This window comes from Spinacia oleracea, chromosome 1 (assembly GCF_020520425.1).
Source record: "Spinacia oleracea cultivar Varoflay chromosome 1, BTI_SOV_V1, whole genome shotgun sequence".
Classification (NCBI taxonomy): domain Eukaryota; kingdom Viridiplantae; phylum Streptophyta; class Magnoliopsida; order Caryophyllales; family Amaranthaceae; genus Spinacia; species Spinacia oleracea.
In genome coordinates this window covers 37,918,712-37,990,800 of record NC_079487.1, presented here as the reverse complement: position 1 = coordinate 37,990,800, position 72,089 = coordinate 37,918,712, and the positions used below count along the sequence as shown (strand labels likewise).

The following is a 72,089-nucleotide window of genomic DNA, read 5'->3' as shown; positions in this document are numbered from 1 at the left end:
ATCGCCCTTAAGGTACTTAGAATTTTCAGCTATTGTAGGCAATTGTATGACTGAATTTTTGCTCTCAAAAATCACTTTGAATACTTCAATTGTGTATACAAATAATGACCCTAGGCCCTTATTTATAGAGGTATGGAAAAGGAATTGTAATCCTACTAGGATGTGGATTTGTTAATTAGAACTTTATTAGGACTCTAAATAACAAAGCAAATCTAATAGGTTAAGGATTTTAATCTTCGCACGAATCTTAATAGGATTAGGATTTCCCGCACACGCATCGTACAAGCCGTGCACCCGCGCAGGCCTTGCGGCCCACGACAAGCGCACAGCCCATGTGCAGTGCTGCGCGCGCGCGCCCTTGGCTGGGCCTGGCCTTGCGCTGGGCCTGGTCGAGGCGTGCGTTGCTGCGTGCGGCTCGCTGGGCGATGGCCTGGCTTCGTGCTGGGCCTTTGTCTAGCGGGCCTCGTCCGATGCTAATTCGTACGATACGCTTCCGATTAAATTCCCGATTCCGGAATTCATTTCCGATACGAACAACATTTAATATTTCCGATTCCGGAATTAATTTCCGTTTCGAACAAATATTTAATATTTCCGTTTCCGGAATTATTTTCCGATTCCGATAATATTTCCGATTCTGACAATATTTCCGTTTCCGGCAATATTTCCGATTCCGGCAATATTTCCATTTTCGATAATATTTTCCGATACGTACCATGTTTCCGTTTCCGGCAACATCTACGACTTGGATAATATTTATATTTCCGATACGATCCATATTTCCGTTTCCGAAAATATCATCGTTTCCGGAGTATTCATTTCTTGCCTGTGACGATCTCAGCTCCCACTGAAACCAAGATCCGTCGATTTCGAATATCCATAGATGGAGTATTTAATGCCATTAAATACTTGATCCGTTTACGTACTATTTGTGTGACCCTACGGGTTCAATCAAGAGTAAGCTGTGGATTAATATCATTAATTCCACTTGAACTGAAGCGGCCTCTAGCTAGGCATTCAGCTCACTTGATCTCACTGAATTATTAACTTGTTAATTAATACTGAACCGCATTTATTAGACTCAATGTTATATGCATACTTGGACCAAGGGCACTATTTCCTTCAAAAGGACCCTCCATCCTCTTGACCTTGAATTGGAGAGGACACTTAGGAGACAAAGGCGTGTACGGTCTAGCTCATCAAGCAATAACAGATTCGCATCGTTGAGTGTTGGTGAGGAACAACAAGAGAGTGAGAAAGTTTTTGAGAACATGGCGCTCCCGGTTAAGAACTTGGGAATACCGGGGGCATTCGAAGCTACATGTGGTATTCAAGCCTCAAAAACGGGTGCCAACAACTTTGAGATCAAGCCCGCCTTGATCAATTTGGTCCAAAGTGAAGGAAATAATGCCCTTGGTCCAAGTATGCATTCTATGTTAAGTCTAATAAATGCGGTTCAGTATTAATTAACAAGTTAATAATTCAGTGAGATCAAGTGAGCTGAATGCCTAGCTAGAGGCCGCTTCAGTTCAAGTGGAATTAATGATATTAATCCACAGCTTACTCTTGACTGAACCCGTAGGGTCACACAAATAGTACGTAAACGGATCAAGTATTTAATGGCATTAAATACTCCATCTATGAATATTCGGAACCGACGGATCTTGGTTTCAGTGGGAGCTAAGATCGTCACAGGCAAGAAATGAATACTCCGGAAACGATGATATTGCCGGAAACGGAAATATGGATCGTATCGGAAATATGAATATTATCCAAGTCGTAGATGTTGCCGGAAACGGAAACATGGTACGTATCGGAAAATATTATTGGAAATGGAAATATTACCAGAATCGGAAATATTACCGGAAACGGAAATATTGTCAGAATCGGAAATATTGCCGGAATCGGAAAATAATTCCGGAAACGGAAATATTAAATATTTGTTCGAAACGGAAATTAATTCCGGAATCGGAAATATTAAATATTGTTCGTATCGGAAATAGATTCCGGAAATGGAAATTTAATCGGAAGCGTATCGTACGAATTAGCATCGGACGAGGCTTGCCGGACGAAGGCCCAGCACGAAGCCGGGGCCAATCGCCCAGCAAGCATGCGCGCCACAAGCCCAGCCAAGGCAGCGCCCAGGCCTACCGCAAGGCAGGCCCAGCGCGCGCCAAGGGCCACGGCTGCGTGGGCCGTGCTACGCGGGCTGCTGCTCGCACGCGCATGGGCAGCCCTTGTGGCTGCCGTGTGTGTGTGAGTTTGTGCTCATGCGTGATTCCTGAATCTACAAGAGTCAGTGTATGATTAAATTTCTATTCCTAATTGGATAAATTAATTAAATAGAATTCATGTAGGATTCTAATTCCAATTAATTCGTATCCTACTAGGATTACGATTCCTTTTCCATAACTCTATAAATAAAGGCCTAGGGGTCATAATTTATACATAAGTTTCAAAGTATTCAAAAGTGAGTTTTTTTTGAGAGAAAATTAAAACACACATCTTGCTCATAAAGTGCCGAAATTTTCTAGTACCTTAAGGGCGATTCTAGTTGGTCAATCTTAAGGCGGATCCGGACGTGCTGTGGACTATCTACGGAGGGACGACACTTGGAGTCCTAAAAGACTTGTTCTTGTTCGGTTCGGGCGCAGCTAGGGAGGGCACGCAAGAAAGAGTATGCATCTAAATTATGCTATATGATTATGTGTAAATAATATGTTGTCCTGGGTTAATGGTTGTTTCCGCATGATCTATGTAGTGTCATATGTATCATAACCTAACAGTGGTATCACGAGCCCCTTATTATTTTCATAATCTAAATTGAATGAACATGGTTAAATATTACAAATTTGCAAGAATTAAAAGGGGTGATTAATTTTCGTAATTGTTAATTAATTGCAAATTGCGTTTATTTAATTATATGTACGCAGTTTTTCGGCAGTTTCTTCATTACTCATCCGAAGTGAGTGATTTTTGTGTCAATTCCGCATGTAAAAGGCATTCTAAAATTTTGACAAAAATAGTTTTTTTCTGCCGAACCCAGAATTCTCAAATTCGAAGCCTAACTATGACTTTTCGAAGGTTTTAGTTTTTCGAATGCAAAATTTCGTAAATTTAAGATGTTAAATTAAATATTTGCGATTCTTGTTGATAAATCTTGAATTTTTGATTGACCTACTGCATATGTTTAACAAGTTTGAATGCCTAGTCTTGTTAATTATGCAATCTAATTTGTAATTATGATTAATTTGTTGAAAATTAGAATAATTTAGAATTAATTTGATTTTCATAATTAATTGTAATTTAATTAGAAACCTATGATTAAAAACCACCATAAAAATTGTAAATTTACGATAAATTTTAAATTTTTATGACCTAGACTTGAATCCATATCAATCGGAAATCAATTGGATAATAAATTTTCGATTTTTCGCCCTAAAATTATGAAATTAATAATATTTATTAATTTGTCATTAATTTTAAATATAAATTTTAAATTTTTATGCGATTCGTTCAAATAACTTGCACGCACGAAGCAATGGACGCTTCGTGTTACCCTTAAGGGTGTTGTATAATGCGGGCATGCGACGACGAGCAAGGGAGCTCGTCGCCCGTGCGGCACGAATGCAATGAGCAAGGGCGTAGTGCACGAGCACAAGGCAGCAGCCCTGCCTTGTGTCGTGTGCCACGAGCAATGAACGAATGGGCATGGGCCAAGGGCGAGCCAAGGCAGTCGCGTGTGGGCAGCAAGCGAGCTGCGCCACAACGCGCGCTGCCTCGCACAAGTACGCGCAGCCTCGCGCGCAGCGAGCGCAAGCTCGCGTGCCACGAGCGCTGCGCCCAGCACTACTCGCGCGCGCAGCGCGCGATGTCGCTCGCCCAGCGAGCGATGTCGCGCCCCAGCGAGCGATGGCTCGCGCGCACAGCGCGCGATGTCGCCCGCCCAGCGAGCGATGTCGCGCGCCCAGCGAGCGATCTCGCGCGCGCGCACTGCGAGCGATAGCTCGCGTGCGATGGGGCGCTGTGCGGAGGCTTGCGATAGGACAGCAGCAGCTATGCGACGAGCGCATGGGCTGCGCGCACATGGCCAGCAATGGCTGTGTGCGTACGGCCCATGGGCGTGCAACGCGTAGGGTGTTTTGCGTTACGATTAGATCGTTTTGAATGTTTAAATTGAAAATTTCAGTTCACGTAATTTTAATTAATTTTAAAATTAATAATTTGAATTAATTTCTTGGATTTTAATTTTGAATATTATAATTATAATAAATGTTATTTATTCTAATTATTTTACTAAAATTAAAATCATGAATTAATTTAAATGCGACTGAAATTAAATTAAACTTTTTGGATTCAATTATAAATTTATATGAGCTTTAAAATTTAATTAAATTTGTATGTTTCCGGTTAGACTAGAAATACAATTTTATGTTTAAAATTAGTAAAGCATATGAATTTATTGGTTTGAGTGGGAGCGCTTTTTAGTCATAAACTCTTGATTAGGTCTACAAATCCTTAAGGTTAAAACAACTCGATTAGAATTAATAAGGACTGAATAATTGGTAGATTATTGGTGCCCTTGATTAATTGCTGCAAATGTTTACGTGATGCATAATGTGTTTTACTAACCAGCTATGTGGGCCATTCATGATAATGAATGGGTGAATGGTATATATTGTATATGTACTGTTTTGCAGGTTATGAAGTGACTAGTATGGCCCAAATAGGATAGAAAATATGGTCTGCGTACCATTAATTTGAATGTAATTGGTCTAAAGTACCAAAGTTATTTTTCAATTCAAATATGGTCTGCGAACCATCAAATAGTTGTAATTAGTTATAGCTTATCCTATTTGAAGAAAATGGTGCCTCCCACGGAGATTTTCAAGACGGACTTTGAAGTCAAAGCTTCAAGATGAAGTCGGGCCATACTAGATCACAAATATCTTATGCATGTTTTAAGTTATTTATTGTTTTAAATATGTCTTAAAATGCATGAGATCATAAGCTTGATTATGTTGCATGATTAAGGATTTTAGTTCACTTAAAATCTAACCAACATAGTAAGAGCCTTAAGTTCCAAACTTAAAAATTGAGTTAAAAGGTGCCATGCCAAAATATACACTTGCTTGGATATCCTTTACATCAATCTAGTAATAGTTTTCGCTCAGCGAGGTGTTACTTATTGGTCCTAAAGGGGCAAGGTACACAAATAATTGTGAGTACATGTTAGTTTTGGTGAAACTCAACGATATAAGTAAGGAGTCCTTTTATGTCGTGGCAAATTCGATAGGTTTACCTAATAAGTTCTTAGACGTACCTATCAACCAAGAATAGTTTCTAGACTATTAGCAAAAGGCTTTTGCTTACCTAAGATGTTCTAGGATTAAGTCGACAAACTGTGCTTAGTTCTTCAATGATTTTAGGATCTTGGAATCATTTTATTCCCACCTGCCGGAACACATAACTTGAATAAAATGCTTAATAAACATTGAATTATGCATGTATGCTAGAATTTAAGTTTATTAAGAGAAACTGTGAATGGTTATTTATTTGTTTATTCTTTTCAATTGTAGTTTATAATATGGCAAACAACAATCAAAACATCATCATGGGTTCTGAGCTTATGGTCAAGCTGAACCTGACAAATTTTCTTGAATGGGAAGCTAAGCTAGTTGAAATAGTCAAACTCAATGGACTTGAGTATGTACTATCACATCCCATGCCAAGCTACTATGCCAGAGACATGACCCCTGAGAGATTTTACGCCTGGGATGCGGATCTCAAAAAGGTTATGAGTCTCATGCTGAACAATATCCCTGATGATTGGGCTAGAAGGTTTGTAGCCTATGAACCTTTTACGCTCATCAAGAATCTGAGGGATATCTGTCGTGGAAGTACGGAGGACAGGGACCTGAACGTCCATGAGTTGATTGAATCAATGTCTGGTCTAAAGGTTAGTTCTCCCAACAGGTGTTATAGGATGGAGGTCCAAGAAACACATGTTCAGCTCCTTCGCACTAAACAGAGGGTAGGCGTCCCACTGAGGTTCCATGTGGATCTTATGTGTTCATATTTTGATCGCCTAAGTCTAGTAGGAACACCAATAAGCGAAAGGATGGCAGTCTCTGTCTTGCTCAATTCACTACACAGTGGGTTTGGTCGCTTCAAGCAACAATACCTAAGTGAACCAAGAGAAGAAACAGTTGCAGAATTTATTCACCTTGTCAGAAAGGCTGAAATAGTACTGGACTGTGAAGCCAAAGATTTACTCAAGGCTAGAAAGAGACCATTCAAGAAAGGTGGAAAGTCCAAGGGCAATGCTGAATCAAAGCAGGACAAGTCCACATCAAGCTGTCTTTATTGTGATGGAATAGGCCATTACAAAAGAGAATGTCCAAAGCTAAAGGAAGATCAGAAGAACGGAACAGTCGTTCCATCTTCAGGTATTTTCGTTATAGACTGTATACTTGCTAATTCAACTTCTTGGGTATTAGATACAGGTTGTGGCTCACACTTATGTTCCAATCCACAGGGACTAAGAAGAAGTAGAAAGTTAAGCAAGGGTGAAGTCGACCTACGAGTGGGAAATGGAGCACGGATTGCTGCATTAGCTGTAGGAACTTACTATTTGTCGTTGCCCTCCGGGCTAGTTTTGGAACTGGAAGAATGTTTCCATGTTCCAAGTCTTACTAAAAACATCATTTCAGTTTCTTGCTTAGATGCTAAGGGATTTTCCTTTATAATAAAAGACAATAGTTGTTCGTTTTATTTTAAAGAGATGTTTTATGGATCTGCTAGATTAGTCAATGGACTTTATTTATTAGATCACGACAAACAAGTATATAACATAAATACCAAAAAGGCCAAAAAGGATGATTCAGATCTCACCTATCTGTGGCATTGTCGATTAGGCCATATAAACTTGAAACGCTTAGAAAGACTTCAAAGAGAAGGAATTCTAGAACCATTTGACTTAGAGGATTATGGTAAATGCGAATCATGTTTACTTGGCAAAATGACAAAGCAACCTTTCTCTAAAGTTAGAGAAAGAGCAAATGAACTATTGGGTTTAATCCATACAGATGTATGTGGACCAATGAGTACAAATGCTAGAGGTGGTTTCAGCTACTTTATCACTTTCACTGATGACTTCAGTAGGTATGGTTATGTCTACCTAATGAAGCATAAGTCTGAATCCTTTGACAAATTCAAGGAATTTCAGAGTGAAGTAGAGAATCAATTAGGCAAGAAGATTAAGGCACTGCGGTCTGATAGAGGCGGTGAATATCTGAGCTATGAATTTGATGACCATCTGAAAGAATGTGGAATTCTATCAGAATTGACTCCTCCTGGAACACCACAATGGAACGGTGTGTCAGAACGGAGGAACAGAACCTTGCTAGACATGGTCAGGTCAATGATGGGTCAGGCCGAACTTCCATTAGAATTTTGGGGACATGCACTAAATACAGCTGCACTCACTATAAATAGAGCTCCGTCTAAAGCTGTCGAAAAGACTCCATACGAATTATGGTTTGGAAAGCCTCCAAATGTGTCTTTTCTTAAGATTTGGGGATGTGAAGTATACGTCAAACGATTAATTTCAGACAAACTTCATCCAAAATCTGACAAATGTATCCTTGTGGGCTATCCAAAGGAAACAAAGGGGTATTACTTCTACAATACATCTGAGAACAAAGTGTTTGTTGCTCGAGATGGTGTCTTTTTGGAGAAGGATCACATTTCCAAAATGACAAGTGGGAGAAAAGTAGACCTCGAAGAAATTCGAGTCGAACAACAAACTCTAGAGAATGCTCAAGATGACATTCAGGATGAAACTCAGAGATCTTTAGAAGAATCTGGTGAGAATCATGGTCAATCTAGAAATGTTACCCCGCGTAGATCGCAAAGATATAGATCTCAACCGGAAAGGTACTTAGGTATTTTGACGAACGAGAGCTATGACGTTCTATTACTTGAAAGTGATGAACCTGCGACTTACAAGCAAGCTATGACGAGCCCTAGCTCCAAGCAGTGGCAAGAAGCCATGCAATCTGAATTAGACTCCATGTCTGAAAACCAAGTATGGGATTTGGTCGATTTGCCAGATGGCTACCAAGCCATTGGAAGCAAATGGGTTTTCAAACTGAAAAAGGACAAGGATGGGAAACTTGAAGTTTTCAAAGCTAGATTGGTTGCAAAAGGTTACAGGCAAGTCCACGGTGTGGATTACGATGAAACCTTTTCACCAGTTGCAATGCTAAAGTCTATTCGAATAATGTTAGCAATCGCTGCATATTACGATTACGAAATATGGCAGATGGATGTCAAAACTGCTTTCTTAAACGGCGTTTTAACAGAAACTGTGTTTATGACACAGCCTGAAGGTTTTGAGGATCCAAAGAATGCTAAAAAGGTATGCAAGCTAAAGAAGTCAATCTACGGATTGAAGCAGGCATCCAGGAGCTGGAATATACGTTTTGATGAAGCAGTCAGTGACTTTGGTTTCATCAAGAACGCGGACGAATCTTGTGTATACAAGAAGGTCAGTGGGAGCAAAATTGCTTTCCTAGTATTATATGTCGACGACATATTGCTTATCGGAAATGACATTCCTATGTTGAACTCTGTCAAGATTTGGCTTGGGAAATGTTTTTCGATGAAGGATCTAGGAGAAGCACAGTACATATTGGGCATCAAGATTTACAGAGATAGATCTAAAAAGATGATTGGACTTAGTCAAAGCACTTATATCAATAAGGTGCTTGATAGGTTCAAGATGGCGGACTCCAAGCGAGGCTACCTACCCATGTCTCATGGAATGACTCTAAGCAAGACTCAGTGCCCAAAAACACTTGATGAGCGTAGACGAATGAGTGGGATTCCATATGCATCATTGATTGGTTCAATAATGTATGCTATGATATGTACACGCCCGGATGTTGCGTACGCACTCAGTGCTACGAGCAGATACCAGTCAGACCCAGGAGAGGCGCATTGGACTGCTGCCAAGAACATTCTGAAGTACCTGAAAAGGCACAAAGATGACTTCCTGGTCTATGGTGGAGATGATGAATTAATTGTTAAAGGCTATACGGACGCAAGTTTCCAAACCGACAAAGATGATTTCAGATCACAGTCTGGGTTTGTCTTCTGCCTCAACGGAGGAGCAGTAAGCTGGAAAAGTGCTAAGCAAAGCACCATTGCGGATTCTACAACTGAAGCGGAGTACATTGCTGCACATGAAGCAGCAAAGGAAGCTATATGGCTAAGGAAGTTCATAGGAGAACTTGGTGTAGTCCCCTCCATTAAAGGACCAATAGCCCTGTATTGTGATAATAACGGAGCTATTGCACAGGCAAAAGAGCCTAGACACCACCAGAGAGTCAAGCATGTACTTCGTAGATTTCACCTTCTACGAGAGTTCGTTGAAAGAAAAGAAGTCGAGATAAGCAAAATTGGAACTGATGACAACATATCAGATCCATTAACTAAACCTCTGCCGCAAGCGAAGCACAACTCGCACACTGCAGCTATGGGAATCAAGCATATTGGAGAATGGCTTTGATGTCTCTGTTTAATGTTTTAAAGTTTTAGAGTTTAAATCTTTGTAAAACATTATTGGTTAATCATTCACAATAAATGAAAGAAATTCATTTTTCCATTTAATTTGTGGTTTATTAAATGATGAGTCCCTTCAATTTGACGATATATTCAAGATAGACTGTCAGGACCAGTCCTGTGACTAAGAAATGTCTATCAAGTGAACTTGAATGTCAAAGGTTGAAAATGGTCCCTAATTGGAGTTTTCTATAAAATTGGACGCATAGAAAACGTTAGACGATTAGAGTGCAAGATGACTAGTAGTTCTGTTTCTTGAACTATGTGGACATGGCAATGTCATAATCATTTGCATAGATACTTACTTTGGGAAGACTAGTATCGGACAAGACCTATGAAACTTTACTGTAAGAGATGAAAGTCTGTCATAAGTAAATTTCATTAAATTATTAGACACTAAATCCTCAATACCTGAGTGATTTGAGATTACTTGTTTGAGAACTGGTTGCTTTGACGTTGACCAACCGTCGCACCGTAAAAGGAGGCTATAAAGGCAACGCTCAGGTAATCACCTATCAAACGAAGTCTAATCTCAAGATCGCAAGATTGGGATTGTCCTCCCATAAATCGGGATGAGATGCTTAAAAGTTGTACAAGGCCACTCGGAGAGCTAGAAACTGTGAAATGCATGGCCGTGCTCGGATGAATCATAGGCTATGATTATCTGTTTATTTGATCAGTTGAACTCTGAAACCGAGGAACACCTCTGGACATAATAAGGATGACAACTCTTACCTTATGTTCAAGAGCAAGCATCGAGCGACAAAGGAATTAGGAAATGCACACTTGTCCCTAAGGACAAGTGGGAGACTGAAGGAAATAATGCCCTTGGTCCAAGTATGCATTCTATGTTAAGTCTAATAAATGCGGTTCAGTATTAATTAACAAGTTAATAATTCAGTGAGATCAAGTGAGCTGAATGCCTAGCTAGAGGCCGCTTCAGTTCAAGTGGAATTAATGATATTAATCCACAGCTTACTCTTGACTGAACCCGTAGGGTCACACAAATAGTACGTAAACGGATCAAGTATTTAATGGCATTAAATACTCCATCTATGAATATTCGGAACCGACGGATCTTGGTTTCAGTGGGAGCTAAGATCGTCACAGGCAAGAAATGAATACTCCGGAAACGATGATATTGCCGGAAACGGAAATATGGATCGTATCGGAAATATGAATATTATCCAAGTCGTAGATGTTGCCGGAAACGGAAACATGGTACGTATCGGAAAATATTATTGGAAATGGAAATATTACCAGAATCGGAAATATTACCGGAAACGGAAATATTAAATATTTGTTCGAAACGGAAATTAATTCCGGAATCGGAAATATTAAATATTGTTCGTATCGGAAATAGATTCCGGAAATGGAAATTTAATCGGAAGCGTATCGTACGAATTAGCATCGGACGAGGCTTGCCGGACGAAGGCCCAGCACGAAGCCGGGGCCAATCGCCCAGCAAGCATGCGCGCCACAAGCCCAGCCAAGGCAGCGCCCAGGCCTACCGCAAGGCAGGCCCAGCGCGCGCCAAGGGCCACGGCTGCGTGGGCCGTGCTACGCGGGCTGCTGCTCGCACGCGCATGGGCAGCCCTTGTGGCTGCCGTGTGTGTGTGAGTTTGTGCTCATGCGTGATTCCTGAATCTACAAGAGTCAGTGTATGATTAAATTTCTATTCCTAATTGGATAAATTAATTAAATAGAATTCATGTAGGATTCTAATTCCAATTAATTCGTATCCTACTAGGATTACGATTCCTTTTCCATAACTCTATAAATAAAGGCCTAGGGGTCATAATTTATACATAAGTTTCAAAGTATTCAAAAGTGAGTTTTTTTTGAGAGAAAATTAAAACACACATCTTGCTCATAAAGTGCCGAAATTTTCTAGTACCTTAAGGGCGATTCTAGTTGGTCAATCTTAAGGCGGATCCGGACGTGCTGTGGACTATCTACGGAGGGACGACACTTGGAGTCCTAAAAGACTTGTTCTTGTTCGGTTCGGGCGCAGCTAGGGAGGGCACGCAACAAAGAGTATGCATCTAAATTATGCTATATGATTATGTGTAAATAATATGTTGTCCTGGGTTAATGGTTGTTTCCGCATGATCTATGTAGTGTCATATGTATCATAACCTAACACAAAGCCACCCCTTTTGTGGGAAGAGTAATGAATCACCTCACGAACATCTCAAGCAATTCGAGCACTATTGTGACACAATCAAGCACAATGGTGTTACATCGGATTACGTGAGGTTGACATTGTTTCGGTTCTCTCTACTTGGGCGGGCAAGTGATTGGCTTGACAAGGAGGTCAAGCCCAACTCACTTCGCACTTGGACCGAGGTGACGAGTGCATTCTTAAACAAGTTCTATTCGCATGGGAAGACGACGGAGTGTCTCCACAAGATTCAATCCTTTGAGCAAAAGCGAGATGAGTCACTCTTCGAAGCTTGGGATCGTTTTAAGGAATACCAAAGGGAATGCCCTCACCATGGGATCCCTAAATGGTTGTTCCTCCAAACATTCTACTTGGGGTTGAGTCCAAGTTCGAAGACAAGTCTTGATGCGGGCGCGGGAGGCCCCATGATGAACAAAACCGAGGATCAAATAGAGGAAATCATTGAGGATGTAGTTCAAAACTACCAATCTTGGCATGTAGGCACAATGGATTATGATGGGAAAGGTAGGAGTGAAGATGGCAAGGGTTCGCTGTACGCCATAGAGCAAGCACGGATGATAGAGAAGCTTACCTCGCGCTTGGAGAAGCTTGAAAACACACCATTCGCGGGGAGAGCTTCGAGCCAACCGCCATCACCGTCTACAATCCCTCCTCCTTCGGCCACTCTTCTCTCTAAGGGGAAGAGCAAGGTTTTTTCTTATGGCTCAATGCCTCCGGGCACCTTCTTTTGCGAAAATTGCCAAGACTATAGTCATTCCCCCGATGCATGCCCCTTAGTTCATAACTCGTCATTTGTGGATTATGGCCCTTCGTATGAAGGCGAGTTTGATGTAGAGTATGCTAATGCCGTAAATGGAGGTCTAGGAATGATAACTCTAACAATCCTAATTTTGCTAGGCAACCTAGAGGGCCCTCCATGTATGGTCCCCACCAAGGCTATGGGCAAGGAAGTGGATATGATAGCCAAAATCGAGGTGGCTATAGAGCACAAGGCTATCAAAGCCAAGCGCCCTATGGTCAATCTCAAGGTTTTGGCAATCAAGGCCAATACAACCAAGGGAGTTATAATGCCAACCATCAAGGTGGAGGGGGTTATAACTACTCTTATGGGAAATTTAGGGGGTGCCTCAAGTGGCAATCAAGGCCAATACAACCAAGGGAGTTATAATGCCAACCATCAAGGTGGAGGGGGTTATAACTACTCTTATGGGAAATTTAGGGGTGCCTCAAGTGGGGGTTATCCTTATGGTGCATCTCAATTGCCACCTCCCGGATTCAACGGACCGAGGAACTTTGGCAACCAATATCAAGCAAACCTTAGTGGTTATGGCATTGCACCTCCACCACTCCCGCCTCTTAAGTCTAATCTTGAGGCTCTCATGGAGTCGTTTGTGGGGGCGCAAGCCAAGAAGAATGTCGAGTTTTAGGATGGATTCAAGCAATCCAACACTCACTTGAAGATGATTGAGACCCAACTTGCTCAACTAGCTAGCACTATCAAAGAGCCACAAGTGCATACAAGTCTCCCACCCCAAGGTCAACCTCCTAAGTAAATGTATGCAATCATGACAAGGAGTGGGAAGACTTTGGATGATGTTCCTAGAGCCAATGAGGATCCTAAGTCCAATGGGAAGGATTAAGAGGGAGTCGTTGAGTCTAGCGACAATGATGTGGTAGAAGAGGAGCCTCCTGAAGGAAATAATGCCCTTGGTCCAAGTATGCATATAATATTAAGTCTAATAAATGCGGTTCAGTATTAATTAACAAGTTAATAATTCAGTGAGATCAAGTGAGCTGAATGCCTAGCTAGAGGCCGCTTCAGTTCAAGTGGAATTAATTATATTAATCCACAGCTTACTCTTGACTCAACCCGTAGGGTCACACAAATAGTACGTAAACGGATCAAGCATTTAATGGCATTAAATACTCCATCTATGGATATTCGGAATTGACGGATCTTGGTTTCAGTGGGAGCTGAGATCGTCACAAGCAAGAAATGAATACTCCGGAAACGATGATATTTCCGGAAACGGAAATATGGATCGTATCGGAAATATAAATATTATCCAAGTCGTAGATGTTGCCGGAAACAGAAACATGGTACGTATCGGAAAATATTATCGGAAATGGAAATATTGCCGGAATCGGAAATATTTCCGGAAACGGAAATATTGTCAGGATCGGAAATATTGTCAGGATCGGAAATATTATCGGAATCAGAAAATAATTCTGGAAACGGAAATATTAAATATTTGTTCAAAACGGAAATTAATTCCGGAATCGGAAATATTAAATATTGTTCGTATTGGAAATAAATTCCGGAATCGGGAATTTAATTGGAAGCGTATCGTACGAATTAGCATCGGACGAGGCCTGTCAGACGAAGGCCCAGCACGAAGCCGGGCCATCGCCCAGCACGAAGCCCGGCCATCGCCCAGCAAGCCAGCGCGCCACAACGCACCAGCCAAGGCTGCGCCAGGCCCACCGCAAGGCAGGCCCAGCGCGCGCCAAGGCTGCGGCAGCGTGTGGGCCTCGTGGCAATGGGCTGCGAGTGCTCGCGGGCTGCGCGCGCGCATGGCGCCCCTCGTGGGCTGCTGTGCGTGCGTGTGTGTGTTTGTGTTCATATACGAATCTTAAAGCTATCAGGATTCGATATATGATTAAATTTCTAAACCTAAAAGGATAAATTAATTAAATAAGAGTTCTACTAGGATTCTAGTTTAATTAATTCGTATCCTAGTAGGACTCCAGTTCCTTTTCCATACCTCTATAAATAGGTGCTTAGGGTCATAATTTATAGATAAAATTGAAGTATTCTAAAGGCAAGATTTTGAAGAAAAATCAGCCATACACTTGCACTTAATAGCCGAAATTCCTAAGCTACCGATACCTGGTGAAAGGATTAGTTCCACCTCGAGAAGTCTGGCAAGATGCAAAAGGATTCAAATACATTGTCAAGTTCAATGAATTCAACCAACCTATTCGAAAAGGTGGTTCCATCCTTGTGAGTTTCCTCGGAGATATTGCAAAAATAGATAGATTTGTCCAGTGGGAGTACATAGTTGGCGTGAGGTGAACAAGCAGTTAAAAGCCAATATTATTACACTTATTCGGGTATGTGTATTTATCGTTCTTAACACTTGGAATAATTGTAGATTTATTTTTGGTAGGTTGCTTTGTTGGTTAAGACTTTCTGGTTGGTTTCTTTTCTTGGTTATGCTGCTCTTTTTGCTTTCTTCTGTAAAAATGTCACAACAATTATACAACAAACATACAAGATTATCACATATGAAACTTAAACTGGATAGCCAACATGAATAAAAAATATGTTTACACCAAATAAAATCATACTCACTGAGTTGCTAGTTCCAGATTCCAGACACGAAAAATGTGTGTTTAATGAGAGTTTTATATGCCTTGAGGATCATACCACATTTGTACTGCAACTGAATTCTCAATTCAAGCAGCTTCTCTTCTTCCTCTGCCATTTCTTTCAATATAAGAATAGCATCTCCATTTTTTGCTTCAATAAGCAAATCATTGACTTCATCTTCTTCTTTTACAGAGTCTATTCTGGTTGGAACTAATTGATTAGATCAGAACATACCGATGAGAACTGATCATAACTGAATTGATCAGATCAGGATATAACTGATCAGAACTTAATTCTGAGTAAATGTAGGGTAAAAACACACTTATGTCTCGTGCATTAAAGCAGTATTGTACTAACACCCTTCCGTCCTTTCTCCAATCTGTTCACACTAATTTTTCCCCAACCCTACTATACTCCCTCTGACCCTGTTATTCTGCTCATGTTCCGTTAGACTGGTCTCTTTTGATACGCCTTTACAGGGATGATAATATTTTAATGTGAATTGATCAATGTAGAGTACACTGCAAGTTTTTAATCTAATCAGCAGATTACAATTCATTTTTCTTCTGTTATAGTAAGTTATCTCCTTTATAAGCTTGGTGAATGGTGATTATACAACGAGGAATGATTTGTCTACATTCTAATCTAGCTTGTTTACTTCCCTAGGACAGTAAGACTTCCATCTTAAGTATAAAATGTTAGTTCTTTGTCACTAATCAGAAGTGTAATGCTAATAAATTCATTAATAACAACTCTCAAATATGACTATGAAGATGCTGAGAGCTTTAGTGGCCATTCTAACATAAGTATACCATTCCATTAATAATAATATGTCGAGTCATGCATTTTTCTTTCTACAAAATCGTTTACCAATGTGGTGTTTTGGAGATGAAATATGGTGTAACTTGATTTTTCTTTTTTCTTTGAGGAATCATTTTGTGATACCCGAAGGCAAGATAGTTAACGATGCACTTTTGATGCGTATTGACAAGCCATGGAAGCAACATAGATACACTTTGAAGAAGGATTATTTCGATCCAGTGAACAGAACTCGAGAACAGAACTATGCCAAACAACCTGATGGAGTCTCCGATAGGAGTTGGACGGATTTGGCCGATTATTGGCTTTTACCAAAGACCCAGGTTTGTGACCTCGAACGATCCTAAATTTAGCAAGTGTTTCACCTATTCATGTTAACATTGGTTTCATGAAATTAGGAAAAATGTGAAATGGGAAAAAATGCCCGAGCATTACACGGACATAAGCACAACAGTGGTGCTACAAGCTTTTCTAATCGAAGAGAAGATTTGGTATGATTTTCTACCTTATTTGATTTGTTGCATTTCAGTTGCTATAGGTATTAATCAGATAGGAACTTAAAACATGAAATTGTTCACATAAGTATGTTGATATATTTTTTTTCCTAACATTGCAGAAAAAGAAGGGAAAGTTTAGCGAATTGGCGTTTTACAAAACAGTTTATGCCAAAGAAGATGGAAGCTTTAAAGAGGGCACACTCTCTCATCAATTTGTGGTATACATTGCATTAAGCTAATTCAATATTTACAATCTTGTCTTTTAAAGTAATTTTAGTCCTGATTGTTGGCATGCTCTTTTATTCTGCTTGGTGCGTTTTTTTAGTACGGTTCATCTTTCAAATGGAAGCAGGCAGGTGCTTTGGCTATATCTTAGTTTTGTGAATCACATGTGATGCAGCACTAAGATGTGAACTCTTTTCTACCAAGCTGTCCAACCTCTCACCACGTTCTAGGACACTATCAATAGTTTTGTGCTGTAGCAAATTGAAAAGGTGTTAAAAATATATAAAAACAAATCAAGTTAAAATAAACAAACAATCATAAGGCAAAACAAATGGAAGGACAAACAACACTCATCCTAGCAATAGCAGCATGACACCTAGCAATGAGCAATGATATGCCTTGTACACTTATGATCACTGTAAGGAACTCAGAATTTCCAAGCAAACCACTGATATCACCACAGGGAGAATACAGGAAAATAGAGGAAGTAGTTTATATTATTTAAGGATAAAGCTCAAGGCTTGATTACAGACTAGAGAACTATTCGAGAGGTTCTCAACTCTCCCACTTAACCATTCAATTCCAAGATGGTTCTCTGTCTCTCCCTTCTCCCCTTTTTAATACAACTTTTCAGAATAAGACAAAAGTAATTAAGCTAAAGTAACTAGGACAAAAGATGTTAATGAAAGTCAGGTTGCATCCTCTAAGGAGGGTTGTTGCGCCCCCTCTGCCCCTTTGGCTGTTGCTGCTTCTTCTGTCCCTTATGCTGTCTCTTTGTCTTGTACTGTTGGTTGCTTTTTCTTTCCTCTTCTTGCATACACCTTCAATGTGGGAGAGTTGGTATGGTGAATTGCAATCACACCCATCTTATTTTTGTTTACACAATCACCAAACTGATGGAAAAAGAACAGTTGGATTCCTTGGAGACTTGGAGTGAAAAGCTGTAATGCAGTTGCAAGAGATAGAACATAGATAAACAATTAAACATACTCAAATAATAATTTTATCAAAGAACTATCCCGGCCTCATCTGTAAAGGCAACTAGCAACGCATTGACATTGCAATCTATGATTTCCCAAATCTTTTCTGCAAACTACACTCATATTGTTCATAATTGATTTTCCAAAGCTGTACAAACTGTTACTTAAATTTGCAACCAAAGCAACCAAATATGTGTGCATGAACCAACCAAAGCTTGTGCAAATTTGCAAGTTTTTTTCTTTTCTTTTCTCTGACTCTGTTTCTATTTCTTTACTTGTTTTTCGCTCTTTTCTTTGGTTGTTGGGAGAGTAATGTAGAATAGAAAACCAAGTATAACGTCTAGTTTGCAAAACTCAACAAGTCTCTCTACAATATCTGAATAGAATTGTCAGATAACTCTTTCTTTTATTAGTTCTTAAAGCAAAAACTGATACAAAATTCTATGTGAGTTACACCATATATATAGGTGTATACATTACTCTAATTCTATTCTAACTAGGAATACTTTGCTCCAGAAATCCTAATAGGATATAAAATAAAGTAAATAATAAATAACTAGTAAACTAGCTTAGTCCTACACGGTTTAGGACTATTGCTTCAGGTGAATCCAATTAAGACAAGTCACAAATTTAACTCCATTGTCTTGTAACTTGAACCCAAGTGAATCCAAACCAAGAACAATTGGTTCCATAGTCCCAACAAGTCTTCATAAACAATCCATAGGCTTCCTGTCTACTCGATCTTGCCATCAAAATGTGCTTGTCCCTATTTAGGTAGTTTAGCCAAGTCAATAGGTAGAAATGGATTGATTCCATAAGCAATCTCAACTAGAGAATCACCCGTAGTACTTGAAGGCGTCCTACAGTAAGCAAATTTAGTATGTGCTAGCCGTGTATCCCAATCCTTTGTAGTCTTGCTCACTAGGCCTTGAAGTAGAGTACCCAATGTATGACTGGTAAGTTCAGTTTGTGGATGATAGAGACCGAGGAAAGAGTAGTTTACTACCAACTAGCTTCCACAAACTCTTCCAAAAATAGCTCAAAAACTTTGTAATCGGAAACTGTACTTTTAGGTATCCCGTGCAAACTCACAATTTCCTTGTAGTATAGATCTGCAACACACAAAGCATCATCTGTTTTTTTGGCAAATGATAAAATATGCCATTTTAGGTAAGTTCAATTTTTGGCAAATGTAGAATTTCCTTGTAGTACAGATCTGCTTCTGGTTTAGAACGTGAGCAATGTAAGCCTAGCTAACCCAAGATCACCCAATCTAGCATTCATATCAACATCCAATAATAGAACATTACTGGCCTAAGATGAATTTATGTGCTTGCATTTGTGATATTTTATCATCTCGAGCTTACACTTTTCATATTATTTAACAGGAAGAAGCAAACAATAAGGTCCAAGAAAACCTTGCCAGTTCTTCTTCATCTATGTCTAGGGTTGAAATTGAGAATGCGGTCTTTACTGAGCTTATATATAAAGGTGAAGTACCTAAACGTCCTCTGAATTATGGCTTTGGAGTGAAGAAAAGTGACATATTTGGAGTCGAAGGGGTGCTTAGGAAAGAAGGGTCAACCTGTGTTAGCAACAATGCTATGGAAATGGAGAACATGAAAGGAGAACTATCGATTGTCAAGAAGCAAAATGCGGACCTTGCAGAACAAAATCAAGTCCTGAACTCCAAGTTTGATGAAACAACACAATCCTTTAAAATGATTGCTTCTTTTTTGGGACAAGTTTTGAAGGAAGTACGCAAAGGAAATGTTTCATCCGCCCTTTTAGATGGTGCGGAATCAGCAATACATATGGTTAGTTATTCTTGAATTAGAATATACTGAATTCGGAGTAACTAAAATTTGCATTCCAATAAAACAAATGCATTTAATAAATGTAGATGCGAACTGAATTGATCAGAGCAGAGCAGAATTGATCGGAACAGAACTGATCTGTTCTGTTCTGTTCAGAACTGATCTGTTCTGTTCTGTTCAGAACTGATCTGTTCTGTTTGAACAGAACAGATGAGTTCTGAACAGAACAGAACAGTTTTGATCTGATCATAACATAACAGATTAGATCAGTTCTGAACAGAAAAGAACAGAACAGAACAGATCAGTTCTGCTCTGTTCTGTTCAAACTGATCTGTTCTGTTCTGTTTAGAACTGATATGTTCTGATCAGATCACAACTGTTCTGTTCTGATGTTCAGCTTCCTATTGTCACTATAATCCCTCCATTATCTCGTATTCGTATTTGGATATTTAATGAGGCCAATGGGAAATGCAACATATAATAGACATATTAAAATGTTTCTTTTGCAGATTAATGATGATTCTGGTGGCAATGGTGAAGAGAATGCTGACACATGAGACAAGGATATTAAAAGCAAGGTAATTTCTTAGAGAATTGTTCATTTGGTTGGTCTTAGTTATTGGATTCGTATAATTTGAGGATTTGAGTGATTATTTGTTGGATCATGTGGCATATTGTGAGTGTGATGTGGAAGAAGGAAGGTGGTTTTGTGTTAGATTGGTAGATAAATTGTTATGAAGCATAAGTATGAAAGTGTTTCAGGAAATGATGGGTTATTCACCAATTATTATAATAATTGCTTATTGTAAAACACAACATTTTTGAACTGAGTGAGAGATACAGGAAAACACAACAATCACAAAGAACAAATGTTTCTCCATCTTATGATCCGTTTCGTAGTTGTTGATCTGTTCTACACAACCAACCAACCAAACAATGAATGTACTTTTGGGACTTTCTTTACTCTTGCATACTAGTTTCTTCCATTCAACTTATGCCCGTTTTGTAGTTTAATTAGTTGTTTTGTAGTTTAGTTTCAAGCAGGTTGTTCTTATAGTACACTTATATCAATCTAATTATAGATGTGATTGAGATCAGTTAAACGAAGCCATAAAATCATGATTTGGATAACACGTGTTGTTGTTGTCTTAATTAGTAGTTATTTCCATGATAAGTACATGTTCTAGCTTTATATAGCTTCTTCTTTTAGTTTGATTTCAATGCACTAGGAATTTTTGTTGTTTGAAGGTCCATTGTTCTTTGACTATGCTAGTGCTCATGTTACATCTTTCTAATCTTTTAGTTTGTTGTGAAGCCTCTTATTTATCAAATTTCACATGCTAAGGTGATTTGATCGATGTGTTAGTAAAGTTTATGGATCGATAATTTGACATATTAAACTTTCTTTGCAGATTATTGATGATCCAAGTGATGATGGTGAAATATAGATAAGAGATCAACAATTTGTCTACAACCTAAGCTCTAGCATGTCGATAGGATTTTCTCGCTTAATTAGTACGTAATTAAGATTTTTTTATTTTATCTTTGGACTATCTTCATTAATGTAGAAAAATGACGCTAGGATTGTAGTTGTTTTAGAAATATTGTTTTTAATTTGGTTTTATTGGACAATTCAAATGAATGAATGGATACTATTATAACTTTTTTCCAAGCTTCACTTTTTGTAAGCTAATTTATTTTACGTATAAATTAATTTGAGATTCTATGATAATGTTATACATATTCAAATTTAAATCGGGTTGTGCATCCATGTGTATTCAATATAAACAAATAGCATCATGGTTTAGATCAAATACTATTTTTACTAAAAAAAATTTTAAAAAAATAAGCGGAAAATTGTGACGCTCAAAGAGTCTATATTATTTTGGAGGGAAAGTAGAAAGGCATAAAACAACGGAGTACTTCGTCGAAACTTGCTGAGTATTGGTGCGAACCTAGGAGAATAGGGACGCCTATAAAAGTAGTTTTGTATTGCGACGGGGAAATCAGTCTAAATGAGCGGAATATGGACGGCAAAAAGCGTCGAAAAATGTGTAAATTGTGACGCTTTAAACCGACAAAAAATTTCGACTACCTAGGCAGTCCATATGTGTTGTATTTTTCGACGCTTTTTTGTGCCGAAAAATATCGGCTGTAAATATATGGACGGTCTGTCAGACCGTCGAAATGTGAAATATTGACGGATTTTTGCGTCGAAATATTACCAGAAAAGCGTCGAAAAGTGACGCGTTTTTTTGTAGTGTATATGATTATGTGTAAATAATATGTTTCCTGGCTTTATGGTTTTTCCGCATGATTTATGTTTATTCATATGTATCATAACCTAACAGTGGTATCACGAGCCTCTTATTATTTTCATAATCTAAATTGCATGAACATGGTTAAATTTTACAAATTTGCAAAGAATTAAAGGGGTGATTAATTTTCGTAATTAATTGCAAATTTGCGTTTATTTAATTATATGTACGCAGTTTTTTGGCAGTTTCTTCGTTACTCATCCAAATCGAGTGATTTTTGTGTCAATTCCGCATGTAAAAGGCATTCTAAAATTTTCGGCCGAACCCAGAATTCCCAAATTCGAAGCCTAACTATGACTTTTCGGAGGTTTTAGTTTTTCGAACGCAAAAGTTTGTAAATTTAAGATGTTAAATTAAGTATTTGCGATTCTTGTTGATAAATCTTGAGTTTTTTTATTGACCTACTGTATATGTTTAACAATTATGAATGCCTAGACTTGTTAATCATACAACCTAATTTGTAATTATGATTAATTTGTTGAAATTCGAATAATTTAGAATTGATTTGATTTTCATGATTAATTAATAATTTAATTAGGTACCAATGATTAAAATCCACCATAAAAATTGTTAATTTATGTTAAATTTTAAATTTTTATGACCTAGATTTGAATCCATGTTAATCGGAAATTAATTGATTAATAAATTTTCGATTTTTCGCCCTAAAATTATGAAATTAATATGTTTTATTAATTTGTCATTAATTTTGAATTAAAAATTTTAAACTTTTTTTTTGAAAGACGCCCATAAATGTTCCACGCACAAAGCAATGGAAGCTACGTGTTACCCTTAAGGGATGTTGTATAGTGCGGGCACGCGACGACGAGCAAGGGAGCTCGTCGCCCGTGCGATACGAATGCAGCGAGCAACCAAGTCATGGCGCGCGCGCGAGGCGAGGAGCCTGGGCGTGTGTGCTGTGTTGATGGGCGGTGGGCGAAGGGGCGTAGCACAAGGCCGAGGTGCGCGCGCGGGAGAGTGCAAGCTGCGTCGCCCAGCGAGCAGTGCTCCGCGCACCAACGAGCGCTGCCTTGCCACGAGGGACAGCTCGCGCCTAGCGAGCGATGCATCCCTTCGAGAGCTGCTGCGATGCATGCGGGCGAGCAGGCTGCGCGCAAGCGTGGCTTGGCTTGCTGCGTTTGCGCGTGGCTGCTGCTAACATTGTGCCATGGCCATGCGATCGGTCTTGCACACGATGGGGCTTGGGCGCAAGCCCAAGTGCTCGTCGTGTTACGATTGAGTCGTTTTGAATTTTAATTTGAAATTTTCAGTACAGAAATAATTTTAATTAATTTTAAAATTAATAATTTAAATTGTTTTCTCGGATTTTAATTTTGAATATTATAATTATTATAAATTTTAATTTATACTAATTATTTTACTAAAATTAAACCTTGAATTAATTTAAATTCATTTAATTCAACTGAAAAATAAATTAAATAAATGGATTCGATTATAATTTTATATGAGCTTTAAATTTTAATTAAACTTGTATGTTTCCGGTTAGACTAGAAATACATTTTTATGTTTAAAATTAGTAAAGCATATAAAGTTATTGGTTTAAGTGGGAGCAATTTTAGTCATAAACTCTTGATTAGGTCTACAAATCCTTTAAGGTTAAACAACTTGATTAGAATTAATAAGGACTGAATAATTGGTAGATTATTGGTGCCCTTGATTAATTGCTGCAAATATTTAAGTGATGCATAACGTGTTTTACTAACCAGCTATGTGGGCCATTCATGATAATGAATGGGTGAATGGTATATATTGTATATGTACTGTTTTGCAGGTTATGAAGTGACTAGTATGGCCCAAATAGGATAGAAAATATGGTCTGCATACCATTAATTTGAATGTAATTGGTCTAATGCACCAAAATTTGTTTTTCAATTCAAATATGGTCTGCGTACCATCAAATAGTTGTAATTAGTTTAATAATAGCTTATCCTGTTTGAAGAAAATGGCGCCTCCCACGGTGAAATTCAAGACGAAGTTTCCAACCATTTTCAAGACGGACTTTGAAGTTGAAGCTTCAAGATGAAGTCGGGCCATACTAGATCACACTTATCTTATGCATGCTTTATGTTATTTATTGCTTTTAAATATATCTTAAATATGCATGAGATTGTGGCTTGATTATGTTGCATGACTAAGGATTTTAGTTCACTTAAAATCTAACCAACATAGTAAGAGCCTTAAGTTCCGAACTTAAAAATTGAGTTAAAAGGTGCCATGCCAAAATAACACTTACTTGGATAACCTTTACATCAATCTAGTAATAGTTTTACGCTCAGCGAGGTGTTACTTATTGATCCTAAAGGGGTAAGGTACACAAATAATTGTGAGTACATGTTAGTTTTGGTGAAACTCAACGATATAATAAACTCTTAGACGTACCTATTAACCAAGAGTAGTTTCTAGACTATTAGTAAAAGGCTTTTTCTTACCTAAAAGATTTTAGAATTGAGTCTAAATACATAATGTGCTTAATTCTTCAATGGTTTTTAGGATCTTGGAATCATTTTATTCACACCTTCCGGAACACATAACTTGAATAAAATGCTTAATGAACATTAAATTATGCATTTATGCTAGAATTTAAGTTTATTAAGAGAAACTGTGAATGATTATTTATTCTTTTTCAATTGTAGTTTTAACTATGGCAAACAACAATCAAAACATCATCATGGGTTCTAAGCTTATGGTCAAGCTGAACCTAAAAAATTTTCTTGAATGGGAAGCTAAGCTAGTTGAAATAGTCAGACTCAATGGACTTGAGTATGTACTGTTACATCCCATGCCAAGCTACTATGCCAGAGACATGACCCCTGAAAGATTTTCCGCCTGGGATGCGGATCTCAAAAAGGTTATGAGTCTCATGCTGAACAATATCCCTGATGAATGAACTAGAAGGTTTGTAGCTTACGAACCTTTTACGCTCATCAAGAATCTGAGGGATATCTGTCGTGGAAGCACGGAGGACAGGGACCTGAACATCCATGAGTTGATTGAATCAATGTCTGGTCTAAAGGTTAATTAGTTCTCCCAACAGGTGTTATAGGATGGAGGTCCAAGAAACACATGTTCAGCTCCTTCGCACTAAACAAAGGGTAGGCGTCCCACTAAGGTTCCATGTGGAGCTTATGCTTTCATATTTTGATCGCCTAAGTTTGCTAGGAACGCCAATAAGCGACAGGATAGCAGTCTCTATCTTGCTCAATTCACTGCACAGTGGGTTTGGTCGCTTCAAGCAACTATACCTAAGTGAACCAAGAGAAGAAACAGTTGCGGAATTTGTTCACCTTGTCAGAAAGGCTGAGATAATACTCGACTGTGAAGCCAAGGATTTACTCAAGGCTAAAGGGAGACCCTTCAAGAAAGGTGGAAAGTCCAAGGGCAATGCTAAAACAAAGCAGGACAAGTCCACATCAAGTTGTCTTTATTGTAATGGAATAGGCCATTACAAAAGAGAATGTCTGAAGCTAAAGGAAGATCAGAAGAACGGAACAGTCATTCCATCTTCAGGTATTTTCATTATAGACTGTATACTTGCTAATTCAACTTCTTAGGTATTAGATACAGGTTGTGGCTCACACTTATGTTCCAATCCACAGGGACTTAGAAGAAGTAGAAGGTTAAGCAAGGGTGAAGTCGACCTACGAGTGGGAAATGGAGCACGGGTTGCTGCATTAGCTGTAGAAACTTATTATTTGTCGTTGCCCTCTGGCCTAGTTTTGGAACTGGAAGAGTGTTTCCATGTTCCAAGTCTTACTAAAAACATCATTTCTGTTTCTTGCTTAGATGCTAAGAGATTTTCCTTTTTTTTATAACAGACAATAGTTGTTCGTTTTATTTTGAAGAGATGTTTTATGGATCTGCTAGATTAGTCAATGGACTTTATTTATTAGATCACGACAAACAAGTTTATAACATAAATACGAAAAAGGCCAAAAAGGATAATTCAGATCTCACCTATCTGTGGCATTATCGATTAGGCCATATTAACTTGAAACGCATGGAAAGACTTCAAAAGGAAGGAATTCTAAAACCATTTGACTTAGAGGATTATGGTAAGTGCGAATCGTGTTTACTTGGCAAAATGACAAAGCAACCTTTCACTAAAGTTGGAGAAAGAGAAACTGAACTATTGGGTTTAATCCATACAGATGTATGTGGACCAGTGAGTACAAATGCTAGAGGTGGTTTCAGCTACTTTATCACTTTCACTGATGACTTCAGTAGATATGGTTATGTCTACCTAATGAAGCATAAGTCTTAATCCTTTGACAAATTCAAGGAATTTCAGAGTGAAGTAGAGAATCAATTAGGCAAGAAGATTAAGGCACTGCGGTCTGATAGAGGCGGTGAATATCTGAGCTATGAATTTGATGACTATCTAAAAAAATGTGGAATTCTATCAGAATTGACTCCTCCTGGAACACCACAATGGATCGGTGTGTCGGAACGGAGGAACAGAACCTTGCTAGACATGGTTAGATCAATGATGGGTCATGCCGAACTTCCAATAGAATTTTGGGGACATGCACTAAATACAGCTGCACTCACTATAAATAGAGATCCGTCTAAAGCTGTTGAAAAGACTCCATATGAGTTATGGTTTGGAAAGCCTCCAAATGTGTCTTTTCTTAAGATTTGGGGATGTGAAGTATACGTCAAACGATTAATTTCAGACAAACTTCATCCAAAATCTAATAAATGTATCCTTGTGGGCTATCCAAAGGAAACAAAGGGGTATTACTTCTACAATACATCTGAGAACAAGGTGTTTGTTGCTCGAGATGGTATCTTTTTGGAAAAGAATCACATTTCCAAAATGACAAGTGGGAGAAAAGTAGACCTCGAAGAAATTCGAGTCGAACAACAAACTCTAGAGAATGCTCAAGATGACATTCAGGATGAAACTTAGATATCTTTAGAAGTATCTGGTGAGAATCATGGACAATCTAGAAATATAACCCCGCGTAGATCGCAAAGATATAGATCTCAACCGGAAAGGTACTTAGGTATTTTGACAAACGAGAGCTATGACGTTCTATTACTTGAAAGTGATGAACCTGCGTCTTACAAACAAGCTATGACGAGCCTTAGCTCCAAGCAATGGCATGAAGCCATGCAATCTGAATTAGACTCCATGTCTGAAAACCAAGTATGGGATTTGGTCGATTTGCCAGATGGCTACCAAGCCATAGGAAGAAAATAGGTTTTCAAACTGAAAAATGACAAGGATGGAAAGCTAGATTGGTTGCAAAAGGTTACAGGCAAGTCCACGGTGTGGATTACGATGAAACCTTTTCACCAGTTGCAATGCTAAAGTCTATTCGGATAATGTTAGCAATCGCTGCATATTACGATTACGAAATATGGCAGATGGATGTCAAAACCGCTTTCTTAAACGGCGTTTTAAAAGAAACTCTGTTTATGACATAGCCTGAGGGTTTTGAGGATCCAAAGAATGCTAAAAAGGTATGCAAGCTTAAGAAATCAATCTACGGATCAAAGCAGGCATCAAGGAGCTGGAATATACGTTTTGATGAAGCAGTCAGTGACTTTGGTTTCATCAAGAACGCAGACGAATCTTGTGTATACAAGAAGGTCAGTGAGAGAAAAATTTCTTTTCTAGTATTATATGTCGACGACATATTACTTATCGGAAATGACATTCCTATGTTGAACTCTGTCAAGATTTGGCTTGGGAAATGTTTTTCGATGAAGGATCTAGGAGAAGCACAGTACATACTGGGCATCAAGATTTACAGAGATAGATCTAAGAAGATGATTGGACTTAGTCAGAGCACTTATATCAATAAGGTTCTTGAAAGGTTCAAGATGGAAGACTCCAAGCGAGGCTACCTACCCATGTCTCATGGAATGACTCTAAGCAAGACTCAGTGCCCAAAAACACTTGATGAGCGTAGACGAATGAATGGGATTCCATATGCATTATTGATTGGTCCAATAATGTATGCTATGATATATACACGACCGGATGTTGCGTACGCACTCAGTGCTACGAGCAGATACCAGTCAGAGCCAGGAGAGGCACATTGGACTGCTGCCAAGAACATTCTGAAGTACCTGAAAAGGCACAAAGATGACTTCCTGGTCTATGGTGGAGATGATGAATTAATTGTTAAAGGCTATAAGGACGCAAGTTTCCAAACCGACAAAGATGAGTTCAGATCACAGTCTGGGTTTGTCTTCTGCCTCAATGGAGGTGTAGTAAGCTGGAAAACTGCTAAGCAAAGCACCATTGCGGATTCTACAACTGAAGCGGAGTACATTGCTGCACATGAAGCAGCCAAGGAAGCTATATGGCTAAGGAAGTTCATAGGTGAACTTGGTGTAATCCCCTCCATTAAAGGACCAATATCCCTATATTGTGATAATAACGGAGCTATTGCACAGGCAAAGGAGCCTAGACACCACCAAAGAGTCAAGCATGTACTTTGTATATTTCACCTTCTACGAGAGTTCGTTGAAAGAAAAGAAGTCGAGATAAGCAAGATTGGAACTGGTGATAACATCTCAGATCCATTGACTAAACCTTTGCCGCAGGCGAAGCACAACTCGCACACTGTAGCTATGGGAATCAAGCATATTGGAGAATGACTTTGATGTCCTTGTTTAATGTTTTAAAGTTTTAGAGTTTAATTCTTTGTAAAACATTATTGGTTAATCATTCACAATAAATGAATAGAATTCATTTTTCCATTTAATTTGTGGTTTATTAAATGATGAGTCCCTTCAATTTGACGATATATTCAAGATAGACTGTCAGGACCAGTCCTGTGACTAAAAAATGTCTATCAAGTGAACTTGAATGTCAAAAGTTGAAAATAGTCCCTGGTCGGAGTTTTCTATAAAGATGGACGCATAGCAAACGTCAGACGACTAGAATGCAAGATGACTAGTAGTTCTGTTTCTTGAACTATGTGGACATGGCAATGTCATAATCATTTGCATAGATACTTACTTTGGGAAGACTAGTATCGGACAGACCTATGAAACTTTACTGTAAGAGATGAAAATCTGTCATAAGTAAATTTCATTAAAATTATTAGACACTAATCCTCAATACCTGAGTGATTTGAGATTACTTGTTTGAGAACAGCTTACTTTGACGTTGACCAACCGTCGCACGGTAAAAGGAGGCTATAAAGGCAACGCTCAGGTAATCACCTATCAAACAAAGTCTAATCTCAAGATCGCAAGATTGGGATTGTCCTCCCATAAATCGGGATGAGATGCTGAAAGTTGTACAAGGCCACTCGGAGAGCTAGAAACTGTAAAATGCATGGCCGTGCTCAAATGAATCATAGGTTATGATTATCTGTTTTATTTGATCAGTTGAACTCTGAAACCGAGAAACACCTCTGGTTATAATAAGGATGACAACTCTTACCTAATGTTCAAGAGCAAGCATCGAGCGACAAAGGAATTAGGAAATGCACACTTGTCCCTAAGGACAAGTGGGAGACTGAAGGAAATAATGCCCTTAGTCCAAGTATGCATTTAATATTAAGTCTAATAAATGCGGTTCAGTATTAATTAACAAGTTAATAATTCAGTGAGATCAAGTGAGCTGAATGCCTAGCTAGAGGCCACTTCAGTTCAAGTGGAATTAATGATATTAATCCACAGCTTACTCTTGACTGAACCCGTAGGGTCACACAAATAGTACGTAAACGGATCAAGTATTTAATGGCAGTAAATACTCTATCTATGGATATTCGGAATCGACGGATCTTGGTTTCAGTGGGAGCTAAGATAGTCAAAAGCAAGAAATGAATACTCCGAAAACGATGATATTGCCGAAAACGGAAATATGGATCGTATCGGAAATATAAATATTATCCAAGTCGTAAATGTTGCCGAAAACGGAAACATGGTACGTATCGGAAAATATTATCGGAAATGGAAATATTACCAGAATCAGAAATATTTCTGGAAACGGAAATATTAAATATTTGTTCGAAACGGAAATTAATTCCGGAATCGGAAATATTAAATATTGTTTGTATCGGAAATGAATTCCGAAATCGGGAATTTAATCAGAAGTGTATCGTACGAATTAGCATCGGACGAGGCTTGCTAGACGAAGGTCCAGCACGAAGCCAGGCCGTCGCCCAGCAAGCCAAGCGCAACAAACCACACGCCTAGCCTCGACCAGGCCCAGCGCAAGGCCAGGCCCAGCCAAGGCTTGGGCGCGCGCACGGATCAGGCAGGCTGCGAGCAGTGGGCCTCAGCGCTGTGCGCTCGGCGTGGGCCGCAAGGCTTGCGCGCGGGCGTGCGGTGCTTGTGCGTTGCTCTTGTGCGTGTTACACGAATCCTAAAGCTATCGGGATTCGTCATATGATTAAATCCTAATCCTAATAGATAAAGTTTATTTAATAGAGTCCTAGCAGGATTCTAATTAAACTAAATTATTATTCTAATAGGATTATAAGTCCTTTTCCATAACTCTATAAATAGGTGCCTAGGGTCACAAATTTATACACAACATTGAAGTATTCAAAGGTAAGATTTTGAAGCAAAAATCAGCCAAACACTTGCAACCATTTTAGCAGAAAATTCCTAGGAACCTTAAGGGCGATTCTAGTTGGTCAAGCTTAAGGCGGATACGGACGTGCTGTGGACTATCTACGGAGGGACGACACTTGGAGTCCTAAAGACTTGTTCTTGTTTGGTTCGGGCGCAGCTAGGGAAGGCACGCTACAAAGTGTATGCATCTAAATTGTGCTATATGATTATGTGTAAATAATATGTTTCTTGGCATTAAGGTTTTCCGCATGATTTATGTTTTGTCATATGTATCATAACCTAACAAATTATACATTAAATACGGTTAATTTATGACAATACTATGTCATGATTACCTATAAAAAGTATACTAAAAAAATTTGTATAAGGAAACACATAAAAATAAAAGTCTAACAATAAAAATTTGTGATATAGTTCAAGTGTATGTAAAAAATGTTTTCTCTAACATTAGAGAGTTGTAACATCTAAAGTGATGTTTGGTTGACATGAAAAATATAGGAAGTATGATTTCCTAGGAAGTGAAAGATTAGAGTATTGTTTGGTTGACAAAAACATGGAAAGTCACACTTCCTTGGAAGTTCTACTTCCTACAAAATAGAGGAAGTTGCTTACCTACATTCCCTTAGGTAAGTGAAACTTCCTATGAGAATTTACTTCCCATGTTTAACCAAATAATATCACCCACTTCCTAGGAAATGCTTATACGTGGGAAGAACTTCTTCCTAGGAAGTTCTGCTTCTCACGATCAACCAAACGACCCCTAAGAGTACTCAAATGTTAATAAGACTCAATCTATATACAAGCTTATGCATAATGAAGTTGTTAGTTAAGTTATGTATTGTGATGGATACTCGAGCATGTAAGTTTGATGATGAAGTTTGTTGTGGGAACTTTTACGGTGCTGATGTGGCACGCGCTCCTCGGAGGTATCAAGTATGACTTGGCACGAACTTCTGGCAACCTGCAAAACAAGAATATTCCCCTAGGAATATTCCCTCCGATGCTTAAGTAAGTATAAGCTAGAGAGATAAATAATTTGTAGAGAGAAGGCAGAGCAAAGATAAGTTTGTTGTGGTTGGGCAAGAATTGAATACCTTTTTACCTTGGGATCTGAGCTATTTATAGTGCTAGGGTTCCTTGGGGACTGCACCCTCAACCCTAACTATGGGACACGTGACCCTTGGGGATTTAGGACACGTGGCCATTGGCCTGCAATGATGGACCTGCCATATTTGGACCGGCTTTTAAAGAGAATGGGCTTTGCTAAATGGGGCTCTGTCTTTATTCCGGTGGAGTAGCAGGACTTTGGGCCTTCTTTCTAGGCCTGGGCCCATCTGATCAGTATGAGTCGTAGGCTGCCTCTTTGGGCTTTGTGGGAGATTTGTTCAAGCCCACATCATTTGCCCCTCATGAGGAGTGAAAACAGACGTTAGTTTTCACTGCTCTTGGAGTGTCCAACAAGGTGATGACGCGTGGAAGGGGTAATCATTTCTTACCCCTGTATAAATAAGTGGCCAATTTGAGTGATTTCCCCCCTCATTTCCAGTGATCATTTGAGAGCAATAGGAGAAAGCGATTTCCGGCGTCTTATATCCACCGACATCCACCGTAGCACCGCCACGATCTTCAAAGTCGTGTTCTTGCAGTTCTTCATCCAAGTTCTTTCACAAACTCTCTTTTGATTTATCAGGTAAAGGTCTCGTCAAACTGAAGGCGTCATGGGTCTCGTCAAACTGAAGGCGTCATCTTGTCCCTTTGACGTCTTCTGTTTTCAAGTTTGTCCCTGTTTTGAGGCAAGTCTTGGCTTGCTGCAGGATTTAATGGCGCGAATAGAAGACGAGGAGCAGTTCGAAGGAGAATCCTCTTCTCCTATAGAGGACGTCCCAGAAAGCACCGATGCCGCGCCGGCTAGTACGTCAGGTGGGGAGGAAGGTCACCTTCATCCCAGCGCCATTTTCCCACTTCAGACGTGGCTGAATTTCCTCACCCTAGAGGGGAAGGCCTATGGGGAGTCTCTGAATCTAGGTTCGGAGTATAAATTCCGCATGCCGGTTGGCATGGACTGCACCAGCTTTGGACTGGTGAAAGGGGAGTTCGCCGTTTACGGCTCATTTTTGAAGCTGGGTATGAGATTCCCCCCTCACCCCTTTGTGGTAGAGTTGCTGGACGGCTTTAATATTGGCCTTTGCCAAATGTCCCCGAACTCCTGGGCGGGTGTGTTTGTCTATATTGCTCGCTGCGAGCTTGCCGGCATCACCCCTTCTCTTCCGGCGTTCCTAAGAATCGCCTCTATGTCCCAAGTTTCGAGAGCCGCCGCGTGCTGGCTGATTCTTACATACAAAGGGGCCTATCGGACGGTGATGGGGAAGGCGTCTAAGTGGCATCACTGGAGGAAGAAGTGGGTGGTTATCAAAACCACCAATCTGGAGATGTTTGAGAGGATGAGACGCTGGAACGTCAAGCCCAACTTTGTTGGGAAAGGTACTTCTTTACCTCCCGTCTCCGCCGAGCTCTGGGAGCGGATCTCGTTGCTGTTCCTGGTCAGGCCGCTCGTCATCAAGGACAAGACGACCTACATACCCGAGGGGTGGTTGCCTCATCTGAATCAACTGAGCGATCCCATTTTCCTCTCGGCTGTAGGCCTGTGTCTGTATATGCCGAGAGGTAATGTATCTATACTTCCAATTCTTCTGTTTAATCAAAACCGCACTAATGTCTTTATTTCGTTTTTTCAGACGAGGCCATGGGTAAGCTGGACGATGCCTCCAAAGGCCAAGTGGACAGGCCGTCTTGGTTGGCGAAGGTACTCGACGCCAGTACCTTCAGAGCTTGGAAGCGTCAGCAGGCAGCCGAGCAAGCCATTTCTGAGCAAATGGCTCCCCCTCCTGCTGAGGAGGAGAAGGTATTGATTAAATCTTCAGACATGATTTCCTTTGTTGTTCACAACTTGTTTTTATTCATCATTTTTTTTTTTTAGAAGACGAGGAAGGCGACCACGGACGCGGCTCCTACTTCCAAACGCAGGGCTGGCGGCACAGGGAAACCCGTCTTCAAGTCAGTGACGTCGAAGGCTTCTAAGGGGTTTGCCGTCCCCAAGGCTGCATCTGCTTCTCCTAGCTTGGAGAAAACTGGAGGGACAGTTGATCCTCTTGCGGGGATTCCTGAAGTCATCCGCCGCAACATCCCTTTGCGGCGGAGAGAGCTAGGAATTCTGGGGGTAAGTTTTACTCCAACATCGTAACCACCTGTCGTTCCTCGTCCAGCAGTTCTATAGTTTCCCCCAGCGATTCTAAGGCCGTTGTTTTTCCCATAGAAATTCCCGATCCTCAGAAAGACATAGATGCTGAATTGGATCAGATCCCTTCTTCAGGCGGGTTCAATTCTCATGACCGTAGGAAGATAATGACGCTGATGCGCAGTGCCATTCCTCCCCAATATGCTGAAACTCTTCCTGAGGCGGCCGAGAATATGCTTGTCGCCATGCAGTCCTCGGCGCTGGACGTAAGTTTCGTTATACCTTTATTTTTACACACTCGTTTCTTTTTGTTTGACTTACTATTTTTGCGCAGATGTTCATTATGCTGGACTCGCTGAAAAAGTGGCGCACTGCTTTGGTGCATGAAGAAGCTCGTCACCGTCTTCTGGCCAGTCAGTGCGGTGACCAGCATTTTGCTGCACTGGAGAAGCTTCGCTTCGACAGGCGGGAACAGATTGACGCTGTGACTACCGCCCCGGCCTCTCAAAATGCTGAGAACACAGCTCGTCTCCTGCATATTGATCAGAACTTTTCTGAAATGGAGGATCTTTCCAAGAAGATAAAGGAGAAAGAGGCTGAGTTTTCTCGTCTGGAGACTCAGTTTAAAGAGTTGGAGGTTCAACTGGAGGCGGCTAGCAAGGAAGTCACTTCGTCATAGAGCTTCCTCGACCAGTCGGCCATGCTGGGTGAGAAATCGATCCGAAGGGGTATGGAGCTTGCATGGAATGCTGAATTTGCAAGCGAACGTCCCTTCAGCTGGTTTGAGAAGTTTCTCACCTATCAGATTGAGGTGGAGAAGGCTCAAAAGGAAGGACGCACCCCTCCTGAGTTCGTGCCCAGCGAGGATGAGGAATGAGTTCCTACGCGTCTTTGTTTTTATTAATGTGTTTTTTTTTTTTTTGCACATGTTCTTTTGACACCATGCTTGGTGGCTTTTGTGCATAATTCTTGTAATTATAACTAACTTTTTGGGAATGACATGATTCCCTTGTGAACGTCTTATTGCTTTTTAGCTTTCGTCACACATTTTTATTACGTCCGACGCCCCCAATTTGAGACGTCAGATGTCTGCCTTGGTCTTTTTACCAAGGTCTTTTGCTACTTTATATAGCTGTGTTAGGAATGTGTAACCCTTGTGTTCTAGGTGATCAGCCTAGTGAGGGTGCTAGTCTGGGCCACTTCTTAGGCCTTTAAACGACTAGTCTTTTGGGAGAGCATTAGTTTGCATTTCTCCGAGAGTTTTGATGACATTCTTTTCACAAGGATTTCCCAGCAAGATCGGCTTGCAGTGAATTTTTCATTTAATGTTCAAAACATGCTACACGGTGCGTCTAGGCTCTAGACGTCTTTACAATGCATATAATCTAGACAAGTGTCAATCTAGAAAAAGTACTTCTTGAGGTTATCCGCATTCCAAGTACGCAAAATCGGACGTCCCTGCATGTCTTGGATCCGGTATGTTCCGTCTCGAACCTCCTCGTAAATCTCATACGGACCTTCCCAAGTAGGGGTGAGTTTCCCTTGTTCATTGGCGCGTCCGACGGCTTCCATTTTCCTAAGCACAAAATCTCCAACTTTAAGTATTCTTCTAGAAACCCTTTTGTTGTATTCCCTTGTCATTCGAAGTTTGTATAGCTGCTGTCGTAGAGCCGCATTCCCTCTGGTTTCTGGTAAGAAATCCAAAGCCGCCTTCATCATTTCCCAATTGGCATCTTCATTAAACAACATGACGGGCAGGGTAGGTTCGCACATTTCAATGGGTAGGACGGCTTCAGCCCCATAGGCTAACAAGAATGGTGTTTCTCCTGTGGAATTTTTTGCCGTGGTCCGTATAGACCATAAAACATTGGGTAACTCGTCGGCCCATAAACCCTTTACCTCATCAAGCTTCTTTTTCATCCCTTCAGAGATAATCTTGTTGAATGCCTCTACTTGTCCGTTAGCTTGGGGGCGTCCTACTGATGCAAAACATGCTGTGATACCATGGTCGGCCAACCAATCTTCTAATTTGGGCGTCTTGAATTGTGGCCCATTGTCGAAGACGATAGACTGAGGCACGCCAAATCTTGTGATTATGTTTTTCCAGATGAATGCTCTCACATCCTGTGCTTTAGTGTTTTTTAAAGCCTCAGCTTCTACCCATTTAGTGAAGTAATCGACGGCTACTATTACATAGCGCAGTCCTCCTGGTGCCGTCGTATAGGGGCCTAATAAGTCCATCCCCCATTTGGCAAAAGGTATAGGGCTGGTGATTGGCGTCAGTTTCTTTGCTGGTCGTCGAATTAGGTGAGCAAATCGTTGGCATTTATCACAACGCTTGACCATATTGAGGGCGTCTTCTTTGAGAGGGGGCCAATAGTATCCAGTTCTTAAAGTTTTTTCGGCCAGGGCCCTTCCTCCTATGTGGGAGCTGCATAATCCCTGATGAAGATCTTCCAGTACCTCTTGCCCCTTCTCGGGGGTTACGCAGCGGAGAAGTGGCCGTGAGAAGGCTTTTTTGTATAGTGTTCCATTCCATATCTCAAACCATGTACATTTCTTTTGTAATCTTTCTGCCTGCTTGGGGTCATCAGGGAGTACTCCATTCATTTTGAAGTTGACAATTTCATCCATCCAGGTGGCTGTTCGGTCCAAGATGTATATTCTCGAGGCGTCAATGCTTTTGGACTGTTTTACCTCCCAGAATACATGACGTGGTGTGTCGCAGGATGCTGAGCTTGCCAGTTTAGATAAAGCGTCTGCCTTGTTATTTTCAGACCGGGGGATGTGTTTTACTTCAAAGTTAGACAGCTGTTGAGCTTCTTGGCGGAATTTTTCCAAATATCTTATCATGGCCTCGTCCTTGGCCTCATACTCTCCGTTGACCTGACTGACAATTAGTTGTGAGTCAGACAAAACCAGGACGTCTGCTGCCCCTGCGGCTCTGCTCATCTGAATTCCACATATCAGGGCTTCGTATTCAGCTTCGTTGTTTGACGCCTGAAAGTTAAATCGCATTGCATATTCATAGATATCTCCTTCTGGTGACTCACAGATAATGCCGACTCCTGACCCGTTCTGAGTGGCAGAGCAGTGGCAGAGCCGTCCACATGCACTATCCACTGAGTTTTTTCATTCTTCAAATAGGGTGGCTTGATCAGTTCCGCGATGAAATCAGCAAATGCATGTCCCTTTATTGCCTTCCTCGGTTCATACGAAATATCAAACGCGTGAAGCTTAATTGCCCAATTGACCATTCTTCCTGACGCTTCAAGGTTGGTGAAAGGTCGTTTAAGCGGTTGATCCGTGTATACTACCAATCGATGGGCCAGGAAATATGGACGAAGCTTCTTACTAGCCAAGAACAGAGCAAAACCAAATTTTTTGACTGTTGGATATTTGAGTTCAGCATTCTGCAACATGTGACTAACAAAGTACACAGGTAGTTGCGTTCCATCCCTCTCTGTAAGCAAGATGGCGCTTAGCGCGTATTCTGAGATGGCAAGGTACAGATACAAAACTTCCCCCAAGAGAGGGCTGACCAGCCGTGGCAAGGTGTGCAGATGTTCTTTTAGGCGGAGGAAGGCAGCCTCAGCTTGCGTCGTCCACTCAAACTGGGTGCCCTTTTTGATGGTACTGAAAAAGTAGTGACACTTGTCTCCAGCTCTAGATAAGAATCGTCCCAAGGCGGCGAGACACCCAGTGAGGCGTTGCACGTCTTTAACCGTCCTTGGCGACGTCATATCAATGACCGCTTGCACTTTGTCCGGATTTGCTTCAATGCCCCTTTCGTCAATCAGGAAGCCCAGGAACTTTCCAGAAGATACCCCAAATATGCACTTCTTGGGATTGAGTCTCATCTGGTATGTCCTGATGGTTTCAAAGGTTTCTCTCAAGTCGTCAAGGTGATCCTTCTTCTGCTTGCTTTTTACAATCATGTCGTCAATATAGGCTTCTATATTCCTCCCCAGCTGCTTTACGAAAACTGTGTTTACCAACCGTTGAAAGGTAGCAGGGGCATTTTTTAGACCGAACGACATTACTTTTTAGCAGTACAATCCTTGTTCCGTGACGAAAGACGTCTTTTCCTGATCTTTGGGCCATAATGGAATTTGGTGGAATCCGGAGTAGGCGTCCATGAAGCTCATCATGGCATGTCCAGCGGTGGAGTCGACGAGTCGTTCTATCTTCGGCAGTGGGAAGCTGTCTTTAGGGCATGCTTTATTGAGATCAGTGTAATCAACGCACATTCTCCACATCCCATTGGGCTTGGTTACCAGGACTACATTGGCTACCCAGTCTGGGTACTGGCATGGGCGTATGAAGCCTGCATCCATTAGTTTCTTAACCTCGACAGCGGCGGCCAAATTTCTTTCTTCTCCATGATTCCTCTTCTTTTGTCGTACTGGCTTCACAGTACTGTCCACATTCAACTTATGCACGGCCACCACCGGGTCTATACCGGGCATCTCCTCTACCGTGAAGGCAAATATCTCCTTATATTCTTGGAGTAGCTGCACTAATGCTGCTGACATGGGGTCGTCAGGGTGGACCCCAATGGGGACTGTTCGAGACGGATCTGCTAAGTCCAGAATTATATCATAAAGTGCTCCCACTGGCTCAGGTCGTCTTTCTGCATTGTGCTCTGTCGGTATTTCCCGGGTTTTACGACGACTTGCTGGAGGTTTAGTTTGTTCCTTTCCCTTTGGAGAGGCTCCCCAGGCCGTTGGCTCCAATGTCGACAAGTAACAATCCCTGGCCAACTGTTGATTTCCATAGAGAGATCCAACGCGTCCGTTGCTTCCAACAAATTTTACCAACAGTAAATGAGGGACGATCACAGCTTTTAGGTCGTTGAGTGTTGGACGACCAAGTATGATGTTGAATGTGGTGAGATTTTCCACTATTATAAACTTGATGACAATTTCTTTGATTACTGGGGGAATTCCAAAAGAAACCAGCAGCAAAATGGAGCCAATTGGACGAACGATGCTCCCCCCGAATCCTACCAAGGGCCCGTAAACTTTTTCTATGTCTTCTGGATTGTGCCTTAATTTCCGCAGGCATTGCAGACTGATTATGTCAGACGAGCTTCCCGTATCCACCAGTACTCTCTTTACCTTAAGATTAGCCACCTTAACCTCTATAACCAGAGGATCATCATCATATGGCGCGGCCGCCCTTTTATAGTCGTCTTCGGAAATTTCTACAGAGGGTAGGTTCTTCTGTGCGGGGCGAAGATGAGGTGGACCTTTTTGTCGTCCCTCCTTACATGGTTCTCCTGCCGCTATTCCTCCTGATATTACCATAACTCTTTCGTTTGAATACTTAGAGGTGGGACTCGCTTCTTTATGTGCGTCCTCTAGATGGACGTACTGGCGAAGGTGCCCTTCAGCCACGCGATCAGTTAATATCTTCCTCAACATCCGACAACTTTGGGTGTCATGCCCTTCGTCGTTGTGAAAAGCACAGAAAGGTACTTGTGGGCAGGAGGTGGACGATCGTCGGGGGGACGGTTCTATTCCCAGACTTGGTCCTTCCACAAGGAGGATCTCGCCAAGAGCCGTATTGAACTTAAAGGGACCTCTAGAGGACGTCCTCCTTCGCCACCTTTTTTCTTTGGAGCCACGGCCATTCTTCCTTCGGGCGACGCTCTCATGCTGTCTTATTGGAGCCTCTAGAGAGTAACGGTCCGTATCTTTCTTCTGCAAGATTCGTCTCGTCCTTCTTCCTGGACGAACCTCCTTGACATGTCGGCTAGCTTCCTCCAGGTTGCGTCTCCTCATAGGCGAGTCAGAATCTTCTGACAGAAACTCTACCATCCTACCATTATCATGTTTAGGATTGACTCCGTGAGGACCATCTAGCAAGGGTCGAATAGGAATGACGGCAGCAGGCTGGCTAGCTGCCGTGTCACATTGAGTGTTGGACCCGTCCTTAAACACTCCTTTTCTGGCTGGGAGTTCTGATTTACCCTTGGTTTTTCCGCAGTCCGTTTGAAGTTCAGCCATGACACTGTACCTCCCCCCAGACGGCGCCAAATGTTGTGGGAACTTTTACGGTGCTGATGTGGCACGCGCTCCTCGGAGGTATCAAGTATGACTTGGCACGAACTTCTGGCAACCTGCAAAACAAGAATATTCCGGTAGGAATATTCCCTCCGATGCTTAAGTAAGTATAAGCTAGAGAGATAAATAATTTGTAGAGAGAAGGCAGAGCAAAGATAAGTTTGTTGTGGTTGGGCAAGAATTGAATACCCTTTTACCTTGGGATCTGAGCTATTTATAGTGCTAGGGTTCCTTGGGGACTGCACCCTCAACCCTAACTATGGGACACGTGCCCCTTGGGGATTTAGGACACGTGGCCATTGGCCTGCAATGATGGACCTCCCATATTTGGACCGGCTTTTAAAGAGAATGGGCTTTGCGAAATGGGGCTCTGTCTTTATTCTAGTGGAGTAGCAGGACTTTGGGCCTTCTTTCCAGGCCTGGGCCCATCTGATCAATATGAGTCGTAGGCTGCCTCTTTGGGCTTTGTGGGAGATTTGTTCAAGCCCACATCAAAGTTGGTAGTTAAACTATGTATTAAGATGGTTACTTGAGCATGTAAATTAGGTGATGAAGCGGGTAAGGTGATTCCTTACACTGAGCGGGTATGTATACCTAGATGGATAGTAAGGTAAAATATAGTTGTAGAAAATATAATCTTTAAAATCTGAAGAGGGAAAAAAATAATGAAGTTTTTGGCTCATGTTTTTTACTACATTATTTGCTTGTCGGACGTTACAAATTAGGCTCTTTTCCTCAAACTTTATGTTTCCTGTTGATTTTATATTGTTGTTTTCACTTTGACAAGGACTAGAGAATTAAAGTTTGGAATTCAAACCAAAATTATTACTTTGATACAAAGCGTACTATATGTTACTTCCCTGATCTTAACTTCCTAACTTCACCACTAAGGCTCTGTTTCGTAGGGCGTAAAACGTTTTCCTGGAAAACGATTTTCCCTTTTTCAACCATTTTACGTTGTTTTGTTTGGCAAGAGATGGAAAATAATTTTTCATAACTCTCTCAATGGAGGAAAACCTTTTCCATTTGAAAGGGTGAGAAATCATTTTTCCTCCTTTCCTCCTTACCCCCCTCTCCTTTATTCCCGTCAATATTCACCATCTTCTTAGCAACCAAACCAAGAAAAACTAGTTTGGAATTGTATTTTCCCCAGAAAATATTTTCCATGGAAAATCATTTTGTACCAAAAACGTTTTGCACCAAAAACGTTTTACACCAAACCAAACGGATCCTAATTGTAATCATCCTAAACTATTTCCAGTTTTCGTCTCTCTGGTAATCAGTAAAGATCTTTGAACCTTCCATTCGTGCCTCACGCACACACTCCGCCTCTCCCTCTCTACGCGTCGCACCATAGCGCAGCGGGTGCTGTTGTTGTGCGTGTGTTGTTGCTGCAACGAGCGAGCCCTAGCGCCCACCCAAGGCCTCGCCCGTCGCTGCTCTCGCGTGCCTTGCCCCGTGTCCTACGCCCTGCTCGTGCGCTATTTTTGCTCGTGCTCGTTGCCCACACGCAACACAAGGTTGTGTTGTGTGTTGTTGTTGTTGTTGCTTTTCAAAAACTCCGTATAATTTTGACTCTTGTCTAAATTCCATTTTAAATTATTAAATTATTATTATTGTTTTGGATTATTTAAACTGATGAGAACGGTTATGAACACCGTATTTTTAATGTTTTCGTATTTGAATTGATGAGATTAATTTTAATTATACGAACTATTATTTTCAGATTTAATAAATGATTAAAGTGTCAATTTTTATTGTCAAAACATGGTTTTTATGATAACCTATTGTTAGGATTTTAATTCCAACTACTTAGGCAATTGATTCACATAATTTAATGATGATTTAAATTATGGGAATCAAGCTTAATTTTCAGATTTATTATAAGGCCGTAAAGTGTTGATTTTTAATGATTTTAAAGGCCAAAAGTCAATGTTTTTGTACTAAGACTTTAAGTGACCAATTGAGACTATTAAATTGCTAAAGAACGATTAATTTTTAATTAAAACAAAGGTTTTAGAATCTTAAATAGTTTTTGGAAATTTATTAAACATGGATAATAATCAAGTTTCTCCATTGTGTTTATAGGAGGTAATTTCTAGCTTTGAGTCATGATTCGCACAGTAGCCCCCGTACTTAGGTATTCCAGGTATGTACATGACTAGGGTGACCACCTATTCCATGAGGATTGTATGATGTGTATTGATTGTGAATCATGTGAACTTAAAGTGTTGAGAATTCATGTTTGATGTGTGAACAAGCATGTTGTGAATTATTATTGAATCTATGAATTCTATGTGAACAATCATGTTATGGACTTTTATAATCGTTGAATTATGTCAAGCATGTTGTTCAAATTGATATGCATGTATGAGTGTTTCGCATGCAAGTTATTATGATTATGCTATTGTACGGGATGTCTAGCATACTTTGAGCCTAGTGGATTTGCCTCAGTGCATCGTTTATTCTACCGCCGAGTAGAATACATTTAAGAAGTTTATGTGAATTGAACTAAGGACTATTCGTGCTAAGGGCACACCCCGCTTGTTAACTGGAAATTTCGGGTTATCTCAACAGTGTTTTGAGAAGGAACAATGGGAGTAATTTCACTTGAGTCCTATATTTGATCACAAGTCCTAAAGGGATTAAAATAAAGTGTCATTGTTTAATTGTTTGCATGTTATGTTTTGTGTTGAGTCTTGAGTCGCCTTGAACATAACATACTAACTATCATAAAGTGTAACCCGAATGAGCTTCAAAACTCTTGGAACGTATATACCTTGAGTATGAACAATGGGGGGAGTCGCGTCGGAGAAACTCGTACTCCTTGAATGAGACAAGACGTTGTTTCATTCTTTAGGTTTTATTGCTTGTATGCGCAGGAATTCCGTCGGTATGACCCGACTCTCGGTAGAAAGCCCGACCATATTTATTTGGTGCTTGGTTGGCTCCCAACACCCTTATCTTTCCCTCAGTGGTTTTGTTGTTATATTTTACCCGTTCGAAAATAATTCTTATTAATCTGTGAGTCAAGAGTCGTGTCAAGTATCGAGTCTGTCTCCATGATTAATTTTTTATTAAATGACTTTTGCATGTGGATTATTATATTGTTGAGTGAAGCATGTTAGACTAGGAATTCATTCTAGTTTGTCGTACTCAGCTTTTGCTGACTTCGTGCTTCATGTCTTCCGGTCATGGCCTTCGCCTTACTGATCCTATGATGATCCATCATTGTACTTGCGTTTTTGGGGAGTAGTTTTCAATAAGTAGGTTCGTAGAGATAACTTGCGGGAGAAGTTATCATGGGAATTGTGTTGAGAGACTCTTTATTCTTCCGTATTTATAAACTCTACTTTTATTTTTAGTCATGACTACTATAATTATTTAAACTATAGTTAATGGGTTTTAAACTATTTAATACTTTGGTTTTTTGGCCTTAAAGGTTCCAGGTTGTTGATTGACCAATAACTACTTATTATGTTTTGAAAGTTAGTTATTTCCACTGCGTAATTCTGGTAAATAGCCTTAGCCGTTATCACGGTGGCGGTAATATCTTGGTAATTCTTTTATATTAGTCGGAAAACTAAATTATAAATATAAGGAATTATGATGGTGTTACATTACTTGAGTTCCTCTACGAATTCAAGTTCCCAATAGTTATTTCCTCTAACAACTACACTCTCTATGACTTCTCTAGAAGTCTCTCTTGACTCTTAAGGCTTCACTCAAAGCCTCTCTGCTTATCTCTCATGGACTTCACTCAAAGCCTACCCAAATACAACAGGAGCTCACTCAAGTTTCTACCCAAAATTAGATACAAGAATTCACTCAAACCCTTAACCAATTCCCGATTATAAGAGTTCACTCAAACCCTTTACCAACTCTCAAAATACAGATGTTTGATAATTGATTAAACTCTAATATGTAGAAAGTGAATAACTGTAAAGGAACTCGGAATTGACAGGAACTTAGAACTGCTGGAACTGACTGAAGACGTGGAAAACAAAATATATTTTCTGTAACATTATTCCACAGCCAACCCCTTATGGAATGACCCAAGTCAGACAACCTTGAATGAATGAGAAAGCTCTCTTTTTATATAGGAAGAAACCTCAACCACTTCCTCCACAATCTTCTCCACTAACAACCACCAAGCCCTACAATTAAGGCATAATCCCATGACTTTAGTCAGTAGAGAAAATCGTGGAGTGAGGGCCAAGCATAACCAGGTTTTCCATGATCTCATATTCTTTATCCACCAACGTAGGTTTTTCCAATACAACGTAAAACAATATTTTTTATTTTTTAAAACAAAACCTTTTAAATCCGATTTTAATAAAATAGAAAAATAAAGTTTATTAAAATAAAATAACTAACAATCGGATTTTATTTTACAAAAAGATTAATTCTTATTTATTTATTAAAAATGAATTTTTAAACACATAAAAATACAAAAGATATTCAATACAAATCCTAGATTAAATAGGACATTATTAAAAAAAATTAAATAATAAATATATGGTATTAAAATCAGAATCCTAACCTAAATAAGATTTTATAAAAATTATCTTTTATTTTAAAAACATAACTAAATAGAGTTTTACTAGGAGATAAATACTCAAAGTCAAAGGTAAATCCCTAACAACTAGGAGTGTTAAAAGCCACGTTATTGATACTTAAAATTACCTTAAGACTAAGAGAATTATAGGAAAATAAAGTGACTTTATTGCTCATAAGTTCCGACAAGTTCCTTTTGGCACCGTGTTCCTTAATTATTCAAGTTTCTACATACTTACATGAATCCTAGAAAATAAACTCTTATTTTCTTCTTCATGCCCCATGATGCTCCAACTCAAGAGCCTTCGCCTCTAGAACTTCTCCATGCTTGTTCTTACTCATGAACTTTATACTCGTTGTTCCTCTTAGAATCTGCTGAGGAACTGAATGGACTATTTTTCATATACCAAAAGAAAATCCCAAGAGATAATTGTAAGATTAAAATGCTTATGACTAAGTATAATTCTCAGAGTTCTCTGCAGTCAATGCTCATAATAATATGCCAGATCATATCTGGTTTAAAGGCCTAATGGTAATTGCTAGAAATAGATATAACTACTGGACTGTTTAACTCCTAGACTACCCTAAACCAGCTAGCCAATGCTTCACCTAGCCTGGCTTAAAATTCCAAGAGGGTGGTTCATAATTAGCCAAATACATGTCACTGTAGCTAGGTCTATTTGTATCGTGGTAAGGCTTTCTAGTGATTATTAAAGATTATGAAAACAAAAATGGTGATTTTGGTAAGAAACCATACAGGTGACTAGTTCCATGAACTCCTTCATTCTCAATCCCAAACATCTCATCAAACTGTACTTCTGGCTGTTGTATTCGTGCCACTGGTCATCTAACTTAGCATACAAGCTCCAAATCTTTTCCCTTTCCAAATTGTTATCCAAAGTACCAAAAATTGGACAATAAACCCCTTCTCCCTGCCCTCCCCTCCCCCCTCCATATCCTTATATCCAAAATTCCAAACACATAGAAGCAATTATATAGTTCATCCCCAAAACTAGTCGTCCCCCACCCATCACTAACTTAAACGTTAACTACATAAACAACAACACTACAATGACCACTCTCTCTCATTCTGCTAAATCACTTCATGTTTTACATTTCCTAACAGGCTATAAGAGATTGATATTTCAACAACTAAAAGTCATGCTAAATTCATACGCACTTCATCATACACTATTTAATCAACTTCTTATTACTGGAGGCACCAAACATCACTTTACAAAAATTTAACAATTAAGTATGCCTATTTGACTTCCCTTTAACCACCAATTTACCCAATTCAAAAGATAAACCCTAAAAAAATAAGGAATTAAACCTGGATAGAAAAGATCGAACATCAACCAAAAATAAATAATAAATTGCATTACCTACTTCAAGGCATGACCTAGGCTTTACCGACATAGAGCGAGCCACCTTCCAATTCTTCAATCTATTTAGTAACAAAAAAGTGAAGAAAAAAAAACCCCAAAATTACACAAGTATAAAACGGAACCAATCTTGGAAAATAATGAATCAAAAGCACTAGAAGTGAACCAAATTGATTAGAAAACAAAGCAGTCTAATTAGAAGAAACTCAGATGGGCTTTTCCTTCACTTCAACGCGCGAGGGATGATGAAAGGACGAAGACAAATATTTCAATGAAGAAATCAAAAAATTGGGTTAAATTTGACAAAATTAAATTATGAGAAAGCCACCAAAGAACCGTGCGAATTGAAAGCGATACCAACCAGAAGAAAATGGCGAAGTGAATCTGAGAGAATTGAACGGATTTTGTCTGGGATATTCAGATGAAAACATTTTAGGAGAGAAGTCAATTTTTTCTTTTTTTTAGGAGAAGACAGACGCGAAGATACTGGTGGTTGGAGCAGTTTATTAATTTTCCCAATAAAGATAGAAACACGTGAAGGGCACGTGAATTGACGACGCCAAAAGGTGTTGAGAAAAACCTCGACGACGAAGAGCGTCCACAAAACACGGATATAAATTTTTCCACCAACGCATGTTCCCCAGCGTCGAGCTCCAAGCGTCTAGAAAATAAGGTTTTTGTAGTAGTGTCTGTTTGTGTTTCTTTGAAGAACTTTGTTGCTGTTTGGCTACTTGATTTATTGACTTGAACTCTTAATGTTTGTTTCTTCATCAAATCTATATTTGTTTCGTATACATATTGGAACTCAAACATAAGTTAGTCATTTGCTAGTTACCATCAAAACCATAAAGTTGGTGATGACAACCAATACAAACAAGATGAAGAAAACTAAACTAATAAATAAGTATGTAGTAGTTAAGGACACAAACTCTAAGTCTAATAGTACACTCATATAATTAGACTTCTCTTCTGAAGTTCCCTTCACTTCTAGAGTTCCTTTCAGGAACTTCACTTTGTTTTGTATATATCTTCATAATCTTCCAACTAAATCATCTATATTGACATGCATTACTTGTTCATGCACATCTAAACAATACACACATTAGTTAGATAATCATCATTTGTTCATAATCATCAAAACACTGTATTACTCAACAATATCCCCAATTTTTGATGATAACAAACAAATGACTCTTATCGCAAATTAAACATTAAAGTTGTACATTAATTCCCCCTTAATAATATAGACTGGAAACTGTTGAACAAGTCATGCATAAGAGACCCATGTTATGAAGAGGATTTAGACTTGACGACATTAGACAATAAGCATTATACATAATCTTCCCCCTTCTGTCATTATCGAAAAAGACATTCTTACACATATTTGCTTTAGGTAAATCATATATACATATTGCTATATGCCACACTTACCATCATAAAGGTTAAACACTTGTTAGTCCTAAAAAGTATCAAGATGCTCAATTTTCAAACTTAGGATGCATGTGCTACACGAATTTCCGATTCACAATCCAAAGATCCAACTTAAAAATTACTGAAGGAACTTCACAAATAATAAATTAAAGTCAAGCATAGATCAAATTTGAAAGTCAAAAATGGATTAAAAGAATATGATATTGTAATATCAGGCTCAAAGAAGTATGAAAGAAATTTATGGAACACTTTGAATAGAGGGAACTTTGAGATAGATAGTATTCTCTATAGTTAGGTTTTTAAAGTGAGGTTCTCAACAATCATTAGAGTTTATCACTTTATCTTACAATATTGAAGTTCCTTCTAAACATAACACACGTTCACCATGAAATGTACCAATCAAGTTCACTTCTCTTCAATCACCAACTTTCATTGAGGAACACACTGATCAAAAAGACATTCTTACACATATTTGCTTTAGGTAAATCATATATACATATTGCTATATGCCACACTTACCATCATAACGGTTAAACACTTGTTAGTCCTAAAAAGTATCAAGATGCTCAATTTTCAAACTTAGGATGCATGCTACACGAATTTCCGATTCACAATCCAAAGATCACTGAAGGAACTTGACAAATAAAAAATTAAAGTCAAAAGATCCAACATTAAAATTACTGAAGGAACTTGACAAATAATAAATTAAAGTCAAGCATAGATCAAATTTGAAAGTCAAAAATGGATTAAAAGAATATGATATTGTAATATCAGGCTCAAAGAAGTATGAAAGAAATTTATGGAACACTTTGAATGGAGGGAACTTTGAGACAGATAGTTTTCTCTATAGTTAGGTTTTTAAAGTGAGGTTCTCAACAATCATTAGAGTTTATCACTTTTCTCACAATATTGAAGTTCCTTCTAAACATAACACATTTTCACCATGAAATGTACCAATCAAGTTCACTTCTCTTCAATCACCAACTTTACTTGAGGAACACACTGATCAAAGGTACTTGAACGTATTTCATCAAGTTCTTTCAATTTTTGCTTATGTTCCTCTTTCAACTGATTCCATGAGTAAACGTCCTCAGAATCATATGTCATCTAGGAAATAATAAATATTTGATCACCCATGTTTTTTTTTTTTTCTCATTTTCAAATTTTTTTTTTCATCATCCTTTTTATTTTTCTTTTCATCATCCTTTTTTAAAAAAAAACAAGGGTGTCATTACACGTTGTAGTACTTTCCTAGACTTTTAAGTACAACAATAGAAAGAAAAAATATTCGTACCTACTTGAGTTCCACCACCAAATATGAGTCATTTAATTTTGTTCCTCCCTTATTCCCCCTGAGTTCCTTACCATTACTCTCTTCATTTTGGAACTTGTAAGTGTAGCTCCATCTAATGATTTTCCTCAAAACATCAATTGATAAAGTATAATAAACTTGCTTCTCACTTCTTCCACAAATTTCCTCCTCAAAATGTATCCATCCATGTATAACTCTTTATGCATCATCAAACCATACAAATCAATGAATATTAACTTAGAGCTCGTGGGAAATAGTATATCTGAAGTGTCCCAATATGGGTGGGATGAGAATTTTGGAAATAAGGATATTTGAAGTTATGAAGTTTTGAAATGTTAATGATAAGAACATAGAATACAACGTAGAGATACAATATTGTATTGTAGAGTACGATTGTACTTAGCACAAACACACAACCTGAAGGTTGTAGAATAATGCTAATGGCTCGGCACAATAAAACACACTCTGCGAATGTAGTACAATGCTCAACTCAATCACGAACACACAAACCAGTCTTGTAGAAAGATGTTGTTCCCGAATACCTACGGTGTGGATAAGTGGAAGTTGGTTAAAAGATATGTTTGTTCCCTCTGACAATATTAAGCAAGATAAAGTAATATTTTATGGGAATCTACTTGTCTAGTTCCATCAATGTTTCTTCCATTGTTTCTTTGGAAACTTAGAATTTTCTTATTTGATAGCATCCATATAGTTCTATTATGAGATCTCTAAGAGCAACTCCAATGGTTTCTTGTAGGGACTTGCTTGCAAATATTATAAATGTTAAGCTAGTAGCTAAACCATTGGTGCACATGTCCTAAATTAGCTTTGTTAGGCAAATTAGCTTTGTAGAGCTAATTAGCTTGAAAAATATGGCAGAAACAAAATAATGTTTTACACGTACAAAATAATAAGTGGCAAGTAGCCAACCATTGGAGTAAAAAATAGCTAGGAATTGTGTAGCTTAAAAAGTTGATATGGCATCACAAGATATAATATGATTTAGCCAACCATTGGAGTTGCTCTAATAATCTTTGGGCAAGTGAGTATGTCTTTTACAACACAAAATATAAGTGTGACACATTTTCTTTAAGCATACATAATTGCCTTATTTAAATATGTATAGGGGTTCCAAATCAACAAAACTCTTGGAAAAGACTATGTTATGCTCATGTCATACTTCATTAAGTATTTATCCTCTAAAGAGTCCTTAAATAGATGAAATCATAAGGAAAGTATATTCACATAATGCATTTCAAGACTTGTACACTTAAATTAACAAGTTAACAATATAACACATTAAAACATGCTATGATATGAATAAGAAAAATGTACCTTATATAATTTTTCATCATGCGTATGATTACTTTGAGGTGTTGGACTAATTTTGATGAAATTATGTTCGAGTTCCTCGAGTGCTAGTTCCATCATCTTCATGCCCTCACATCTTATGAAAACTTTCATTTAAACTCAAATATTGCCAATCCTTCTTTAGAAGTTCATTGACATGCTTTTACCATTTTATCATCATAAATATCACTCTCTATTTAATTTTTATAGAAATCAAGAGAGTGGTTGTTGTGTTCCTTCATCATGTTCATATAAACACTTATGCTCATGAACCCTTACAAAACGATTCGTTAGGTTCAACATTTATGTATATATATCATTGTAAATATACACACTAATAAATCAATTTCTCTTGAAAATAAAAGATGTTAATTTTAAAATCATTTTTCAAGAAGGAATTTGACATTGTTCCTTATAGGCAAAAAGAAGTCATCTTCTGTTTGGAACAACCTAAGTCCCATATGTGCAACATCATAAAATTATATATAATTACCTTATAACCAAGCTACTGGAGAGAGAGTCTCCTAAAAACAAATACCTTTCTTACTGGCTGTTCCTTTCAAGAACCAACATTCTCTGAGTTCCTTTTTCGATGTCATTGATAAATTGATTGAGTGAATGTTGTAATGCACACAGGAACTCGATGACTGAAACTGACAATTTCTCTACTACTAGAGCAGTAGTGGAACTTGTTGCATGATATTGATGTTAGGTTATGATACATATGACAAAACATAAATCATGCGGAAAACCTTAATGCCAGGAAACATATTATTTACACATAATCATTTAGCATAATTTAGGTGCATACACTTTGTAGCGTGCCCTCCCTAGCTGCGTCCGAACCGAACAAGAACAAGTCTTTAGGACTCCAAGTGTCGTCCCTCCGTAGATAGTCCACAGCACGTCCAGATCCGCCTTAAGCTTGACCAACTAGAATCGCCCTTAAGGTTCTAAGAATTTCGGCTAAATAGGTTGCAAGTGTTTGGCTGATTTTTGCTTCAAAATCTTACCTTTGAATACTTCAATTTGTATATAAATTTGTGACCCTAGGCCCCTATTTATAGAGTTATGGAAAAGGACTTATAATCCTATTAGAATACTAATTTAGTTTAATTAGAATCCTGCTAGGATTCTATTAAATAAACTTTATCTATTAGGATTAGAATTTAATCATATGTCGAATCCCGGTAGCTTTAGGATTCGAGTAACACACACACGAGTGGCGCACAAGCACCGCACACCCGCACGCAGGCCTTACGGCCCACGCCGAGCGCACAGCGCAAGGCCCACTCGTCGCAGCCCCTTTGCTCCGCATGCGCGCCTAAGCCTTGGCTGGGCCTTAGCTTCGCGCTGGGCCTGGTCGAGGCTTGGCGTGTGTTTGTTGCGCTTTGGCTTGTTTGGCGATGGCCCGGCTTCGTGCTGGGCCTTCGTCTGGCAGGCCTCGTCCGATGCTAATTTGTACGATACGCTTCCGATTAAATTCCCGATTCCGGAATTCATTTCCGATACGAACAATATTTAATATTTCCGATTCCGGAATTAATTTCCGTTTCGAACAAATATTTAATATTTCCGTTTCCGGAATTATTTTCCGATTTCGATAATATTTCCGATTCTGACAATATTTCCGTTTCCGGCAATATTTCCGATTCCGGCAATATTTCCATTTCCGATAATATTTTCCGATACGTACCATGTTTCCGTTTACGGCAACATCTACGACTTGGATAATATTTATATTTCCGATACGATCCATATTTCCGTTTCCGGCAATATCATCATTTCCGGAGTATTCTTTTTCTTGCCTTTGACGATCTCAGCTCGCACTGAAACCAAGATCCGTCGATTCCGAATATCCATAGATGGAGTATTTAATGCCATTAAATACTTGATCCGTTTACGTACTATTTGTGTGACCCTACGGGTTCAGTCAAGAGTAAGCTGTGGATTAATATCATTAATTCCACTTGAACTGAAGCGGCCTCTAGCTAGGCATTAAGCTCACTTGATCTCACTGAATTTATTAAATTGTCAATTAATACTGAACCGCATTTATTAGACTTATCATTAAATGCATACTTGGACCAAGGGCATTATTTCCTTCAGTCTCCCACTTGTCCTTAGGGACAAGTGTGCATTTCCTAATTCCTTTGTCGCTCGATGCTTGCTCTTGAACATAAGGTAATAGATGTCATCCTTATTACGTCCAGAGGTGTTTCTCGGTTTCCGAGTTCAACTGATCAAATAAACAGATAATCATAGCCTATGATTCATCTAAGCACGGCCATGCATTTTGCAGTTTCTAGCTCTCCGAGTGGCCTTGTACAACTTTTAAGCATCTTATCCCGATTTATGGGAGGACAATCCCAATCTTGCGATCTTGAGATTAGACTTCGTTTGATAGGTGATTACCTGAGCGTTGCCTTTATAGCCTCCTTTTACGGTGCGACGGTTGGTCAACGTCAAAGTAAGCAGTTCTCAAACAAGTAATCTCAAATCACTCAGGTATTGAGGATTTAGTGTCTAATAATTTTAATGAAATTTACTTATGACAGATTTTCATCTCTTACAGTAACGTTTCATAGGTCTGTCCGATACTAGTCTTCCCAAAGTAAGTATCTATCCAAATGATTACGACATTGCCATGTCCACATAGTTCAAGAAACAGAACTACTAGTCATCTTGCATTCTAGTCGTCTAACGTTTTCTATGCGTCCATCTTTATAGAAAACTCCGACCAGGGACCATTTTCAACTTTTGACATTCAAGTTCACTTGATAGATATTTCTTAGTCACAGGACTGGTCCCGACAGTCTATCTTGAATATTTCGTCAAATTGAAGGGACTCATCATTTAATAAACCACAAATTAAATGGAAAAATGAATTCTATTCATTTATTGTGAATGATTAACCAATAATGTTTTACAAAGAATTAAACTCTAAAACTTTAAAACATTGAATAAGGACATCAAAGCCATTCTCCAATATGCTTGATTCCCATAGCTACAGTATGCGAGTTGTGTTTCGCCTGCGGCAGAGGTTTAGTCAATGGATCTGATATGTTGTCGTCAGTTCCAATTTTTCTTATCTCGACTTCTTTTCTTTCAACGAACTCTTGTAGAAGGTGAAATCTACGAAGTATATGCTTGACTCTTTGGTGGTGTCTAGGCTCCTTTGCCTGTGCAATAGCTCAATTATTATCACAATATAGAGTTGTTTGTCCTTTAATGGAGGGGACTACACCAAGTTCACCTATGAACTTCCTTAGCCATATTGCTTCCTTTGCTGCTTCATGTGCAGCAATGTACTCCGCTTCAGTTGTAGAATCCGCAATGGTGCTTTGCTTAGCACTTTTCCAGCTTACTGCACCTCCGTTGAGGCAGAAGACAAACCCAGACTGTGATCTGAAATCATCTTTGTCGGTTTGGAAACTTGTGTCCGTATAGCCTTTAACAATCAATTCATCATCTCCACCATAGACCAGGAAGTCATCTTTGTGCCTTTTCAGGTACTTCGGAATATTCTTGGCAGCAGTCCAATGTGCCTCTCCTGGGTCTGACTGGTATCTGCTCGTAGCACTGAGTGCATACGCAACATCCGGGCGTGTACATATCATAGCATACATTATTGAACCAATCAATGATGCGTATGGAATCCCACTCATTCGTCTACGCTCATCGAGTGTTTTTGGGCACTGGGTCTTGCTTAGAGTCATTCCGTGAGACATGGGTAGGTAGCCTCGCTTGGAGACTGCCATCTTGAACCTTTCAAGCACCTTATTGATATAAGTGCTTTGACTAAGTCCAATCATATTTTTAGATCTATCTCTGTAAATCTTGATGCCCAATATGTACTGTGCTTCTCCTAGATCCTTCATCGAAAAACATTTCCCAAGCCAAATCTTGACAGATTTCAAACATAGGAATGTCATTTCCGATAAGTAATATGTCGTCGACATATAATACTAGAAAAGCAATTTTGCTCCCACTGACCTTCTTTTATACACAAGATTCGTCTGCGTTCTTGATGAAACCAAAGTCACTGACTGCTTCATCAAAACGTATATTCCAGCTCCTGGATGCCTGCTTCAATCCGTAGATTAATTTCTTTAGCTTGCATACCTTTTTAGCATTCTTTGGATCCTCAAAACCCTCAGGCTGTGCCATAAACACAGTTTCTGTTAAAACGCCGTTTAAGAAAGCGGTTTTGACATCCATCTGCCATATTTCGTAATCGTAATATGCAGCGATTGCTAACATTATCCGAATAGATTTTAGCATTGCAACTGGTCAAAAGGTTTCATCGTAATCCACACCGTGGACTTGCCTGTAACCTTTTGCAACCAATCTAGCTTTGAAAACTTCAAGTTTTCCATCCTTCTCCTTTTTCGGTTTGAAAACCCATTTGCTTCCAATGGCTTGGTAGCCATCTGGCAAATCGACCAAATCCCATACTTGGTTTTCTGACATGGAGTCTAATTCAGATTGCATGGCTTCTTGCCATTGCTTGGAGCTAGGGCTCGTCATAGCTTGTTTGTAAGTGGCAGGTTCATCACTTTCAAGTAATAGAACATCATAGCTCTCGTTCGTCAAAATACCTAAGTACCTTTCCGGTTGAGATCTATATCTTTGCGATCTACGCGGGGTTACATTTCTAGATTGACCATGATTCTCACCAAATACTTCTAAAGATCTCTGAGTTTCATCCTGAATGTCATCTTGAGCATTCTCTAGAGTTTTTTGTTCGACTCGAATTTCTTCGAGGTCTACTTTTCTCCCACTTGTCATTTTGGAAATGTGATCCTTTTCCAAAAAGATACCATCTCGAGCAACAAACACCTTGTTCTCAGATGTATTGTAGAAGTAATACCCCTTTGTTTCCTTTGATAGCCCACAAGGATACATTTGTCAGATTTTGGATGAAGTTTGTCTGAAATTAATCGTTTGACGTATACTTCACATCCCCAAATCTTAAGAAAAGACACATTTGGAGGCTTTCCAAACCATAACTCATATGGAGTCTTTTCAACAGCTTTAGACGGAGCTTCATTTATAGTGAGTGCGGCTTATTTAGTGCATGTCCCCAAAATTCTATTGGAAGTTCGGCCTGACCCATCATTGATCTAACCATGTCAAGCAAGGTTCCGTTCCTCCGTTCCGACACACCGTTCCATTGTGGTGTTCCAGGAGGGGTCAATTCTGATAGAATTCCACATTCTTTCAGATGGTCATCAAATTCATAGCTCAGATATTCACCGCCTCTATCAGACCGCAGTGCCTTAATCTTCTTGCCTAATTGATTCTCTATTTCACTCTAAAGTTCCTTGAATTTGTCAAAGGATTCAGACTTATGCTTCATTAGGTAGACATAACCATATCAACTGAAGTCATCAGTGAAAGTGATAAAGTAGCTGAAACCACCTCTAGCATTTGTACTCATTGGTCCACATACATATGTATGGATTAAACCCAATAGTCCAGTTGCTCTTTCTCCAACTTCAGAGAAAGGTTGCTTTGTCATTTTGCCAAGTAAACATGATTCACACTTACCATAATCCTCTAAGTCAAATGGTTCTAGAATTCCTTCCTTTTGAAGTCTTTCTATGCGTTTCAAGTTAATATGGCCTAATCGACAATGCCACAGATAGGTGAGATCTGAATCATCCTTTTCGGCCTTTTTGGTATTTATGTTATAAACTTGTTTGTCGTGATCTAATAAATAAAGTCCATTGACTAATCTAGCAGATCCATAAAACATCTCTTTAAAATAAAACGAACAACTATTGTCTTTTATTAAAAAGGAAAATCCCTTAGCATCTAAGCAAGAAACAGAAATGATGTTTTTAGTAAGACTTGGAACATGGAAACACTCTTCCAGTTCCAAAACTAGCTCAGAGGGCAACGACAAATAATAAGTTCCTACAGCTAATGCAACAATCCGTGCTCCATTTCCCACTCGTAGGTCGACTTCACCCTTGCTTAACCTTCTACTTCTTCTTAGTCCATGCGAATTGGAACATAAGTGTGAGCCACAACCTGTAACTAATACCCAAGAAGTTGAATTAGCAAGTATACAGTCTATAATGAAAATACCTGAAGATGGAACGACTGTTCCGTTCTTCTGATCTTCCTTTAGCTTTGGACATTCTCTTTTGTAATGGTCTATTCCATCACAATAAAGACAGCTTGATGTGGACTTGTCCTGCTTTGATTTAGCATTGCCCTGGGACTTTCCACCTTTCTTGAAGGGTCTCCCTTTAGCCTTGAGTAAATCTTTGGCTTCACAGTCGAGTATTATCTCAGCCTTTCTGACAAGGTGAACAAATTCTGCAACTGTTTCTTCTCTAGGTTCACTTAGGTATAGTTGCTTGAAGCGACCAAACCCATTGTGCAGTGAATTGAGCAAGATAGAGACTGCCATCCTTTCGCTTATTGGTGTTCCTAGTAGACTTAGGCGATCAAAATATGAAAGCATAAGCTCCACATGGAAACTTAGTGGGACGCCTACCATTTTTTTTAGTGCGAAGGAGCTGAACATGTGTTTCTTGGACCTCCATCCTATAACACCTGTTAGGAGAACTAACCTTTAGACCAGACATTGATTCAATCAACTCATGGACGTTTAGGTCTCTGTCCTCCGTGCTTCCACGACAGATATCCCTCAGATTCTTGATGAGCGTAAAAGGTTCGTAAGCTACAAACCTTCTAGCCCATTCATCAGGGATATTGTTCAGCATGAGACTCATAACCTTTTTGAGATCCGCATCCCAGGCGGAAAATCTTTCAGGGGTCATGTCTCTGGCATAGTAGCTTGGCATGGGATGTAACAGCACATACTCAAGTCCATTGAGTCTGACTATTTCAACTAGCTTAGCTTCCCATTCAAGAAAATTTGTTAGGTTCAGCTTGACCATAAGCTCAGAACCCATGATGATGTTTTGATTGTTGTTTGCCATAGTAAAACTACAATTGAAAAGAATAAACAAATAAATAATCATTCACAGTATCTCTTAATAAACTTAAATTTTAGCATACATGCATAATTTAATGTTCATTAAGCATTTTATTCAAGTTATGTGTTCCGGCAGGTGTGAATAAAATGATTCCAAGACCCTAAAACCCATTGAAGAATTAAGCACATAATGTATTTAGACTCAATTCTAAAATCTTTTAGGTAAGCAAAAGCCTTTTGCTAATAGTCTAGAAACTACTCTTGGTTGATAGGTACGTCTAAGAACTTATTAGGTAAACCTATCGATTTTGCCACGACATAAAAGGACTCCTTACTTATATCGTTGAGTTTCACCAAAACTAACATGTACTCACAATTATTTGTGTACCTTGCCCCTTTAGGATCAATAAGTAACACCTCGCTGAGCGTAAAACTATTATTAGATTGATGTAAAGGTTATCCAAGTAAGTGTTATTTTGGCATGGCACCTTTTAACTCAATTTTTAAGTTTGGAACTTAAGGCTCTTACTATGTTGGTTAGATTTTAAGTGAACTAAAATCCTTAATCATGCAACATAATCAAGCCACAATCTCATGCATATTTAAGACATATTTAAAAGCAATAAATAACTTAAAGCATACATAAGATAAATGTGATCTAGTATGGCCCGACTTCATCTTGAAGCTTCAACTTCAAAGTCCGTCTTGAAAATGGATTGGAAACTCCATCTTGAATTTCACCGTGGGAGGCGCAATTTTCTTCAAATAGGATCAGCTATAATTAAACTAATTACAACTATTTGATGGTACGCAGACCATATTTGAATTGAAAAACAAATTTGGTGCATTAGACCAATTACATTCAAATTAATGGTACGCAGACCATATTTTCTATCCTATTTGGGCCATACTAGTCACTTCATAACCTGCAAAACAGTACATATACAATATATACCATTCATCCATTCATTATCATGAATGACCCACATAGCTGGTTTGTAAAACCACGTTGTATGCATCACATAAATATTTGCAGCAATTAATCAAGGGCACCAACAATCTACCAATTATTCAGTCCTTATTAATTCTAATCAAGTTGTTTAACCTTAAAGGATTTGTAGACCTAATCAAGAGTTTATGACTAAAATTGCTCCCACTTAAACCAATAACTTTATATGCTTTACTAATTTTAAACATAAAAATGTATTTCTAGTCTAACCGGAAACATAAAAGTTTAATTAAAATTTAAAGCTCATATAAAATTATAATCGAATCCATTTATTTAATTTATTTTTCAGTTGAATAAATTTAAATTAATTCGAGGTTTAATTTTGGTAAAATAATTAGTATAAATAAAATTTATAATAATTATAATATTCAAAATTAAAATCCGAGAAAACAATTTAAATTATTAATTTTAAAATTAATTAAAATTATTTCCGAACTGAAAATTTAAAATTAAAACTAAACACATCAATAGTTTGCAAGACGAGGCACTTGGGCTTGCGCCCAAGCCCCATCGAGCTACGAGGCCCATGCCCCGTGCCATTGACCGTTGCACATAGCCTGCACAGCCATACGCACGCACGCCCCATGCAACGCACACACGCAACCTTGCGGGCTACGCTGCGCGCAGCTTCGTGTTGCGTCGTGGCTGCTGCCCCTTGGCGAGCTTGGTGCGTCGTGGCGCAGCGCACTGCTGCCCACACGCATCGTGCTCAGCGCTGTGTGCCCACTACCCTCGCCCATCGCCCTGCACGCACGCCTAGGCCTAGAGCCTTGCGTGCCGCATAGCTCGTTGCTCGCTGCATTCGTACCGCACGGGCGACGAGCTCCCTTGCTAACAACTCTATAGAGTGACATGACAACAACCAACACTTGTTTTACTTATTAAAATATCTACCCAACCCCACTTATTTTATTACTTTATTTCATTCAATTTTCTTTCTTATACTCATGTCCGACCAAGTGTATCTCCTACATAAATACGGAGAGAGTATGTTATTTAAAAAAACACAACCAGTTCGAATATACATTTAACCAACCTCCCTTCCCTCGGAGACAAAACAAAGTCAAACAAAGTTCACCTCCTTTCCTTTCCAAAAAAAATAAAATAAAAAAAGTTTACCTCCTTCAATTTATTCACAGCTCATTCGAACTGCCATTTTCTGATGTACTCGCTGCCTGATCATCACCGCAGCACCACTGACCGGAGAAACGCGTCCACCATCGCCGGAACTCCTTCATCCCCACGCACCAGCCGCCTGCGGCAGCGCTAGCCTACGTTGTTTAAGCAATACCGGTACAATCTTTTATGGAAATTCGCTTTTTTTTTAACCCTATTACAGGGTGCCAGAAAACCAGAAACTTTGTGTTTTTTCTTCATCATTTTTCTGTAATTTTGTGATTATTTACATTAGGGCTTATAAATGTGTTGTATTTACACTTATTTTCATTTGTTTTTGAGGTTGTATTTGGTTTTGGATGTGTCCATTTTACTGTTTTCGCTTTCTTGGTACAACGATTGCTAGAAGATTAGATTTTTTTTTGAGATAAAATGCTGTTGATCTTGTAAATCATGTGTGGCTATTCTTAGTTATTTGAGTATTTGCTATGTTTTGTAGATGTGGATTCCTGTTTTAGTTTAGGCTTTCTGTGTTAAATAGTGTGTTTGCCTGCTTACATATAATTGGGTAATATTTGATTAATTGTGTGATTAAGTGCTGAATTAACTGAAATGTGGGGATTCCCTGGTGTGTGGGGTTTTAAAGTGTTCATATAGATGCATATATAGCGGAATTGTAGGAAACTATTTCCTAACATCTATCATAGGATCATATACATAGCAAACATATGAATCAATCAATAAGGATTAGATGTACAACCTTTGTAGCGTGAATTCCCAGTTATATGCAAGTTTTGAAGATCTGAGAGTCCCAATTGTTGCTCCTCTAATTAGTCCACAAACACCAATTACCATCGTCTGCTAGAGCGGAAGAGTAAAACTCTTGCTTTTTGGTGGTATTCGCGCCGGTTACAAGGGGAAGGAATTAGGGTTTTCATTCTCCTTTAGTTGTAAAGATATTGCTTAATGTGTAATGCTTAAACCCTAATATTATATCAATATATAATAGAAGAATTTTAGGGCACTATTTGGCCAAGCTTCTGCGAAACAATTTTTGTTCCTTAGAAGTAATTTTGCAGAAACAGTTTCTATAGAATCACTTTTGAAAAACAGTTATGTTTGGCCTCACATATTGAGAAGCATTCTTGAGAATCAGAAACAGATTTATAATGTTTGGCTATTCTTTACTTTAACCGTTTCTAGCCCATTACTTATCATAAGCTTTTGGCTCATAAATTATCATGATAGTTTATTTTGCAAATATTATATGTTATACTATTATCAAGAATTTTTTTTTATTGAAATTGCAACACACCCAACCAAACCACCTGTGGTCCGTACATATGCAAGGCGACAGAAGAGGAAGAACAACTCTGCATGATCAGCAGCCAAGGCAGATGCAGCAGCAGAAGGAGTTGCCACTACCCTTGGTGGAGGCAACGATTATATGCATTAATGTTTTTTGTCTTATACAGACCTTCTTAATGTCTTTTGTCTTTATCTGATGTTTTGTAATTAAAAGGGAGGGAAGCAGAGAGAGAAATCTATCTGAAAAGTAATTGGTGGAATTGGGAGAGTGAGACCTCTCGAAAGTCTCTGTGTAACAAGCTTTATGCTTTATCCATAATACAAATTACAACCTTCCTCTATTGCTGTGTGTACTCTGTTTTTCTGGTTAATTTCTGGTTGTGTGGTGACTGGAAACCTTAGTGTCTTCCACTTGGTATCAGAGCAGGTGAAGGATGCCGGTCTCGAACTCACAACGTTTGGACGGCGTCGATCAGGTCTTAGGAGAAGTGAGAGAGCAAATCAGTTCTCTGGATAGTCGGTTGAATGGGTTGGCAGAGTCCATTGGGCGAAGCGTGGCAGAGGCGGTGGCCCAACATATGGGGTCATTGAAGGACACAATCCAGGAGCAGGCCCAGAAGGCAGGTGAGACGGAAGTTCAGAAACACCACGAGAAGGTGGAAGGAGCAATTTCTCTGCTAGACGGTCGGCTGAGCCGTTTCCGAGATACTCAGTCGGGGCAAATGGCAGAGCTTAAAGATCAACAGGAGAAATTTCAGAAGGAGATGCGTGAGTTAGTTGCTGATCTCAAGAAGACAACACCACCGTTGGACCATAACTTTATTCACGTGGAAGATGAAGCGGACAACTCAAAAAACCATGAAGAAGAAGGGGGTGGTCGAGTGTTTGAGAAAGGAAAAGGGAATTGGAAGTATCGTAAGATTGAGATGCCTCTGTTTGAAGGGACAGACCCGGATGGGTGGGTGTTACGAAGTGAGAAGTATTTTACTGTATGCCATCTCAGGGAGGACGAGAAGGTCGACGCCGCGGTGGTGGCCATGGAAGGCGACGCATTAAAATGGTACCAGTGGGAAAACGGGAGAACTCCTATCAATTCCTGGGCAGATTTCAAGATGAGAGTCTTACACCAGTTCCGGCCGCTTAACGTGGGGTCATTGCACGAGCAGTGGCTGGCAACCACGCAAACCACCACCGTGCTAGATTACCGCCGCCGATTCATAGAGATGGCCGCCCCACTGAATGATATTCCAAATAGTTTGCTTATGGGCCAGTTTATAAATGGGCTCAAGGAGGAGGTCAAGGTAGAAGTACGGTTGCTCAGCCCTCTCACGCTGGAGCAGACCATGGATTGTGCAACACGGGTCGAGGAGAGAAATCGGGTCAGTAACGTGAAGAGAGGGGGAGTCTTCGGAGCCGGTCAACACCGACCCGGATCGTTTTCCATTTACAATCCCGGATCAACAGTAACTGGGTATGGGTCAATTTCGGAATCAGTTGCCAGCAAAGGAAGTGTGGGTTTAAACAACCCAAATTCACAAGTGGGCTTACCAGGCCAGAGCAAGTTGGGCCCAATAAGTGCCACCTCCACACAATCATCAGTAAACCATCACCAACCTTCATCTTTTAGTCGTTCATCAGGGGGTTTCAAGAGGTTGACAGAGAGGGAGCTCCAAGAAAAGAAAGCTAAGGGTTTGTGCTTCAAGTGCGACGGAAAATGGGAGATCGGCCACCTTTGCCGCCGGAAGGAGTTGAGCGTCATTCTAATCGACGAAGATGAGAAAGGGCAGTGGGAGGAGGACCACGTGCCGGAAGTGTGGGTGGAGAGGAACGAAGAGATGTCGCCGGAGGTAGCATTAAACTCAGTGGTGGGGTTAACTAACCCGAAAACCATGAAATTGATAGGGGTGATCGACGGAAAGGAAGTGGTAGTCATGATCGATCCCGGAGCAACACACAATTTCATTTCCCTGAAGACCGTGGAAGCCTTAGGAGTTCCGGTGACTGGTTCCGGCGGGTTTGGCGTATCTCTAGGCAACGGTGAGGCGGTGCGAGGAACGGGAGTATGCGAAGGGTGGTGCTAACTCTAAATGACGAGGTAGTTATCAGGGAAAACTTTCTCCCTTTGGGTCTGGGTAATTCAGATGTGATATTAGGGATTGAGTGGTTGGAGAAATTAGGGACAGTCAGCAACAATTGGAAAAAATGACATTCCAGTTGGAGGGCCGAATGGTGGTTTTACAGGGTGATCCAAGCCTATACCGCACTCGGGTGTCACTTAAGGCTATGATTCGAACACTTCGTAAGGAGGGGGGAGGTGTTTTGTTGGAATTGAATATGATGGAGGGAGGACAAGGTGCAAGGGAGCCAAGTGAGCAGATTACGGAGGAGTGGCAAGGGGTAATTGGGGAGTTTGGTTCCGTTTTTGAGATGCCGATGGGTCTGCCGCCACCAAGGAGTCGGGAGCACGCAATAATCCTCCGCGAAGGGAGTAATCCGGTAGGGGTGCGCCCTTATCGCTATCCACAGTTCCAGAAGGATGAAATTGAACGGTTAATCAAAGAGATGTTAATGGCAGGCATCATTAAGCCATCCACAAGCCCATTTTCAAGCCCAGTATTGTTAGTCAAGAAGAAAGACGGGTCATGGAGGTTCTGTGTTGATTATCGGGCCTTAAACCGTGAGACAATCCCTGACAAATACCCCATCCCAATTATTGACGAACTCCTTGATGAGTTACATGGAGCAAAGTGGTTCTCGAAACTGGACTTGAAGTCCGGCTACCACTAGATTCGGGTACGGCCCGAAGATACTCCGAAAACAGCTTTCCGAACTCATGAGGGCCACTACGAATTTCTGGTTATGCCGTTCGGTTTGACAAATGCTCCAGCGACATTCCAGGCTCTCATGAATGAGGTATTTCAGCCCTACCTTCGCAAGTTTGTTCTTGTTTTTTTTGATGATATTTTGATTTACGGCAACAGTAGAGAGGAACATCATACTCATCTGCGAATTGTGTTGGAGACCTTGCGAAAAAAAAAGCTCTATGCCAACTTAAAAAAATGTGAATTCGGCAAGGAGCGAGTGGCTTATCTGGGTCACGTTGTCTCTGGGGAGGGTGTGGCAGTTGATTTAGAGAAAGTGAAAGCTATGCTTGAATGGTCAATACCAAAAAATCTCAAAGAACTGAGGGGTTTTCTGGGTTTGACCGGGTACTATCGGAAATTCATATTTCAGTATGCTCAAATCGCCCAACCTCTGACCGAGCAATTGAAGAAGGATTCCTTTGGCTGGAGTGAAAGGGCAACAGTGGCTTTTGAAAAACTCAAAAAAGCTATGTGTGAGGCACCGGTCTTGGCAATGCCAGATTTCAAGAAAACATTCGTGGTGGAGACGGATGCATCAGGTTTTGGACTTGGTGCGGTATTAATGCAGGAAGGCCGACCCATCTCGTTCTACAGTCGCATCCTTGGTGTGCGGGCTCAATCCAAGTCCGTATATGAGAAAGAGCTCATGGCTGTATGCTTGTCCATTTTGAAATGGAAACATTATCTTTTGGGCCGTCACTTCATTGTGAGGACTGATCAGCAGAGCCTTAGGTATATTACCCAACAAGCAGAGATAGGGGCTGACCACCAAAAATGGGTTAGCAAGCTAATGGGGTTTGATTTCGAGGTGCACTATAAACCAGGAACCTCCAATAGGGTGGCAGACGCTCTGTCACGAAAGCTGAACGGAGAAGTGGAGTTAGGGATCATGGCCACCACGAGAGAAGTGCAAAAAGGGGAGCTTGAGAAGGAGATTGAGGGTGATACTTTCATCCAAGAGATAAAAAGGGGACTGTTGGCAGGGGAGAGCAAGGAGGGCTTTGAAGTGAGGGAGGGAAAGGTCTTGTATAAAGGGAGGTATTTGATTCCTAAATCTTCTTCTGTCATCCCTGCATTATTATACGAGTATCATGATTCAGTGGTGGGAGGTCATGGAGGGGATGTCAAAACCTATTTGAGAATGGCCCAAGATTGGTTTTGGCCCGGAATGCGCAAGGCGGTGGCTGATTATGTCAAGAAGTGCGAAATTTGTCAAAGGCACAAACTCTCTCAGCAACAACCAGCAGGTCTCTTACAACCATTACCAATCCCCACTCGGATTTGGGAAGACATAAGTATGGATTTCATCGAAGGCCTACCAATCTCTAAAGGAGTCGACACAATATTGGTAGTAGTGGACCGCTTGTCTAAATATGCTCACTTTATCGGGCTCCGACATCCCTTCACGGCAATGTCTGTAGCAGAAGCTTTCATAAGGGAAATTGTGCGCCTCCATGGGTTTCCTTCATCCATCATCTCTGACCGTGACAGGATCTTTCTAAGCATATTCTGGAAGGAATTATTCCGCTTGCAGGGGACAGCACTCAAGCGAAGCACAGCCTATCACCCACAGACGGACGGGCAAACTGAGGTGGTAAACAAGAGGCTAGAATCGTATCTGCGTTGTTTCGCGTCAGAGCAACCACGGGGCTGGGCTAAGTGGCTAGCATGGGCTGAATTCTCATACAATACGGCACCACATAGTTCGACTAAAGTCAGCCCTTTCAAGGTAGTGTACGGAAGGGACCCCCCATCGGTAATCAAGTTCAGTGTTGGGAAGACATCAGTGGGCAGTTTAGAAGAAGCTTTGCACGAACGTGATTTGATGTTAGATGAGTTGAGGGTGAATCTGGGGAAGTCACAGCAGAAAATGAAGGAGTTAGCTGATCGGAAGAGAAGGGAGGTCGATTTACAGGAAGGGGAGTTAGTTTACTTAAAGCTTCAGCCGTACCGGCAAAAGTCGTTGGCAAGGCGACCATTTGAGAAGCTAGCTGCTAGGTTCTATGGGCCGTTTCAGATCATCAAGAAGGTTGGAAAGGTGGCCTACAAACTACAGTTACCCGCGGAGTGCAAGCTACACCCGGTATTTCACATCTCACAACTAAAGCTTGCGGTGGGTACCAACCTCAATCCACTACCTATCCCGGCACAACTGACCCAGGAATTGGAGTTGCTGGTGGAACCAGAGGAGGTGAAAGAAGCCAGGTGGACACGGAGACATGGGGAAGATGCACTCGAGGTACTGCTGAAATGGAGGGGTCTAACTGAGTTTGAAGCAACATGGGAAGATGCGGCTCAGATCAAGCTAAGGTTTCCAGATTTCCACCTTGAGGACAAGGTGAATCTTTTGGGGGGGAGTATTGCAACACACCCAACCAAACCACCTGTGGTCCGTACATATGCAAGGCGACAGAAGAGGAAGAACAACTCTGCATGATCAGCAGCCAAGGCAGATGCAGCAGCAGAAGGAGTTGCCACTACCCTTGGTGGAGGCAACGATTATATGCATTAATGTTTTTTGTCTTATACAGACCTTCTTAATGTCTTTTGTCTTTATCTGATGTTTTGTAATTAAAAGGGAGGGAAGCAGAGAGAGAAATCTATCTGAAAAGTAATTGGTGGAATTGGGAGAGTGAGACCTCTCGAAAGTCTCTGTGTAACAAGCTTTATGCTTTATCCATAATACAAATTACAACCTTCCTCTATTGCTGTGTGTACTCTGTTTTTCTGGTTAATTTCTGGTTGTGTGGTGACTGGAAACCTTAGTGTCTTCCAGAAATCCAAAATTCTAACATTTTTGTAATTACACGGTTTACAATCCAAAATCATTATAAGTTTTAAAGAGTTTTCCAAAAATATATTTATATCCAAAAGTTTTTATTATGTTGTCGTGTCTAATATCAGTTGGACACTTGGACTTGTAATTTTACCTCAAGTACCCTTGTCGAATCCTTGGCACTCCGATATGAGTTTGGAATTTAACACTTTAATCTGGGTCAAAATCATGGAAAATTGTAACTGGCAAATCAATTTAATGAGACGAGACTTGTTTTATTATTTGATAGTTATCATAGTAAATTCTCATGTTTGGAATAATCTCACTTTGATTTTCATTTAAATTTCATTTAAAATCAGTTTGTCTGATTAATTATACTGATATTGGCCTCGTGAACTAATAGATTTGTTTGCTTTAGTTTAAGCAGGAAGTTTGTTTGAATTGGTGGATCCCTTGGTCTTTCGTTAGGAAGGGAGTTTTGCTTTTAATTATCAAAGCAATTTCTCAATGTTGCTGCTTGAATCCAACAATATTTCCACCTGTACTTTTTTACAATGAAGTCACTAGTCATATCTCTTTTTTATTGAGCATCTTTAATTTCAATTTGCCTTTTTGTTGTTGTTGTAAATGTAGTAGCCTTGGTGGCAAGTACAGGTGATAATCTCATTTGCAGATTACAGCTAAAAGTTACTTTGCAAAATTATCATTTTACAGCTTTTACACTAGTATAGCTGGGGTTGTGGGTAAGAACCAGAGGAGCCTGTCGAGACCATGCTTGTCCCACAATTAGTGGAATAGATTGTTTCTCAAAAGTACTTTAGGATAAAATCTTAGTTGCTGGTTATCTTAGGTGGTCTCCTTTACTCTTGTACTCTAAACATGTTCTTTGTACAGTTCAGGTGATATTTCTTGATATTAGTATACAGTCAACTGCTGCTCATTTGTTTTCTTGAAACCAATCCCCACCTTCTGGTAAAGTCAGTTTCAAGTTCAATATAATTTCCAAAAAGACCTGCTAAATAAACAAATCAAGCAAAGAAACTGAAAACAAGACTAGAGAAAGTCTGTCCTGTATCTCTGTAAAGTGGCGTCTAACATTGACCTTGAAGGGGGGGTGGTTATAGCCATTATAGCTCTCTTTAGAACCAAAATCTTTTTAGTATAAATTATTTCTCGTCAATTATATGGGACCGAGGTCACCGAGCAAAACTGCATGCAGAACAGATGGAATGCTAAATCAGAAATTCGTATTTAGCGGCTTGTATTGCTCATCTTACCTTCATGGCCCTCCTATCTTCCACTTCTATTTCTCTGCTGGTTGTTCTGTTTCATGGATGGGTTAGTGGTGCTTTGTGGACTCGTGGTGGTTTGGTAAGATAGGGGGGTGGAAGGGTGGCGATTTTGGAGCCGGTGAGGTTTGCGGTGGTCGGGCTGTGAAGAAGAGGTGCCCATGACAGTGACGGAGGCCGTGGATTCGGTAGCCAGTATGTAGTGGACATAGTGGTGTATTGGTGGCATAAGAAAGGGAAAGGAATACCTTGGGGGTGTGGGGGGAATCAGAATAGAAGAGTTTGGGGGAAAGGAGGGGGTAAAGGGAATGATTGAAATGAGATTACAAACAACAAAGGGAATTAGCTGTGTTCATTCTCTTTCCCTTTCCTGAATACCCCATATCAAACGCCCCCTAAGGGAGCTAGATGATTTAGCTTGACTTCCTTAGGTAGGCTCTAGAGTCTGAAACCCTGAATTTATACAGAATGTGTCTTGATAGGACTAGGAGACCTTAGTTGGCAGATAACTCCTTTATGTTCTTCTTTTCTTTCCTTTGTTGTATGAGTTTCATGAAAACCAATTTGTCATCTGGGTGGGGCCAAAAGTCATTATTGGAGCACCTATTTGTAACTCTGCTTTCCAGAATTCTACTTGGTTTTTTTGAGTACCCAAACAGATTTGGGTCCTTTGTTAATTGCTTCTGCATCTTTTGAAGTGGCTGATTTAGTCGTTTTTTTTAACTATTGCCCGTTGCAATAAATTATAGTGTGGGATCCCGGTAGTTTGATATGCAGGATGTTAGTTCCATTGTTATCTATGCAACAGGAGGAGCAACAAAATCTTGTTATCGTTCCTACAAAATCTTGTTTTCCACTTACTCCAAATCATTGCTCTTTTCTTCCAGGACCTAAAGAAAATGGTCACTCTGTTCCCATGTTCCCAGTTACAACAATCCCTCTTTTTCCCGTTACGAATGATGTTTTTTTACTAGCATCTATAAGTTGTTAGAAACGTACCGTGGTCCTCAGAAATTCTCATTTATATCCCACCAACTGGGGGGGGGGGGGGGGGGGGTGGGTGGGTTTACTTGAATGTTTTAAAGCTTTTAATTTAAGATATTTGTTTTTCAATTCATGGCTAGTGTGTTCCTCCCTTTTGAGATGCCATTCACAATTATATGGTTGTATGACTTGTGACTAGCCTTGTAAATTGACTGGAAGTCTATTACTAGCATATAACATATTAATTCTTTTTTCTGTTTTCCAGAACATCTTGATACACTCTGTTTCATAATCATCAGCAGTACAATAATGGAAGACAAGGTAATGACAACAGACACCCTAAAATCAACAAAGGAGCTAGCAGCAGAAGGTCGGAAGCATCTAGAAGAGACAGTTGAGGCAGCGTTTCGGATCTTATCTGCAATGAATGATGAGCTCTGCAGCCCAACCTTGTGGTCTACAACTACCTCTTCTCCTTCTGTCATTCCTGATACTAGTACTGCCACTACTATCACTGGTAATGGGCATAGTGAGGGTTCAAACAGCGATGTTTCATTAGATTCAACCCACCACTTTGATATGGGTGGTGGCACTCTTGAACAAGCCCGTCTTCGTTATAAATCTTCTGTGGCTTCTCTTCGTGTTGTTCTCAATGCCATGCCTCAGTACCACAAGGTTAGTTTCTCTACAAGAATTTGAACTTCTACAGAACTTGGGTAGTTATTTACAGTATGACTAAAACTTATGTCCCCCCCCCCCCCCCCCCCCCCCCCCCGCTGCTGATAAATGAAGTTTTTTTTGACATTGTGTTTTCTTAATATCGAATGACATTTGCTTAAGTATTCTCAAGATATGAGAGCCATAAAGGGATCCCTCAAGATATAATATTTTTGACTTCATGCTTTTCATATCATTTCCGTCAAGATTAACATTCTATTTGTACAGGAAAAAGGCTAAGTTTAGTTTAAAGGGAAAACAATCCCTGGAAACCAAGTCTTAAATTTCCATCAGTTTTGTTTGTGAAATCAGAAAATAATGCAAGTTACAATTATTTTCAAAAAAGATGGAATGTCTTGCGGCCTTACCTCCTTTTCTCCCCCCTTAAACCAAATACAGCCTAAAGGAGGGGTTTTGTTGTCAGGATATGCTTTACAGCCCATAGGCCATGGGGGTCGACTATGATCGTTATTTTCTTGTTTGCTCAATGTTTTTCCCCTTCAATCAATATTCAATTATTGGGTTTTCAAACAATAGGGTTGCTGCTGCTGTGTTTGTAGGCATCTGACTTGTGCAATTGTTTTCCTTTTGGCCAGGAAGAAGTGGATGGTTCTGCCTCGAAGGGAGATGGAGCTGAAATCGGGAATTTAGAATATCAACTATCTAGTTTGAGGATGGTAATGTTATAACTTAATTTACTGTTAATTCTTCTTTTCTTGAGAAAAATTTACTGTTATAAGTCCAGCTCCCGTGAACTATTTCCGTTTTCATGGAGGCATGATGTTGAGTGCTTGTGTGTGGTTTTGGAGGTTATCATAGCGCAGGAAAGAATAGTTTTAAGATCGAATGTTCCTCGTCAATGTTGTTTAACTGCTAGTAACCTAATGTGACTGATGGGATGGGATTTGTTTAAAGGATATTTTAAGTAACTTGGTTTGAAGATTTAAGATTGTGCCATTTTAGATAAACGGGAAATCTCTACTCCTAATTATTTTCTGCTTTTGGTAATTGCAGGATCTTGCAAATAAGAATAAACACCTCAAGCATCTCATAGATCAGTTTCGAGATCTTATTACAGATATATCAACTTGGCAAAGTCCTTGTTCTGTTGCAAGATAGCTTGTTTTGAAGCACAATGCATTGGCAACTTCTGTGCTAGTTTTTTGTCAAAGGGAGCCTCCATCATAATCGTTGCAGTAATTAGAGGAAACTGACTACCCTTGTCAACTTCGAAACATATATTGACAGGAATTGTGAATGCTGCAACTCATGTTTGTATTTTCATCAGCTATAATTTTGATTTAAGAAACCCCTTGTCATATGCTTTGTAGTAGTAAAGCTTACATTCTATTCAATATCAAATCATCAAACTATCTTTTTTGCAATGACTGTTTGGGCTGTGGGAGCAGTATTGGGCATTGAGTTCTGGACCTTTATGGGTTTATCCATATGCCTGGATTAGGGTGATGGGATTATTGCCAGTTTGACAGCCATATTTTTTGCAAATAATGAAAACATATTGGAATTTCATTGTCTTTTCGATGTGTAGTTGTTTCCGTATCATATAATTTTTAACTTCAAACGATCTGATTTCTCATGCCAATTGTCTTTCACATATTAAGAGGAGGCTGCCAAAGGTTTAATGTGGTCTTTCAGGTACTCTTCTCGAGGAGGAAGAAGCTGAAAATGAGACGTGTTAGTGATGCTGATACAAAAAGAACCTCAAAGAAGGGCCGGGGTTGATCTTGACATACCAATGGATGATAAACTCTCGGACTTGTTACAAATCCGGTATTGCTTAATTATACGATTTAATTATACTATGTCCCATTACTGAATTTGTTTTCATGTCTTTCTGTTTTGATTTACTGCCGGCATTCTGTATCTCTGGATCTTCCATTCTTTTAAGGATTCTGCCTAAACAAAGGCTACAGTATAAACTTTCGAGATAGAGGCACTGTATAACGGTAATGCTAGATCTTTTGTTCTTAAGACATTTGTTCCACAGTATGGCCTTGTTCAACTGAACTGAACTGCCAAATAAGTCCTGAAACTGCAATTAAGCCAAAAAGAACAGGGCATGCCAGTATTACAGGACATTGACTTTTTATTGTCAAATTTGTCTATCCAGGAGTTTGAGATTGAGGAGAAGTCCCTGATATCCATGGCTCTGAGGAGATGGATGAAAGGCAGACTGGATATGAAATTCAGGTTCCTTTTTTAAGCGTTCAAGGTATAATTTTTGATGCTTTTCTCTGCCTTGCTGATGGTAATCTGTTACGTCATTAGGTCTGTAATAATGAATTTTATAGAAACTGTAAACGGAATATTTTGTTATTGTTAAAGCCCTTATAATATGATTAAGTTAATGCAAAACTTCGCCGTAGTTTTTCTTGTCACTGTCATTTATATGCATCATGGATGATGTATTATGCTATTGGGACTGATAAAATTTCAACATATTAGCGTGATTAGGGTGGTTTTAGGTCCTTTATAGATAGATTATCATCATTATTTGCATTTTCAAGAGTGTGATGTAAATGTTTCCGGCATTGTCGCTCATATTTGTCATTATCATTATTGAATTATGATTGATCAGGTGTACAAGTTAATAAGTTATGTGGCGTTTGAAGACGACATTCACCCTTCCGGCTTCCCCCAACAAAGGCAGAATTGAATATAAAACTGGTATTTTTTTTTCTTCTCTCTGAAGTCTGAAGGTATCTATGACTTATTCAGGAGCCTATTTTTAAAGCTTTGATTTTGACACTGGTTTGAATTTTCCCGAAACTGCAGATTGTTTTTTTTTGGCGACTTTGTGCTTTCAATATTGAATTCTTCCCATTGACGTTGTGATTTCGACTTTATAATTTTTACAAATCCGGTCAAAAATCGATTGGTGCTGCGTTATGGGACTTATGGGGTCAATTTAACTATCTTATTGTAACTTTATGTCCTACTGTAGTTTACAAGTGTAAGACTGTGTTTATATTATGTCATACGAGTAGTTTGGAAATCCGATATGGCGATATGTGATTCATTTGGTTCTCTACAAGCAAGCATGTTGAACCTGAACAATATTACAACGATCTTCTAAAATCATCCATAAGTTAACTACTCCACATACAATGTCATCGTTTTAACATGATGATTCGTGGAAGGGCCATTCCTACCGCGAAAAGAGTTCATTCACAATAAGACTCCGTTTGGTTTGGTGTAAAACGTTTTCAGTGCAAAATGATTATCCATGGAAAACGTTTTCAAGGTAAAATACAATTTCAAACTAGTTTTCTATTGTTTGGTTCCTTAAAATAGGATGGGAGTAGATGG

The 72,089-nt window shown here is 39.7% G+C and overlaps 1 protein-coding gene and 1 pseudogene across 6 annotated transcripts; one reads left to right on the top strand and one right to left on the bottom strand.

Annotated features, from left to right (window-relative positions):
- Positions 1-12,030: 12,030 nt before the first annotated feature.
- On the bottom strand, positions 12,031-12,131 carry LOC130466548 (uncharacterized; annotated as a pseudogene).
- Positions 12,132-58,752: 46,621 nt separating this feature from the next.
- On the top strand, positions 58,753-71,775 carry LOC110776651 (mediator of RNA polymerase II transcription subunit 30). Of its 6 annotated transcripts, XR_008926522.1 has the most exons (9): positions 58,753-58,998; positions 68,308-68,717; positions 69,356-69,436; positions 69,774-70,030; positions 70,416-70,550; positions 70,669-70,726; positions 70,891-70,992; positions 71,359-71,447; positions 71,556-71,775. XR_008926522.1 is itself a non-coding variant. In XM_056835293.1 (4 exons), exons 2-4 carry the CDS (start codon positions 68,352-68,354, stop codon positions 69,876-69,878), a joined length of 552 nt encoding a protein of 183 aa, XP_056691271.1. In that variant the 5' UTR covers positions 58,753-58,998; positions 68,308-68,351; the 3' UTR covers positions 69,879-70,295. The 6 variants fall into 6 exon arrangements, 1 of the variants encoding a protein (XP_056691271.1); XR_008926523.1 differs by lacking the exon at positions 70,669-70,726; XR_008926521.1 differs by having other exon boundaries at positions 70,669-70,992.
- Positions 71,776-72,089: the final 314 nt, after the last annotated feature.

What these genes read in the sequence shown, in the direction of transcription:
- LOC110776651 (XM_056835293.1), top strand. Translation starts at nt 68,352, where the DNA reads ATGGAAGACAAGGTAATGACAACAGACACCCTAAAATCAACAAAGGAG. An exon ending in CCATGCCTCAGTACCACAAG is followed by an intron (nt 68,718 to 69,355) that starts GTTAGTTTCTCT and finishes CCTTTTGGCCAG; the next exon opens with GAAGAAGTGGATGGTTCTGC. An exon ending in AACTATCTAGTTTGAGGATG is followed by an intron (nt 69,437 to 69,773) that starts GTAATGTTATAA and finishes TGGTAATTGCAG; the next exon opens with GATCTTGCAAATAAGAATAA.